The 72,089-nt window shown below is 36.8% G+C and overlaps 4 protein-coding genes and 1 pseudogene across 5 annotated transcripts; all 5 read right to left on the bottom strand.

The window, feature by feature from the left end:
- Positions 1 to 43,415: 43,415 nt before the first annotated feature.
- LOC133807377 (probable glycosyltransferase At5g03795) lies at positions 43,416 to 46,970 on the bottom strand. Its single transcript, XM_062245671.1, has 6 exons — positions 46,696 to 46,970; positions 46,308 to 46,619; positions 44,886 to 45,172; positions 44,440 to 44,672; positions 43,872 to 44,029; positions 43,416 to 43,777 (listed from the first exon to the last, which is right to left on the bottom strand). Exons 1-6 carry the CDS (start codon positions 46,846 to 46,848, stop codon positions 43,676 to 43,678), a joined length of 1,245 nt encoding a protein of 414 aa, XP_062101655.1. The 5' UTR covers positions 46,849 to 46,970; the 3' UTR covers positions 43,416 to 43,675.
- A 369-nt stretch (positions 46,971 to 47,339) lies between these two features.
- On the bottom strand, positions 47,340 to 52,680 carry LOC133805486 (uncharacterized; annotated as a pseudogene).
- Positions 52,590 to 53,505, bottom strand: LOC133807379 (probable glycosyltransferase At5g03795). Its single transcript, XM_062245674.1, has 2 exons — positions 53,111 to 53,505; positions 52,590 to 53,035 (listed from the first exon to the last, which is right to left on the bottom strand). Exons 1-2 carry the CDS (start codon positions 53,261 to 53,263, stop codon positions 52,718 to 52,720), a joined length of 471 nt encoding a protein of 156 aa, XP_062101658.1. The 5' UTR covers positions 53,264 to 53,505; the 3' UTR covers positions 52,590 to 52,717.
- A 291-nt stretch (positions 53,506 to 53,796) lies between these two features.
- Positions 53,797 to 55,386, bottom strand: LOC133807378 (uncharacterized). 2 transcript variants are annotated; one of them, XM_062245672.1, is made up of 3 exons: positions 54,857 to 55,386; positions 54,579 to 54,629; positions 53,797 to 54,285 (listed from the first exon to the last, which is right to left on the bottom strand). In XM_062245672.1, the coding sequence occupies exons 1-3, from the start codon at positions 55,166 to 55,168 to the stop codon at positions 53,896 to 53,898; spliced, it is 753 nt and encodes a 250-aa protein (XP_062101656.1). In that variant the 5' UTR covers positions 55,169 to 55,386; the 3' UTR covers positions 53,797 to 53,895. The 2 variants fall into 2 exon arrangements, with proteins under 2 accessions (XP_062101656.1, XP_062101657.1); XM_062245673.1 differs by lacking the exon at positions 54,579 to 54,629 and having other exon boundaries at positions 54,857 to 55,385.
- A 12,871-nt stretch (positions 55,387 to 68,257) lies between these two features.
- On the bottom strand, positions 68,258 to 69,241 carry LOC133805485 (flavonol 3-sulfotransferase-like). The gene has a single exon (XM_062243672.1). It carries the CDS (start codon positions 69,239 to 69,241, stop codon positions 68,258 to 68,260), a length of 984 nt encoding a protein of 327 aa, XP_062099656.1.
- Between the last annotated feature and the right edge of the window lie 2,848 nt (positions 69,242 to 72,089).

Here is a 72,089-nt window from a genome sequence, read left to right as displayed (position 1 = left end):
TCGATGCTAATTAAGAGAGCTAAAGCACACTGAAACAATCCGAGAATACGTGAAGAAATTCTCTGGGTTGATGGTTGATTCAAAGACATGTCTGAAGTGGACAAGCTCTTTGCCTTTTTGGAATGTTTGAAGCCTTGGGCAAAGCAAGAGCTCGAGAGACAGTGAGTGGCTAACCTGGCCACTGCTCAAGCTGCTGCCGAATGACTAACTGATTACTCATCAAGGAACATTCAATCGAAGATTACTAATCCTTCACCTAGCGGAAACAGGGTAAGAAGTTGGTAAAGTCTTGGCAAAGCCAGAGTGGGGGAGGAGAGAAGAGAAGCGTGGAGTCTAACTCTCCTAACAAAGGTAGTAGCTCCCCATTCAAGAAGCCTCTTACATGTTGAATTTGTACTGAACCGCATAAGTCGACAGAATATCCTCACAAATCCAAGATGAGTGCCCTCCAGGCATCATTTTCCCAAGGGGAGCAAGCCAACGAAGAGAAGGATGAGAAATATGTGCACATGGGTTCCTTCTGGATGCTAAATGCTCTCAAGAAACATGGTGCAAAGTGAAGAAGACCCTTAGAAAAGGACTAATGTATGTGGACGCCACTCTAAACGATAAAATGTTTGAAAGCATGATGATCGACACGGGCGCCACTCACAATGTAAATCCCCAAATTTCCTAATACGGTTTAGGACCTTGATTAGGAGGTCGGGAGGGCCATAATTGATTTATTATGTTATTAAATGATAACATGCATGTTTAAGTGTATTAAATATGCATGTGAACTCATTTTTGAGTAATTGGGTGATTTTCATATTTTGGCCATTTCAGGCATATTTGGCATATATGTGGTATGTGTGTGGTGCTTTATTATTATTTGGTTATGCCAGGGTTACTCAGCACAATACGATCGTAGGAGGTAAGCTAGTGGGAAAGTCACAACGAGATTTATTCTTGACTCGGAGTGAGTCAAAGGGTATTTAGAGCATTATCGGGTTACTGAGTAATGGGAATAAATATTTGGTGATAAATTGGGAGTTAGTAAGATCAAGGGGAAATTCTGGAGGTTTTGACTATTTTTTCCCCGGGAGTGTTTTTGGGACCCCGAGCGTTAGGATTTGGTTGAGGCTACTTAAGCTTGAAGTAACCTTTTAAAAGAATAAAAAGAGCGTTATGTACGTTCTTTCTCCCTCTAAGTTCCATTTTTGTCTCCCGGTCGCATTTTCAAAGATAACTTGAGTTCTAGGAGTCGGAATCAAGCGAGGATCGAGGCATAGTGATCCTAGGAAAGATTAGAAGCTTATTAGCCGAAGGATTTAGTTGGAAACAACTCAATTGGAGGTAATTCAAGTTTTAAGCTTTTTAAAGTTTTTAAGCTTGAATTGGACTTTGTGTTTTGATGAGTTTTTGATTGAATTGAAGCTTGGGTTTTATGGGTTTTGGATCATGGAGATGTTTGGGAACTTTGATTTTTGGATTTGGAGGTGTTTAGGTATGTTTTTGGGAGGTTTCATAAGGTTGAAATCAAGTTTATGGCTGGCTCTGGGTGGGGGGTCGTGGCCCTAGTTCGAAGAAGCAGGTGGAGGCACTTTGGCCTTGCTGGGCATCGCGGCCCTTGCTCCTGATGTGGATGGGGGCCGTGGCTCAAGGTGTTAGGGCTGCGGCTCAGGCAGGGTGTTAAGCCTGTTTGGGTGTTTTGACCTCGGGAACTTGGTTTTAGGCCTCGGGATCATTCCTACTACCCGGATTAGTGGGGTTTGATGTCTTAGAGGCTAGGTTTTGGTTCCGAGATTAGTTTTAGAACTTGAACTCATTGGATCACCATTTGTGGTTGTGACTAGGTTATCACTAGAGGCTTGGAGTAAGGATCGTGCTTGTGGCTCGTTTATTGGTAACTTGTGCTTGGACCAAAGGTAAGAAAACTACACCCTGTATATACATGACATGCATGGTTATTCTTGATGCATGTTGGATGTTTGAATGTGACATGCATGGTTATTGTTGAGGCATGTCAAGTGATTAAATGTGATGCACGAGAAACATGTGATTAGGGCATGCCCTGAATATTGAATATGAGATTGTTCAGAGCTTGAGCCTCTTTGTTTATGCATGATCCTAATTGTGCTAGTAATTATTGAGTAAGCATGCTGAATGCCCTATATTCGGATATTTGACATATGATATATGTTTGGTAGCACGGCTTACTTGTGTGTGGCACTGACTTACTAGTCAGAATCGGCAATGGTGTCAGATCCGTCTGTGAAGCTGTGAGTTACTAGTCAAGTTCACAACGGGTTGAACACTGGTCATGTTTTACTGATCTAAGAGTCAGAGACGGCATAAGCATCCTGAATGCAGGGTCGATTAAAGATTAGATCTAATCAATATCAGTGTTGAATGACTCTATGAGCATTAATGCTGGAACGACCCGATGGTCGATGAAAATTATAAGCGCTTGGCTAGTCTAGGACTAGTTACTCAGAGCCAGGGCCTAAGGCTTAGGTGACTGCTTGTCACATGGCTAGGGAATAGTGTTCCATAGTTATGACTCTAGGGTCATGAGGAAGGTTATGTTGGTGACTAATCATCATGCACCTATCCTGTTTAAGCTAGTGAAAGGATCACTTATCTACTCAATAGGTTTATGTTGGTGACTATTTTACCATATACCTATCTTGTTTAAGCTACTGAAAGGATCACTTATTTATATTAGGAACGGAACCCACCTTAGTGACTTGTACCACTGTCACTCTTTTATTTAGGGCTATCAGCCCGGTATGGTTACCGAAACCACCAATGTTAAATCACTTATTTGATTGAGATTGACTTGATAGTCATCCATTCAGGAGGGCAAGATTTCTTATCCTGGATACCCATCATTACGTGGATTTTTTTGCCTGCTTGACTAGGGCTATATCTGCTAGGCGTGTGCCTTATGATTTGATGACATGTTATTACTGTTCATGAGCATATTGAGTTTTCTTGCTGGGCTTCGACTCGCGGGTGCTATGTGGTGCAGGTAAAGGCAAAAGAAATCTGGACCATCCTTGAGTTGGAGAGCTTAGGTGGCGATGTGTACATATGCAGCAGCTCGACTGCCACGGTCGAGGTTTGAAGGAGAGGAGCTAGGGTTAAACCCTGTTTTGCCAGTTAGACCGGCTGGTTGTAAATATTTTCTTGTAATAGACCTTTAAATTATAGTTTTGGGATCCCAATGTATACAGTAAATGTTCTAATGAAACGTTAAATCTTAACCAAAATTTTTAATCCATAAACCGCTAATCATACTTAGTTACACAATTTTGGCCAAATGACTCGATTAGCGAGTTTAGCACTGTATACAAGGCACACCGTAACGGTCCCTGGAGATTAGGGCGTTACACACAACTTCATTTCAGAGATCGAAGCAAAATGTCTAGGACTTAAATGGTAGAAAGACTATGGCCGCATGAAACTTAGAAGCCTTAGCCACAACTGGAGTGGCTAGGAAGGTGAACATGAAGATCGGCTCGTGGGAGGGGTAAACTTATTTGGTGGTCGTGCGAATGGACGACTTTGATGTGATATTGGGTATGGAATTTCTTACAAAGAAGGGATCCATTCCCATCCCAGCTGCGGGAAGTTTACTCATAATGGGACAAACACCTGCAGTGGTGCTTGATAAAGTGGAACAACCCTAAGAAGCCAAGTTTTTGTCGGCCTTGCAATTAAAGAAGGGTGTGAAAAGACAAGAGCCCACGTATGTTACCTGTTGACGCGGTTTTTCACCAACAGTGTATTTAGAAATAAAAAGGTAGATTAGTGCTTAGTAATAAACCGTAATGAAAAATGAAATGAATTCACAAGAACACAAATCTTTTACCTGATTCAGTGGTTAAAATCTACCTAGTCCACGAGTCTATATTATTGTTGTTTTATCTCTATTTTGTTAGAGTTTCAGTATTACAGAGTAATGGTCCCCTTCCCTGTCCTACATTCCCAGTATTTATAAGGGAATTCCATAGACAGGTTTGGGTAACCGCGTGTGTCAATCACGCATATACATATTTATTACATTTAATATATATATTTCCCATTTATAATAGGATATGATTTGATCATACAGTAAATATTCTCCTAAAATCTGGGACATTAAATATGACAGCCTGGTCATAAATAAACGTATAAGAGGACCCGAGTCTCTAAGGATCTGCGAATGTGCAATATATTTGAACTACCACAAGTTGAATATCTCCTCCAAGCTCATACTTCAACTGCCGTTTGAATATTATGAGCTCGCACTTCACAACCATCATTTTTGCAGCTTGGGTTAAACCCAGGACGCCTAATACCACACGTGTCCACATGAAACTGGAGTTGTCTATGTGGATAAGGCATATATCATTCCCTTGGTTATTTCTTCATATATTTATTTGCTAGCTGTACTCGAGCTGAGTGAATGAACTCGGGCTAAAATTAGGGTACAACATTTCCCCCCCAAGCTCCTGCTCGTGTATGACGTTGTCATTTTCTAATCTACATGGTAGGGGCTTTTAGACTTCTGTTACGCAAAACCATGCCTGCCCACTACTCGAGTATTGGACACGTGGTGTACTGCAATTGGCGTCTGTTCGGGTTTTGAGGACTGCAATAATTGTCTTGTCACCTTGTTGCTGTCGTTTTGTCTATTCAACCTTGGCCCTTAAATCTTGAACTAACTCAATTGGATGGCCCAGATCAATCTACACAATTTACGTATAAAAGGGATGGCCAAGTTTCAGACTTCACCACCTTTCATTTGAAAATTTTATTCTTCTGCACTTTCGAACCTCTCTTCTTTTCCCAAAATCCCCAAAAATTGTTCATCGCACCCAGTCGCTCAGAAGTTTTCCAAGAACTTCCCTTCGCAAATTCTACATATCACCGTCGAAGAACACACTGTTAGTATCTCATTCTTTGGTTTTAAGAGTTTTTTTTTTAAATTGACTTTTGTTCTTCACCATGTTCATCCGCAATATTCACTATAGTCACAGTTAGACTATTTCTAAATGTTTTTAGGGAATAGGTTTCGACTTAGGTTCAACAGGTAAGTCCAAAAAATAGCTCTAGAAATAAGACATTCATAAAACTGGGAAATTTCTGGGTAAATCTGGGTAATTTTAATGGTGAATTAATTTATAGAATACCCATTCGGGATAAAGGAAACGAAGGGTTTTTAGGTTTCAAACTAGATAACTTAGAGGTTACGTTTCTTGGGTGGTTTTGTACTAAATCACCTCCCAAGGTAAGTAGTGGTATGGCAGTCTGACACACGGATCCTTAACTGTCAGGGGTCTGTTAGGAAACTGAGGCACATAACTTAGGGTATCGCATGGCATCACGCGATGGGGCTGAGGCTAACCTCAACTCGTATAACCAAAGTAAATCATTTCCCCCTTTGTATCCTCGCGTCATAGACCTTAACTCCTCTTAGGTTGCCTACTAACTAGGTCACTCTGCTTGTTAGGCAATCTGATGGCTCCTCAAAAGAAAACCGCCTCAAAGAAGAATGCATTAAGCTCGTCCGCTCAGCAAAAGAACAAAGGGAAGCAGATTGCCCCAGAGTCTCCCATCCCTCACTTTCGTCTGGTGGTGGAGAATTAGCTGGTAGTTGACCCAAATGCCTACTTCGAGGCTGAACGTATCGTATAAAAGATCACGACCCAGGGGAGGGTGAACAAAATCATGCTGAGCCACAACATAGAGGTCGGGACTGGAACTCTCCTGGCTCAACCTGTGTTCGAAGGGGAACATAGCTGCTCCCCTCTCCAAGATGACTTCGTGGCTTGGAGTGACGAGCACTTAAAGGCTGGGGCCTTTCTTCCCCTGGACCAATACTTCGCAGATTTTTTAAATTACATGAAGTTGGCTCCATTTCAGCTCCCCCCAAATTCTTATAGACTTTTGGCGGGGCTGAAATATTTATTTTTGAAGCATGAGTGGGAGGTCCCCACCCCGACAGATATACTATACTTTTTCTGCCTCAAAGCTAGCCTGGAGCAGAAAGGGCGAGGTGACGGGTTCTATTATTTCACAAGGTTTCCCAACTCTGCCCCTATCATCAAGCTTCCCAACCATTCCAACGACTATAAAGACTTGGTCTTTATGTTGAATGGATTCCGGAATTGTGAATACTGATACTTCAACTATCCTCGTAAGTTCCTTACTTTTGTGATTTTAGCTCGTGACATTTTATTACTTTCAAGATATTTCTTTTGTACACATCTTAACTGAATTTGTTTCTCGTGCAGCCATATTTGTGAGGACAAGAAAGTTTGTGACCCTTGAGGGTCAATATGAGAAGTTGTCTGGGATTCCATCCAGTGAGAAGGACTACCGCCAGGTCGTGAATTTTGTCACGATCCTGGCAAGAAAATTGATCGGCGAAGGTCAAATGTTGGCTTTAAGGTCCTGGGCTACCTTTTCGGTGATCCGCGAGCTTCCCTCCTCTCAATAGGAGGCCTTGCCAGCCACTGAGGGCGAGGAGGGAGAAATGGAAGAGGTGCCTCTTGTGAGGAAAAGGTGGCCTCCCGAGGCTGTCCGGAGACCTGATTTGGAATGAGCTACGTTAGGGGCAGTAATCGGCCCCTCCGACCAAGGTAACCCATACCCCTATAGGGAATTAGATAGGGTTGTTGTCGATTTGTGGTTAGTTTGATTTAACCCAAATCAGCTCATCCATCATCATCCTCATAACCCAGATCATAATGTAACCCTGCTCCAATGCGTAGACCACCTAGTGGTATGCCACGACCATAGTTACCCTAAGGGCACAGTTGTTGTTGACAACACTTTAAACTTTAGATCCGCCATTTTTTTTAAGAGTATGGACCCAACCGTAGGACCTAGTCTTCTCTGCTCTAGGGTACATTTGCCCCTGGATTTAGACAATACGTAGATGAATCCAGCCCTGAGGAAGGACCTGAGCCTGAACCCCTTAGGATCCCAGAAATAATAACCGTAGACTCTCCCTCTCCTCCATTAGCTCCAAGGTCGGAGGTTGTGATAATAGACTCCTTCCCTAGCCCGGAGGGTAGGATCTTTGTTTATTTTCTTTCTTTGTATATATTTATGAAAACCTTATTTGTGAATTAATTCATTTTTGCTCTTTTCAGGCTAAGAGATGGAACAACCCAGAGCTCCTGACCTCCGAACTGCGTTTCAGACTAAGAAAACTACCTTGGGCCCTGCTGTAAAGAGGCTTAGGATCTCGAAGAAAACCCCCTACAGTGGGCAACACCTCAAGGTCCCCTGCCAAGGGGAAAGACACAAGCTCAACTCGGGAATAAGTTCCGGTGAGTTCTGTTACTGCTAGGGTACCCCCTCCTCCTCCACCTTGATTCGCGCCTCCCAGGCCCAAGTAATACAAGTTGAGACTCCATCCCCCACCATCCCAGCCCTGACTGTTCGAATACCAGTAGATCCCCAGGATCTGGAAAAAATCCCTGAAGCTTTTCGAGGTATTATTTACGAGACGGCGAGCCATATGGTGGGGCTCACCTATAGGATCAACTCGAGGGATCTGAGGACCATCGAGGAGCGGAGCCCAGAGAATGTCATAGAATTAGCTATGGGAATGAACCTTACCGTAAGTTATCCTTCCATGGTGACATTTTCCTTCTTATTATGATCAAGGGTATATCTTTGACTTGTTTAGTTGTTTGGCAGTCTGTCCTAGCCCAGTATCGCAGCATAGCCCGAGCTAGGGCTAGAAATGATGAGCTCCGGGCCGAACTAAACGCTGCTAACACTGCCCTTATAGCTACTCAAGAAGGCGAGCAGGTTGCTAAAGCTGCCTTAGCGGCTGCTCAAAAGAGTGATCATGATGCCAAGGCTGCTCTTTCCTCATCCCAGGAAAGCGAGCAGGCTGCAAAGATTGCCTTGTCTGCTCTTCAAGCTCAAATGACACAACTTCAGCCCGAGGTTGATGAAACCAAAGCCAAACTGCTTGAGGCCGAGGCCGCAGTCAAAGAAGAAAAGGCAGCCTCATTGTCTTCCATGGAAGAGATGCTATACCTGTTGGAAAAAGCTTATACAGTATCTTTATTTCTTTTCATGTATATCTAATATTAAAAAAATTAATACGAGATAGCCTAAAACATGTTTCTAAAATTGAATTCAAAGAGAAACAAAAAATAGAATACTTACAGTATACGCAGCGGAATTAAGAGTCCTTCCTTCAGTTTCTCTAACTCTTGTATCCTTTCTGTCGCAGAGTATTATCAAGAAACTGAACCGATCTTCTATTTTCTTCACGATCTTCCAATGTATCCTTAGAACCACCTAGACTAGTGTGGGAAATTGTCAACACATGAGATATATATAGAGAGAAGAAGAGAAAATAACAAAGAGGCTTAGAAAAGGATTGTGTTTAGAGAGAATATAAAACTATCAGAAAATCTGACTTATCAAAAACCCTTTTTTGACTTCTCTATAAGCACTCCTTTTATAGACTCAATTAGGCCATTTAATTTAATTAAAAAAATCAATAAAATAACAGCCATTTTGAAGCCCTAGGTCGAAATTATCATGGGCTATAGGCCCATGAAATTTCCCATTTGATTATAAGCCCATTGGACTTAAAATCAAGGCCTATATTATTTTCTATTGATTTAATTAATTAAATAATTATTTAAATCCTTTATCAAATTAATTATTTATAATTTGAACCTTGATTTAAACTTATTTATTAATTTAGATACCAATTTATCTTAATTAATAAATCTGCCATAATTTCTCTTTTCTTCTCAAAATTACACAACTCTGTGAAACTATCCAAAATTGACCTGGTCAACTTTGATAATTCTAATTGATGATTAAATCAATTAATTGAGACTATCTAGATGATTTTATCCAAGGTACAATGGGGACCATGGGCCTATGAAATCAAGCTCCAATAAGTTATCATAAATCTAACAAATAAATTTACTAACTTATTAATTCCTCGTGACTCCACTATAGACTTGGAATTGCACTCTTGAATTCATAGAACGCTCCATAACAAATATAGATACGCTATTAATTATCCATTGTTACAACCATAATTGTCACTCAATCCTCTATAGACGGTCTACAATGAGAAAGAACTAAAATACCGTTTTACCCCTCATTGTATTTTATCCTTAAAACACTTAGTTCCTTATAAATGATATTTCAGTAAACTAATTTAATTACTGAAATGAGATCTCTATCATTTAACACCTTGAACCAAACTAAAAGGAAACCATCATTTCACTTTTTCATCAGAAGCTATAGATGTTCATATCTATGATTAACACTCCCACTCAATTATACTACCGAGTTCCCAAGATGTAAGTATGGGCTAGTCCGTAGGGTAAGCTGGTAACGAACAAGTCAAAGAACTCAAATAATACAATCAGTTAGAATACTAACCACTCAGAATTGAGATTGAATTGACCTATGGTCAACTATATGATATGACTAGAATAGATAATAACGGTATGTTTACTTATCTTATCAACTGTCAATATCGGTCCTGTCCGATGTAACAAATACATCCGATCTTATCTACTTTGCTAATGTTCTGGAAAGAACATAACATTGTAATGTGTAAGTAGATCATATCGTAGATTGGCAAGTCACTGTAAATCCGGTGCACTGACTAATCTTAGGACTAACTTATTTTGAACATATAATCATATTTATATTCCACTGTGATTACGTCACTATAAATAAGATTAGCTATATGCTCGGGATTTAATAGAAGTTTATATTAAACAAATAATCATGAAAATAAAACATGTGAGCAAAGTGATTGACCAAGTCAAAAAATGATTTCTATTCTTTTATTGATAATAAAATGAGATTACAAAGAATTTGGGTTTTAATTAGGGCATAAAACCCCAACAATACCAGTGCTGGGCTTTCAACCCAGAAGGGAACTTCTCTTTCATGGGAGTCGAGCTGTGGGATCCGTACCTTGCAAGATTCAAGGCTCGGCTCTTGCAAGAGCTGTCAGAGACTGGTGAGGCTTCCGGAGCAGCTGAGGGAGATGGAGATGAGGTCACCTCGGCTAGGCGAACTGGTGGAGCTCAATGATAGCTTTTTCTTTTGTATTTCTCTGTAATTGTTTAATAGTCTTTTTTTATTAAATAATTTCCTTTGGGTTCAGTTCGAGGTTTTCCTCCTTGGGATAATTTGCCTGCTTTATTTCAATATATATCTAAATTTTTTATCCATTTATCTCTCATTTACTGTCTCTCATGTTTATGAATATTTAGACTTGTACATTCGAGATGTTAGGAATCGATTTTTAGATCGGGATAAAATTTATCGAGCTTGGTTATATCCAAGTTTTGTGTGTTAATTTGTATCATACCTGTTAAAAATCAGGCCTTGAACCCGATTATATCCAGGGTTTTTAATTTATTTAAACTTAGTTCGTGCTAGGTTTATTGATAACACGAGCTTTAACAAGCCCTTGATATTAAACAATTTTCCCAACTTTCCAAGTTTCGGACCTGGTTGCATCTAGGATTTTAAATGATTTAAACTTAGTTCATGTTAGGTTTATCGATAACTCGAGCCTTAACAAGCCCTTGATATTAAACAATTTTCCCAACTTTCCAAGTTTCGGACATGGTTGCGTCCAGGGTTTTAAATGATTTTAAATTTAGTTCGCACTAGGTTTATTGAAATTTCGAACTTTAAAAAGCTATTGAATAATCAATATTTCTAAGCTTCTGAATTTCAGACCTGGTCGTATCCAGGGATTTTAATGATTTAAACTTACCAAGCAAGTTTAATTTTTCCAATCTCAAGTTATATGCCCCCCAAGTAACCAGTATGTAGAAACTTTCTTGGTTGCTTTTACAAGACTAGAACATGAACTCATACTTCTTATAGATTATTTAACAATCCACCTGTTATTTAATAAAATGACTTTTATAAATAAGCCTTAGATTGATGGTGGTCCTACTGATAATATTTTTTCAAATGTAGGGCGTTCCAAGTTCGTGGGACTACTTCCCTATTCAGTCGAGCTATCTTGAAAGTTCCTTCTCACAAAATCTCAATGACTTTATATGGCCCCTCCCAATTCGGGCCTAAAAAACCATCCTTGGGATCTTTATTTGCTAGAAATACCCTTTGGAGAACCAGGTCACCCAATCCAAATATACGTGTCTTAACTTTAGAATTAAAATAGCGAGTGATTTTTTGTTGATAATAGGCAAGCTGTAACTGCGACTCTTCTCATGTTTCTTCAATCAGATTAAGGGATGCATTAAGTAGTTCCTCATTCTGTTCTTAGTTGAATGTCCTTTGCCTGTGAGTGGCTACCATGGCTTCGACTGGAAGGACGGCCTTGCTTCCAAAAGTTAGGGAAAAAGGAGTATGTCCCGTGGAAGTTCTGTGAGAAGTTTGGTATGCCCAAAGTACTTACAGGAGCTATTCAGGCCATAATACTTTGGCTTCATCTAACATTTTCTTCAGGCTCGGCTTTAGGGTTTTGTTCACAGCCTCGACCTGTCCATTGGCCTGCGGATATGCTACTGAGGAGAAACTCTTAATATTGCCGTATTTTTCACAGAAGTCCGTGAAGAGATCACTGTCAAAATGTGTCCCATTGTATGACATGATTTTTTAGGCAGCCCAAACCGACATATAATACTCTTTACCACAAAGTCTAGGACTTTTTGAAGTGATGGTTGCCAGAGGTTCGGCTTCTACCCACTTCGTGAAATAGTCGATCGCCACCACCGCGTAACGAACTCTTCCCTTTCCCATAGGTAGGGACCCTATTAGGTTGATTCCCCATACCGCGAATGGCCACGAGGATGAGATCATTGTTAGCTTGATTGGAGCAGCTCGGGAAACTATGGCAAAATGCTGTCATTTTTCGCACTTCTGAACATATGAGATTGAGTCTTTTGTTAAAGTGGGCCAAAAATAGCCCTGCCTCAGTATTTTCAGTGCTAGGTTTTGCCCCCAGCATGATCTCAACAAAAGCCTTCGTGCACTTCTTGCAAAATGGTTTTAGCTTCCTTGGGAAGAACACATCGTAGGAGCAGCAATGAATGACCACGTCGGTACAATGTCCCATCCACTATCACATACCTTAGAGCTTGATATAGTAATTTTCTTGTATCCTTTCTATCCCAGGTAGCCTTCCTATTGTGAGGTATTCCATTATGGGAGTCATCCAGGTCGGTCGATCATTTTGACTTCTACCATTTCTGTTACACTCGGATTCTCCAAGAATTCCATTGGCACTACATTCAATGTCTCAACTTCTTTGGTGGTGGCAAGCCTTGCCAAAGAATCAACATTAGAGTTCTGCTCGCGAGGTATCTATTCAATAGTACTATACTCAAATTCGGATAGCTCTCTCTTCACCTTAGCTAGGTAGGCCGCCATCTTGGTACCTCAAGCTTTATATTCTCCTAACACCTGATTAATGACAAGCTGAGAATCACTATAGCATTGGACGGCTTTTGTCTTAAGCTTCCTTGCCACTCTCAGCCCAGCTAGTAAAGCCTCATATTCATCTTCATTGTTGGATGCTTCGAATCCGAATCTCAGAGTTGTATGGAATTGATGCCCTTCTGGGGAGATTAAGATGATCCCTGCTCCCGATCTGTTCTTGTTCGATGATCCATCCACAAATATTTTCCATAATTCCTGCACTGGTCCTTCAAGAGCTTCTCCTGAAATCTGGTGCATTCAGCCACAAAATCAGTAAGGACCTGACTTTTGATTGAGGCCCGTGGCACGTACAATATCACGAACTGGCTAAATTTGATAGCCCATTTTAACAGACGTCCTGATGTTTCAAGTTTTTGAAACACCTGCGTTAAAGGTTGGTCGGTCATGATGTTGATTAAATGGGATTAAAAATATGGCTGGAGCTTCCTAGAAGCCAATATCAGACAAAATGTCAGCTTCTCTATCAGTGGGTATTGTGACTCAACTCTGAGAAGTCTCTTGCTTATATAATATACTGGTTTTTGAGCACGATCTTCTTCTTGGACTAACATGGCACTGACTTCATTTTCTGTCACAGCCAAATAAAGGAACAGAGGTTCTCCAGACATAGGCTTAGATAACACTGGGGGCTCGGCCAGGTGCGTTTTTAGGTCGAGTAATACCTGTTCACATTCCTCAGTCCATTCAAATTTCTTGTTTCCCCTGAGCAATTTGTAAAATTGTAGGCACTTGTCAGTAGATTTTGAAATAAAACAATTCAAAGCTGCCACCTTACCAAACAGGCTTTGAACTTCTTTACGCAACCTGGGTGAGGGCATTTCTACCAACGACCTGATTTTCTCTGGATTTGCATCTATTCCCCTCGTGTTGACTATGAAACCAAGAAATTTTTGTAACGCCACTTTGAACGTACACTTCTGAGGATTCAGCTTCATGTCATACCTTTTTAATATTTTAAAACATTCTTTTAGATCAAATACATGGTTATCGGCAGTCTTGGATTTGACAAGCATATCATCGACATACACTTCCATATTTCTCCCGATCTGATTAGCGAACATTTTGTTGACTAGGTATTGATATGTAGCTCTGGCATTCTTCAGCTCGAAAGGCATGACTTTACAAAAATATATGTTATTTGGGGTCATGAAGCTAGTATGTTCCTAGTCTGTAGGATTCATCGCGGTCTAGTTATATCCAGAATACACATCCATGAAGGACATGAGCTCATGACCTGTCGTGGCATCTACCAACTGATCAATCCTTGGTAGTGGAAATCAATCTTTGGGACAAGCTTTGTTCAGGTCAGAGAAGTCGATGCATGTCCTCCATTTCCCGTTTGGCTTTGAGACTAGCACGGGATTGGAAACTTAGATCGGGTACTTTGCTTCACAAATAAACCTGCACTTTAATAGTCAAGCTACTTCTTCCTCAGGAGCTTTAGCTCGGACTGTTCCCAAGAGTCTCCGTTTTTGGGAATTTGCTGGCACATTCTTGTCCAAATTTAGAGTGTGCATGATTACACTCGGGCATATTCCCACCATGTCTTCATGTGACCAGGCAAAAACGTCCAGGTTTTCTTGTAAGAAATTGATCAGCTACGTCTTCCTTTTATCATTTAGACTCTTCCCAATCTTTACGACTCTTGAAGCTTCATTAGGGTCAATATTTATCTCCTCGAGCTCCTCTATAGCCTAGAGCTCTAACCTGTCTTCGCCTATCTGTGGGTCAATGTCATCGTGTTGGGCGTCGTTAGTGTCCTCTTTTTGCTGAGGTTCTTCCGTCCCACAAGTGACTTCTACTTCCCGGGACTCCTCGCCTCCGTCATTTATGACCATAGCTTGCTGCCCGAGTTGTGATTTTCCCTTCATAGAAATGTTATAGCGTTCTCTGGCAGCAAGCTGATCACCTCTGACAGTGCATATTCCTGTAGCTAAGGGGAATTTTACTGCTAGGTGGCGGATAGAGGTTATGGCTTCAAATTCCATCAATGTAGGTCGGCCCAAAATCGCATTGTATGCGGCTGGACAGTCTATTACCATGAACTCAAGTAACTTGGAGACAGTTCGTGAGCCTTCTCCCAATGTTACCACTAATTCGATCGTCCCGATGGCTGCTGACCCTTCGCCAGAAATTCGTACAGAGTCATCGAGGTCGCCTTCAATTCTGTTACAGACAAACCCATTTTTTCCAAAGTGGACCTAAAAAGTAGATTCACAGAACTTCCATTATATACTAGTGTCCTCCGGAGCTGAAAGGTTATGACAAAGGGATCGTTATCTGGGAATTGGACGTGGGTAGCATCCTTTTCTATAAAAATGATTGGTTGTTTTTCCAATCGTTGTTGTTTCGATAACCGCGGTTCCAGAACGAACTCCACTCCATTATGGGATTTCAGTTTGTTAATGTACCTTTTATGGAGCCCTCTGCTCGTGCCTGCCAGATGAGGTCCTCCCGAAATGATGGCTATATCTTCCCCTATTATCGGAGGATTGTCCTGATTCGCCTGAGCTCCGGTTTGACTTACTGGAGCTTTGGGAGCCGACGAAGGGTTTGGTCCAGCATGATGATTAGGGACCACCCGATTTCGTGCATACTGGGCCAAAGATCCCGCTCTAATGAGAGTTTCGATCTCATCCTTCAGTTGTCGACATTCATTAGTGTTATGACCAATATCATTATGAAATCGGCAGAACTTCGAAGGATCTCTCTTCACTCTTTGGTTTTTCAACAGTTCTGGCTTCTTCCATGGAAGGCGAGTAGAATTTTCCAAGATGATGCACTTCCTAGTATCCGTGAGGTCGATATAAGTTGCATAAACAGGCTTGAATTTCTCCCCAGACTTATTTTTCTTTGTTCCACTCTGGTCGCCCTCACAATTTCCCTCCCTTTTGTTACTCCCCCCTTGGTTTTGTTGGGCAACGGTTTGAGTCGTAGCTACAATGTCTGTTACCGCTCCAACGGGTTGGACAGGGATCTGGCTGGTTCCTGCGATGGAAGCTCACGCCTCTTCTAGGTTAATCCATCTTTAAGCTCGTGCCAAGAACTCGTCCATACTATTAACTAATTTTCTCTGTAATTCTTTCCATAGATCACTCCCAACAAGGATTCTCGTCCTCATTACCATGAGCTTGGAGTTGTCATCGACATCCCTAGCTCGTGTAGCGACATTGGAAAATCTACTTGGATATGCCTTCAACGTTTCACCAGGTTGTTGCTTTACATTTGCTAATGAATCAGACTTAACCCGAGCTGTTTGGGAAGCCCATAACGCTTTTTTGAAGTCAGGAGAAAACTTTTTCGACGAACTTAAAGAATGCCTCTTGTATTTCTTAAACCACTACCTGGTTGGCCCGATTAGAGTTGAAGGGAATAAAATGCACCTTAGATCGAGTCTGACATTGTGGGCCATCATCATAGTATTAAACATCCCAAGGTGGTCTGACGGGTCTCCATCTCCATCAAACTTTGACAAGTGTGGCATTTTGAAGCTTATCGGATATGTGGTTGCCGCAATATTAGGAGCGAAAGGCTCGAGCTCATCCTCTAAGTTGCAATTGTCTTTATCTTTTCCAGATAAAAGCCTATTCATTTGCTCTTCCATCAGAGCTAGCCTCTCGAGGGTTTTGTCTCTGGTCCCTAGGTTATCTAGGGGTTGTTCAATAGCTCCTATCCTATCATACACGTTCGATGGGTTATTGTTCCTCCAAGCTCGAGCTTGGTTTGGTGGGGCATTTCCATTATCACATACTATGGAAGGACCTCCCTCATGCCGAGTATAACTAACATCTTCATTCTGAGCTGGATTTCTTCTGTGTGAATTCAGACGATCACGCAAATCAGGTTGTGAATCGTACCGAGGGCTTTGTGCCGAACTCAATTGATTTCTCAGATCACCCTTGGACCTACCACTTTGATGACTATCGGTCCAGTGACTCCCGTTTGCGAAGCTTACAGCTCGCGGTTAAGGCCGAGGATCTGGGTTTTCAACACGTGTCAATGGGATGTAGGTGTTGGCAGATGGAGGAGGATTTCTTCTGCTGTCTCCATAAGCTATAATGTCCCGTGTAGGACAAGGTGGCGTCGAATGTATTATAGGTGACGGGGGATGCCTTATTGGTGAGGCAATCCTTGTCCCATCAGGACGAACTAGATTAGCCTGCCTTTGTTCTACCCCATTATTTCTAGCTTTCTGTGCCTGACGATCCGATCATGATGTAGGAGGGTTTGTTGGAACATTCTGGCTCTGTGAGCCTGTCCCAGACCCTCCTCGTGGGTTTCCATTGGCATTCTTAGGTGCTTGTGAAGGACGCACCGAACATGGGGTTGCAGTTCTAACTGATCGACTGATATGTTGAGGACCCCTATGAGGGCCACTGGGATGAGCATTCTGGTGGTCTTGCCCTGCAGGAACAGAACTTGGGTGGCAATTCTAACTGACCGACTTGGTTTGGATCAGTTATTCCTGTGGGACTTGTGAGACCCACTTTGCCTCTTTCCGACATTGACGTCGGTTGCGAGAGGGGGTAACCGAGCCAAAACCTCCTCAATTTTCCTATTTGCCTTAGCGAGATGGCTTCTTAACTGCATATTTTCCATCTCAATGGTAATTAAGTAGTCTGGGTTTGGATTCAGTGGCAATAACGTCGAACTCCCAATGTCTCCATGACCCGCCGATTGTTTTTCTGGACGTTGGTGGACTTTAGGGCCATGCTCGTTTGGAATAGTGGTATGATGGGCCTCTTGCCCACCAGACTGTTCTATTTCATTGTCGTGCATTGAGCGAGTGAGAACCATGATGAAATTCACTAGGATTTTGGTGAAGCACTAATTTCCCTCTCAATGAAAGCACCAAACTATTGGTGCAGTTTTTCGCCAATAGTGTATTAAGAAATAAAAAGGTAGATTAGTGCTTAGTAAAAAATCGTAATGAAAAATGAAATGAATTCACAAGAACATAAATATTTTATGTGGTTTAGTTGTTAAAATCCACCTAGTCCACGAGTCTATATTATTGTTGTTTTCTTTCTATTTTGGCAAAGTTTCAGTATTACAGAGTAATGGTCCCCTTCCCTGTCTTACATTCCCAGTATTTATAAGAGTATCCCATAGATAGATTTGGGTAACCGCGTGAGTCAATCACTCATATACATATTTATTACATTTAATATATATATATTTCCCATTTATAATGGGATATGATTTGATCATACAGTAAATGTTCTCCTAAAACCTGGTACATTAAATATGACAACATGTTCATAAATAAACGTATAAGAGGTCCTGAGTCTCTGGGGATCCACGGATGTGCAATATATTTAAATTACCACGAGTTGAATATCTCATCCAAGCTCGTACTTCGACTGCCGTTTGAATATTATGAGCTCACGCTTCACAACCTTCGTGTTTGCAGCTTGGGTTAAACCCAGGACGCCTAATACCACATGTGTCCACATGAAACTAGAGTTGTCTACGTGGATAAGGCAGATACCATTCCCTTGGTTATTTCTCCGTATATTTATTTTCCAGATGTACCCGAGCTGAGTGAATGAACTCGGGCTAAAATTAGGGTACAACATTACTCTACCCACAATATACGAGGATATGGTGGATGAAGTCATTCCATCAGAGATTTGAATGGTCTTGAAGAAGTATGGAGATGTTATGCTAGATCAACTCCCCAAAGCCTTGCCACTTAGAAGAGAGATTGATCACCATATCAAACTGGTTCGAGAGCCAAACCACATGCAAAGGTGGCCTATAGGATGGTGCCCCTTGAACTAAAAGAACTAAGCAAGAAGTTGAAGGAATTACTAGAGGCAGGCTTCACCAGACCATTGAAGGCACTGTTTGGTGCACCTGTGCTATTTCAGAAGAAGCACGATGAGAGCTTGAGATTGTGTATTGATTATCGGGCTCTCAACAAGGTGATAGTGCACAATACATACCCCATCCCCTTGATCGCAGACTTGTTCGACCAGTTAAGTGGAGCGAAATTCTTTACAAAACTGGATTTGAGATCGGGCTACTATCAAGTTCGGATAGCATAAAGGGATGACCCAAAGACAACGTGTGTGACTCGATATGGAGCATTTGAGTTCTGAGTCATGCCATTTGGGTTAACAAATGCACCAGCGACATTCTATATGTAGATGAACCAATTTTTCCATGAGTACCTAGATAAGTTCGTGGTAGTCTACTTGGATGAAATTGTGGTTTATAGCGCCACAATAGAAGAACATCAACGACACTTAGCTCAAGTGTTTCAAAAGTTGAGAAAGAACCAACTCTATGTGAAGCGAGAGAAGTGCTCCTTTGCAAGAGAGAGAATCAAGTTCCTAGGCCACATTGTGGAGCGTGGTCAGATCTGCGTGGATCTAGAGAAGGTGTGGGCTATTCAAGAATGGAAGGTCCCCACCAATTTGAAGGAACTAAGCACTTTCCTTGGTTTAGCCAACTATTATCAAAAATTTATGGAAGGCTATTCAAGAAGAGTAGCACCCTTGACCCAGTTATTGAAGAAGGGTGTAACTTGGATGTGGACCGATAGATGTGTCGAAGCATTTGAGAGTCTAAAGGAAGCCATGATGGGAGATGCTTTCCTTGCCTTACCAGATGTCAGTAAACCATTTGATGTGCATACAGATGTGTCTGATTATGCTTTGGGAGGAGTACTTGTACAAGAGGGTCACCCCGTAGCTTATGAAAGCCACAAACTTATGAAGGTAGAGAGGCGGTACATTGCGAAAGAGAAGGAGCTTCTCATAGTAATTCATTGTCTATGAGTGTGGAGGAACTATTTATTGGGGTCGAAGTTTGTGGTGAAAATGGACAATGTTGCGATGAGTCATTTCCTCACCCAGCCAAAGCTAACCCCGAAGCAAGCAAGATGGCAGGAGTTCGTAGCAGAATTCGATTTTCATTTAAAACACAAGGCGGACCGTCTAAACCAGGTAGTTGATGCCCTGAGTCGCAAAGCCGAGTTAGCGGCTCTAAAATTGCTAGCAAACATGTCAGCTAGCGCGATGACTACTCCCATTCAAGAACGCATTAAGGAGAACCTAGAGAAAGATTTAGTGATGAAGAACATCATGAATCTTGCAAAAGACGGAAAAACTCGCAGTTTTGGGTGGAAGACGATCTTTTGTGGGCCAAGGGTGACCGCTTATATGTTTCAAAGATGAGAGATTTGCTGAGGACACTAATGAGTGAGTGTCACGACACCTTGTGGGTGGGTCAGCTAAGGTGGCAGAGAACGCATGCCCTATTGAAGAAAGGGTACTACTGCCCACAAATGTGCGATGATATAGTGGAGTATACCAAGACATGTCTCACCTACCTGCAAGACAAAGTGGAGAGACACAAGACGCCAGAGTTGTTAGAGCCTTTGTTAGTCCCAAGCTGACCATGGGAGAGCGTATCGCTTGACTTCATTACTAGTCTACCGATGATAGGAGACTTAAGTGCGATCTTAGTGATCGTGGACAGATTTTCAAAGTATGCAACATTCATACCGGTGTTGAAGTATTGCTCGGCAAAAGAGACAACCAGACTTTTCTTTAAGTACGTTGTTAAGTATTGGGAAGTACCAAAAAATATAGTCAGTGACTGAGATGAAAGATTCACAGGGACCTTTTGGTCAGATTTATTCAACCTTTTGGGGTCACAACTAAAAAATTCCTTGAGCTACCATCCTCAAACAGACGGACAGACTGAAAGATTCAATGGGATGCTGGAAGAGTACTTGCGGCATTTTTTCAACGCCAACCAAAAGAATTGGCCGCAACTACTGGACGTAGCTCAATTTCTCTTCAACTCTCGGAAGAGTTATTCGTCAAACAAGAGCGCTTTTGAAATTGTCAATGGCCAGCAACCATTGTTACCCCCCACAGTGGATGAGTATCAAGGAAGAAATCCAAAAGCCTTTAATTTCACGAAAGACTGGAAGAAAACCACTGAGATTGCCCGAGCCTATCTGGAGAAGGCTTCAAAGAGAATGAAGAAGTGGGCAGATCAGAAAAGACGATCACTGGAATTCAAAGTAGGCAACTTAGTGATGATCAAGCTGAGGCCCGAACAACTGAGATTCTGAGGGAATAAGGACATCATACTTGTCCGCAAATATGAGGGTCTTGTTCCAATCATCTCAAAAGTGGGCCTAACCTCCTACAAATTCAGCTTACCATAATGGATAAAGATACACCCGATCTTGCACGTCAACAACCTCAAACTGTATCATGAAGATCCATAAGATCCAACTCGCAACCAGTCTACTAGAGAAGGAGTCAGGTTCAAGCCACAAAGCAGGAGACAACCTGAAGAAATCCTAGCAGAGAGGACTATGGTCATGGATAGAAAGAAGAAGAAAGAGTTTTTGGTGAAGTGGAAAAGGCTCGAAGATGAAGAAATTTGTTGGGAAATAGCAGAGGACTTGCACAAGCTTGCACTGAAGATTGAAGATCATCAAGGAGCAGGTTCGTCGAGGATGCTGAAGATTTAAGTGGGGGAGAGTGTGACGTGTTGCGACATGACACACCTCTAGGGAGCCATTTTGTATGTATGATCATGCCTTAGTGCTTGATCATTAGTCAAGTCTTGCACTAAGTAACCTCAGGGGTAGGGGATGACACTTTTACAGTCATGTATATGTCTCCCAGAAGAAAATCATATATGTTCCTTGGAAGACTTTATTTCCTTAGAATGCTACTTAGAAGGTGGTGACCTGGTCACTTAGGGAAGCACCATGGACACCAGCAGATAGGGGCTTAAGATGTGTACTCCCTTGCCCTATCAAGGCCATATATGAATAAAACAATGTTTATCTATGTCTCGTTGTGTATGCTTTCTTTATGGTCTATATGTTGTTTGTTTGTTACTTTTGTTGGGCCATCGCATGCAACTTGCCTATGTTGTATGCTCTAGTTGTTGTGTGGGATGTTGCCTTTGGATGGCCTGCTTTGTGCTTCCTCATGCTTCGTCATTGCCCTTACATGTACGAGACTTGTATCGTGGCTAACCATTGGGTTTGTTTGCTGCAGGTGTGAATTTTAGGTTGACTTGCTAGCAGAGTGTGTTAACAAGTGTCGCATGTTCTATCAATTCGAGGAGTCAAGTTGGCGGCCCATGACACCTTGTGTGCCTAGTCAAGCCCTAGCTACCTTGTTGACCCCAAGCCTTTACGGCTTGGTGGCTGGTGGCTCTTTGAGCCGCCCCACCAAGCCGATCCTTAAAGTTGCAAACCTAATCTTCACTTGGCTCCTTACCCGAGCCCTAGAGTGATTAATTGGTTTCCTTGATTTGTGGGCTTGACCCAAATTTTTAATTGGAATTTTAAAATTCTAATTAAATTTTGAATTAAGTGGTCCAACTTCAAAATGGACCTAAATGACCTATTGGGTTTTTAGTAGACAAGTTCAATATTTTTAAAAGATTGTTTAAAATTATTGAAGTCATTTATAATTTAAAAATGGGCTAGATGGCATAAAAATAATAGAAGACCCAAAAGATGGAGGTGGAGATTCTACATGATGCCTTTTTTATTTTTATTTATATTGTAAATTATTGCAAGTGTTGTAATTTTTCAAGAATTACCCAAAATACCCAGCTGGCATTTATTTTCTTCTATATTGTTTTTATTTATTTAAATGTTTGATTGTATTAAAAATGTTTAATAACATTGTCATGCATTATAACATGTCATTTATATTTCCCACACAATATATCTAATTCAAGCATACATCTCATATCAAGTAGAAACATGTTTGAATTAGGAACATCCTCTTTCATTATATGCATTAAATGAATCATATAATTAATCTAGAACATAGCGGTAAATTGATTTTAAGTGTTAATTTCAAAGATCTATTTAATAATCAATTTTATTAGATAGCAAATGATATTCTAAATAATTATAGCATTTATTGACAAGATATTTAAGGGTCTATTTAGTAAAATGATTAAATCATGTTTAATGATTTGAATGCTTAATGAGATTAGTAATTATTAGAATCTCATTTGGTAAATTAATTGGATTAATTTAATTAATTAAAAAGCATAAGATATTTTGATAAAACACATATTAAATAATAGTGAGTGGGAGAAGGGGTAATAACGATAACTTTTATGGTCTCCATTATTAGTTAACACCGATGTTTCATGTAATGGGCCTTGAGGCGCCTTTGTCTGCGTCCCCCTAAGGAAGGTTTTCTAACTATGGTATTCTTCAAGGTTAACTACTATATTGAATAGGATTGATGATGTATTTCAAGTTTAACTGACCCTCAGGCACACTCTTGAGTTAAGTCATTAATATAAAATAATGGGTTACACTCACAAAGCTTAACTAGACTTTCAAGTGGACTATTTAATCTTCACCAAACTAGCGGTTGTTCATAAGTCAAAAGAGAAATAGTTGATTTTAAGTTTCCACTTATGAATTTGAGAAGTGTCTCAAAATTAATTTAAGATTAGTCTGACCTACCCTAAGGCCAGTCCATTAATATTTGAATTAATTTATTCTGAAATTAGTAATAATTTTTTTTATGTTTAATTAAATTTGTTGCATTCATGCATCATATATACTATTCCAAAAATAGTTGATATTCATAATATATGCTAAATTCAATTTTGTTTTACTTATTTATTTCAACAATGATGAATTCAAACCCTATTACTACTTTACTTGCAAACAAGAAACTTACTAGTGATAATTTTATGAAATGGAAATCAAACATGAACATTGATTTGATATGTGAGAACCACAAGTTTGTCTTTCCTAAGGAATGTCCTGAGGTCCCTGCTGCCACTACTCCCAAAACCGCTAGGGAGAAGTATGATGCTTGGATTTTATGCAACATCAAGGTTAAGTGTTACATGCTTGCTAGTATGAGTGATGTACTCAGAAAGAAGCATCAAGACATGGAGGATGCATATGGAATATGGGAGTCTCTTCAAGCCATGTTTGGACAAAAGTCTGATCAATGTAGACATGAGTCTACTAGAACCTACATGAACATGAAAATGAAGAAAGGAGTTTCTGCCAGAGAACATGATCAATACGATGCATGATGTGGAAGTTCATGGAGCAACCACTGATGAGAGAACTCAAGTTAGTCTGATACTTTAATCACTCACTCTAGTTTTTTCCACATTTACTACCAATTATGTTATGAACAAGTTGGAGTATAATATGACCCAACTGTTAAATGAGTTGAAGACTTTTGAATCACTCAATAAGATTAATTCAAAAGTAGAAGAAGAAAATGTTGCCGATTCTAAACCTTCCTCTTCAAAAGGAAAAAACAAGAAGAGAAAGAAATCCCATAAATAGGACAATGAAAAACAGAAAACGAAGCCTAAAAATTCATCCAAAGGCAAGGAGAACAAAGATAATAAAGATTCCAAGAAAAATCAACCCAAGGGAACATGCTTTCATTGTGGATTTGAGGTTCATTGGAAGAGAAACTGTCCTAAGTATCTCTCAGACCTAAAAGAAAATAAGAAAGGTAAATATGATTTACTTGTTTTAGAAGCCTGTTTAGTGGAAGAAGATACATCATCCTGGATTGTTGATTCTAGTGCCACTAACCATATTTTCTTTTCTTTACAGATTCTTAGTTCTTCGAGGGAACTTGTTGGTGAGGAGGTGACTATAAGGGTTGGCAATGGTCAGGTTGTCTCTGCCAAAGTAGTTGGTACAGCCTGTTTGGAATTTTATAAAAAAAAAAAATCTTATTTTGGATAATATTTATTTTATTCCTGGATTTACTAGGAACTTAATTTCAGTTTCTATGTTGCATGAACAAGGTTTCGATATTTATTTCAATAATAATTCGATTGTTATCTCAAGATCTGGTATTGAAATATGTCATGCAAAATCCAATGATGGGTTGTATAAAATTAAAGCAAAAAGTGATCTATATACAACTCTGAAATGTTTAAAGATGCAAACCCAAGATCTATTAAACGTCTAAAAACAGATTCCGACAATGAAGCATATCTATGGCATTTGATATTGAGGCATATTGGTTTTGATAGAATTAACAGACTAGCAAAGGAGAGACCTTTAAGAAAATTAATTATTGGTTCTCTTCCAGTATGTGAATCATGTCTGGAAGGAAAGATGACCAAAAGGTCTTTCTCTGCAAAATGTTCAAGAGCCATAGTACCACTACAACTCGTACACACTGATGTGTGTGGTCCACTTAACGTACAAGCGAGATGAGGGTTTGAATGTTTCATCACCTTCAATGACGATTATTCTAGATATGGTTACCTATATTTCATGCAAGAGAAATCTAAAACGTTTGTAAATTTTAAAGATTTCCAAGCTGAAGCTTAAAAGCAATTAAGTAAATCACTGAAAGTTCTTTGATCTGATCGAGGAAAAAAGTACCTAGATTATGAATTCAAGGACCACTTGCATGAGTATGGAATTCAATCCCAACTGATTGCACCAGGAATACCACGACAAAATGGTGTTTCTGAAAGAAGGAACAGGACGTTATTAGACATGGTTAGATCAATGATGAGTTACTTATCATTTCCATTGTCATTCTGGGGCTATGCCATTCAATGTGCAATGTACATATTGAATGTCGCTCCTCCAAAGTCTATCAAGAAAACACCATTGGAATTATGGAATTGAACTAAACCTAGTTTACACCATTTTTGTATTTGGGAGTGTCCAGCACATATGCTGAATGGAAAGACTGGAAAACTGGAATCTCACACTGAATTGTGCATGTTTGTGGGATATTCCAAAGAGACTAGAGGTGGTATATTTTATAGTCCTAAAGAAAACAAAACATTTGTAATGATAAATGCTACTTTTCTTGAATATGAATATATTAACAACCACAAACCTTGCAGTAAGGTTGTACTAGAGGAGATAGTCTCAGATCTAGTAATAAGATCACCGAATATTTCCAATGAACAACGACAAGAGGAAACCACAAGTTCTAGTTAGAATGATAGAGAGCTTCATCGTAGTGGGAGGGTTGTTAGGTAGCCAACTCGCTATAAGTTCAAATGCTTGTGTCTGATACAAACATAGATGATCCATTAACATACATAGATGCAATGGAAGATTCTGACAAAGAAAAATGGCAAGATGCCATAAACCTTGAAATGGAATCGATGTATTCCAATTCCGTTTGTACTCTTGAAGATCTTCCTAAAAATGTTAAACCTTTGGTTGCAAATGGATATTTAAGAAGAAAAGGGGAGTGGATGGGAAGGTTGAAACTTTCAAAGCTAAGCTTGTAGCTAAGGGTTACACTCAAAGAGAAGGGGTAGATTATGAAGAAACTTTTTCTCCTATGGCCATGCTTAAATCCATCTCAATACTCCTATCCATAGCGGCATGCATAGATTATGAGATATGGCAAATGGATGTTAAGACAACTTTTCTAAATGGCTATCTTGATGAAAACATTTATATGCCTCTACCTGAAGGGTTCATAGTAAAAGGTCAAGAGAAAAAAGTTTGAATTCTTCTTAGGTCCATTTATGGACTCAAACAAGCTTCAAGATCTTTGAATTTGAGATTTGATGACACAAACAAAAAGTATGGTTTTGAACAAAATGTAGATGAGCCTTGTGTCTACAAAAAAATCAAAGAAGACATCGTGGTATTCTTGGTTCTTTATGTTGATGATATCCTATCGATTGGTAATGACGTAGGAACATTGACAAAAGTAAAGAAATGGCTAGCCAAGAAATTCCAAATGAAAGAATTGGGAGATGAAAACTATGTTCTAGGCATAAAGATCCTTCAGGATCGTTGGAACAAAGTTTTGACTCTGTCTCAAGCTACTTATATAGATAAGCCATTGGAGATATTCAGTATGTGTAACACCCTACTAATTAGGGACCATTGCGACGTGAGTTTAAATTATTGCTGGACTCGCTAAACGAGTCATTTAGAGTAAAACATGTGATTAAGCAACGAATGGTTCAGGTATTAAAAATATTGGTCAAAGAATAAACATTTCCATTAAGAGAAACTTTAGTTTTTACATGGGATCCCAAAATACAAGTTTAAAAATTGTTTACAACTAAGGATTACAAAATAAGCCGACCTAAGTGGCAAAACAGGGTCCAACCCTAGTTCCCTTGCCATATCTCGATCGTTGCCTCTAATGCTCTCCAACTCATGGCTGGCCAAGCTTCTCCTTACCCTTACCTGCACCACATAGCACTCGTGAGTCAAAAGACTCAACAAGAAAACATATTAACAGACTTAGATAATCAACAGAATATAACAACATGCTTAACAGTAATAACTGAAACCAAGCAAGAAAATTGTACAAGTAAGCGATCACAGGGTCACACACGTGTGTATCATACTTCTATTTATTCAAGTGGAATCTGAGCAAGTCAAGTGCATAATACACTCCCAGGGTGGCCTAGCCATAACGGTCAGCGCTCTACGTGCATAGTGCCGACCACAGCTTATAAGCGGAGCCTTGTAAACCCTCGACTCATAAGTCAAGCCTTGTAAACCCTCGACTTATAAGATGAGCCTTGTAAACCCTCGACTTATAAGTGGAGCCTTGTAAACCCTCGACTTATAAGTCAAGCCTTGTTAACCCTCGACTTATAAGTTGAGCTTTCCAATCAGGAACAAGCATACATATAATACATTCATCATACACACATATACAATGCATTATGGTGTACTTAAACAAATATTCACAGTAAAATCCATTTAAAGGGGTACAAGCCCCGATCCCAACCAGGGTGCAGTTTTCTTACCTCGATCCTCGTGCAAATAATGAAACAACCCTAAGTGCTAACCCTGACCCGAGCGTGGCGGAAATCCTAGTCTCAACACAAATATATGTTCATCAGGAATTAACCATAGAACTCGAGTTCAAAACTGAACTCTAACTCTCAAAACCATTGTCCCCAGGTAACGGGGCACTAAAAATGTGCCCCGAGCCCCCAAACGGGCTGCCAAACCAGATTCTCGAGCCCCCAGGCCTAGCTCTAAAACTCAGCATACTAGTATTTCGGGGTCCCTGGCGCAGTCGCACCTGCCCTTGGCGCGGTCACGCCCATAGAAAATTTAGGGCTTCTGGGCCATTGGTACGGTCACACCCCTCAACTTGAGCCCCCAAATTGGATTCCAATTTCCCCCTTTATGGGACACTAGCGGGGTCGCGCCCGACCTAGCGTGGTCGCACTAGGTCGCCAGAACCTAAATATCTACCCAGAACTTAGGTGTTCTTCCCAAAATTCTATCCTTGTGATTTCCAGCAATTTCAGACCCAAAATTCAACCCAACCAGATGTTTTTAATAGAATTCCAGCCACAAAAACTTATGACTAGGCCTACGAAACAAAACCCACTACTCAAGCCATCACAAACACCCATAGACACTCAACTAGGAATCAAAAATCACAAAAACTTAAAAACACCATTGAATGTCGAAACAGGGGGAGAATCACCTTTGAATTCAAATTCTCTGGGGTAAATGATGACCCTAGTAATCTCTAGACCCGATCCTTAGCTGCTACTCCATAAGAATTGGCTCAAATTTTCACCAATAATCCGAAGCTTGGCCTAACTTGGAGTGCTTTGTGTGCTTCAAAGAAAAATGCTCCCAGCTCAAAGAAATGCCTAAACGTGAATGAGCCAAACCCTTCAGCCTTAGCCCCTCATCACACTAGTTAGGTGGCCAAAAGAATAATCTACCCCTAGCCCTTAACTTAGCCCCAAAACATACCTATGGGTACTTTAGTCTTTTTCCTCGAGATTCCCATTAATCCCAAATTACCTTACATAATCCCAAATATTCTAACAAACCAAAATATCCATCAATTAATTCATGGTAATTTACCAAATTACAAAAATACTTCTAAGTTCGCCTTGAGCCGGGTATTTTACCATGTTGTGACTTTTCAACTAACTTGCTCCCTAGGATCGCCTTGTGCCTGGTAACTCAAATATATCCACATAATAATGTGGTCACAATTATAAATCACACATATTTGCAATTATACCCTCAGCAGTTCAAAATTACGAAAATTCTCTTCTAGTAAGAAACAAGCCCACATGCATATTTAATGCACTTAAGCATGCAAGCATAATCATATCATAATACAATTCACATAATAACATGTTCATAACACATAAGCACCTAATTAACTCAATTATTGCCTCCCAGTCCCCTAATCCAAGAACTAAGCCATATTAGGGAAATTGGGGCATTACAATTATCCAATCCTTACAAAAAATTTGTCCTCAAAATTTTACCTGAACAGCTCAGGATACTAATTCCGCATGTTTGACTCCAATTCCCAAGTCGCCTCCTCGACCTTGTTGTTCCTCCATAATATCTTAACCAAAGGTATGGTTTTATTCCTCAGGACCTTGTCCTTCCTGTCTAATATTTGGACTGGATGCTCCCCAAAGGATAGGTCTGCCTGCAACTCCAGATCTTCATAACTCAGTAAATGAGTCTCATCAGATACATACTTCAACATCGTCAAAATATGAAATACATTATGCATGACCAACAATGCCAGAGGTAAAGCCAATCTATTGGCTACCTGACCAATCCTCTCCAGGATCTCAAAAGGTCCTACAAACCTAGGGCTCAATTTTCCCTTCCTCCCAAATCTCCTCACCCCTTTCAGTGGTGAAACTCTAAAGAAGACATAGTCTCCCACTTGGAACTCCATGTTCCTGTGCTTCGGATCCATATAACTTTTCTTTCTACTTTATGATGTGAGCATCCAAGATCTAATCTTCTCGATAACCTCATTGGTCCTCTATACTGCTTCGAGACCCAAGTATCTTCGTTCACCCATCTCATCCCAGTGAATGGGTGATCTACATTTCCTACCATACATCATCTCATAAGGAGTCACTCCAATTGTCGCCTGGTAGTTGTTGTTGTAATAAAATTCTATTAGAGGCAAATACTTACTCTAGGACCCTTCAAAGTCTAGTATACATGCTCTCAGCATGTCCTTTAGTATATGGATAGTTCTCTCAGACTGACCATTGGTCTGAGGATGATATGTTGTACTAAACTTCAACTATGTGCCCATTTCCTTCTGCAAACTTCCCCAAAACTTGGAAGTAAATGTGGGGTTTTGATCTGACATGATCGACCTCGGAGCCCCATGAAGACACATTATCTCTCTCACATAGAGATTTGCATACTGGTCAATTGTATATGTCATCCTCACTGGTAGAAAGTGATTTGATTTGGTGTATCGGTCTACAATAACCCACCCTGGGCAATCCCACCACAAAATGAATGATGATGTCCTCCCACTTCCACTCTGGGATATCCAAAGGCTTTAATATCTATGCTGGTCTCTGATGTTCAACCCTAACCTGCTAACACGTCAGACACATGGCCACATACTCGGTTACATCCATCTTCATCTCAGGCCACCAATATAAAGTCTTCAGATCCTGATACATCTTTGTGATGCTGGGATGCAAGGAGTACAGGGTAGTGTGAGATTCATCCAGAATCTCCCGTCTGATAGCAATATCCATCAGAACATAGATCCGACCTTTGTATCTCAGTAAACCCATATTTTATATTTTATAGTCACTAGCCATTTTAGCTAGGACATCACCTCTAATCTTCACCAGTTGCGATTCTTTCAACTGACTCTCCTTTGTCCCCTCCAGAAGAGTAAATTGCACGATAATGGCTAACTAGCCCACTACTAACTCTATTCCTGCTCTAGTCATATCCTCTACCAACTCCTTGGATATCTGCCTCGAACTGTACAATTGTCCCGAACCTTTCTGACTTAGCGCATCTGCCACCATGCTGGCTTTCCCTGCATGATAAAGGATTTCACAATCATAATTCTTCACTAGTTCTAACCAACGTACTTGCCTCATGTTCAAATCCTTCTATATAAAGAAGTACTTCAGGCTCTTGTGGTCAGTGTATATCTCACACTTCTCCCCATAAAGGTAATGCCTCCATACCTTTAGTGTAAAGACCACTACTACTAGCTCTAGGTCATGAGTGGGGTACCTCTGCTCATAATCCTTCAACTGGCGTGATGCATAAGCAATCACCTTCCCTTTACCCTTAATTTAGTTTAGACACAGCTCGAATTTATGCTATAGGTTGTGTTAAGCATGCTTCTTTGACAGAAAATACACTCTTTTTCTATAACAACAGGACTATAAAGGGCAGGGCGGTAAGCTCTCTATCAACAACAGGGGGGTTGTTCTCCTTTGTCAACGACACAAGCAAGGAGTTTACTTTGTCAACCTTTGTATGTATTTGGTTAGGCTCGGTTGACTTTGTCAACGCTACTAAGGACCTGAACAAGCGAAATTCAGTATGCATAACGACAACCTAACCATTGCCTTGAGGCATCATAATAAACTATGGACTTCTCCTGATCTATCGGAAGACTCAAGATTGGAGCGATAATCAAAGGCTGCATCAACTCTTGGAAGTTGTTCTCACATCTATCTAACCACACAAACTTCTGGTTCTCGTGTGTCAGCTCTGACAGTGGGGTGGCTATCCTTGAGAACCCTTCCACAAACCTCCTGTAATAACCCGCCAATCAAGGAAGCTTCTAATCTCAGAGGCATTCCTTGGCCTTGGCCAATCTCTGACAGCCTCAATCTTAGTTGGGTCCACCTTGATTCCATCTCTGCTAACAATATGACCCAAGAAAGTTACCTGAGGTAACCAGAACTCACACTTCCTGAACTTCGCAAACAATTTGTTCTCTCTCAGCCTCTGTAAGACCAACCTGAGATATTGCTCATGCTTTTCCTCTAACTATGAATAAACTAAGATATCATAGATAAAGACGATAAAAAATCGATCCAGATAGTCCTTGAACACCCTATTCATGAGATCCATGAAGGCTTCCAGGGCATTAGTCAAACCAAATGACATGACGAGAAACTCATAATGCCCATATCTGGTACAAAAGGTTGTCTTTGGTATGTCATCCTCCTGGGTCCTCAACTGGTGATAACCAGATCGAAGATCTATCTTAAAAAATACCATTTTACCCTACAACTGATCAAATAAGTCATCAATCCTTGGTAGAGGATACCTGTTCTTAATGGTGAACTTATTCAGTTATCTGTAGTCTATGCACATTCTTAGAGAACCATCCTTCTTCTTCACAAATAGGACTTGCGCACCTCATGGGGAAAAACTGGGTCTGATAAAACCCAAGTCTAACAACTCTTGTAATTGCACCTTCAGTTCTTTCAACTCTGCTGAGGCCATTCTATAAGGTGCCCTAGACACTGGCTCTATCCATGGTGCCAGCTCAATAACAAATTATATCTCTCTATATGGCGGCAACCCTAGTAGTTCCTCTGGAAACACATCTAGGAATTCACAGACTAACCTAGCCTCTTCTGGTCCCACTGGCATGATCTAAGTGGTATCCACCACGCTGGCTAGGAATCTTATGCAACCCCCTCGCAATAGGTCTCTAGCCCTCAATGCTGAAATCATAGGTACACGGGGTCCATGCACAATGCCAACATATACTAAAAGATCCTCACCCTCAGGCTCAAAGGTTACCATTTTCTTTTTATAATCAATGGTTGCCCCATATCTAGTTAACCAGTCCATCCCCAAAATCATATCAAATTCGGTCATAACCAACTCTATTAAGTTAATTGACAACTCTTTGTTGTCCACTATCACTGGCAATGATCTGACCCATCTCCTGGAAACTACTAACTCCCTAGTAGGTAATAATGTCTCGAACCCCACAGCATAGTAATTACATGGCCTACACAGTCTATCAATATCCTACTGGAAATAAAAGAGTGTGTAGCACTAGAATCAATCAGTACAGTATAAGAAGTGCCAGCACTAGAAAGCTGGCCTATCACTACTTATGGTCTGGCCTCAGCCTCAGCCTCTGCCTGCGTCAATGCGAACACTTGAGCTGGAGTCGAGCTATCCACCTTTTTCGGCTCCTCTTTCTTCAATCTTGGGTAGTCTTTCTTGAGATGCCCCACGATTCCACATAAAAAGCAGGCCTTCACCCGAAACTCCCCCAGATGACATCTTCAACATCTGGCGCACTCTGGATATGTCCTCCAGTTTTCATTGCTGCCCTAGTGGCCAATCTGTTCACCTTGTGGCCCCCTATCAAGGACAAAAGCCAAAACAGTATCTGAGGTCTTCCTTTTCTGGTAACTAGGGCCTCCGCCCCTACCAGATCTTATAAAGGGAGGTCCCATTCTCCTGATATCCCTTCCATCACATTCTCGTGCCAGATCTTGTTCTCAGCGCCCTCTGCAGTAAGGGCTCTCTCCACTACCTGAGTGTATGTCGTCACTCCAGGTACTGTAGTAATTCTGACATCCCAGGCTATCATAGAGTTCAGCCCCCTAAGGAATCTCTTCTTCCTGGTCACATCAGTAGGCACCAAGTCCATAGCAAACTTGGCTAACCTATCAAACTTTAGGGCGTGATCTATTATTGACATATTTCCCTGAACCAAACTGTTGAATTCATCTGCCTTTGCAACTCTCACTGCATCATTATAATATTTCTCATTAAACACATCTCTGAATTCTTCCCAATTCATTGGGGTTACATCCCTAGTCTAGGACACCACCTCCCACCAGATTCGGGCATCCTCCCAAAACATGTATGTGGCAAAAGCCACCCTTTCGTTGCCCACCACCCTCATAAAGTCTAGGATTGATGTGATCATGCTCATCCATTACTCTGACTTGAGTGGATCTGCGCTACCCTAAAAAACCAGAGGGTGCTGTTTCCTAAACCGTTCATATAACAATTCCCAACGACTCTCTATCTCAAATTATTGTTGTACGGCCGGTAATGTAGCAGCAAGTGGGGCCACTGACGCAGCGTTCCTTGCCAGAACCTGTTGTTGCGTCAACTGGCGAATCTCTTCTTCCAACCTCTACAGCTTAGCTTGCATATCAGCAAGCACCTGTTGCCAGTTTTCAAGAGCTGGCGAAGGGTTCTGACCTTGGCCATTACTTCCAATCTGATTTTCAGCACCGACTGGCTCATTCGATTGCCTTGGAAGCATACTTCCAAGTCTATCTGCAATCAATGACTTGGCTTATCAGGCAATAATAACAATATTCCATGCCAACCCAAGGCTCAAAACCGATCAAATAAGCATTCACATGCATCGACAGTGCTAATAATCATCCCAATAATCTCACACATATACAGTCATGCTAATAAGCATGGCAATTCATATTCATGCTTAATCAGGGTGCTAATAAGCATGTTCTTAACGTTCACAACCATTGACAATGCTAATAAACACGTTCCTGGCATTCATATGCATAACATGACGCTATTAAGCATTTCTAACATTCAAGAACAATAATGATGCTAATTAGCAATTCTATAGCATTTACAAGCCACCATTAATCTAATAAGAACATCTTTAACATGCATACTGCAGTTAATGGCCAGGCCCTATCAGAATAGCTCATGCTTCCTAATTAGACAGGTAGGTAAGGCATATATATTTCATTTAAGCGATTGCATACATAATTATATTAATAGTTACCAAACCCTGAGTCGAGCTTGTCTTTAGCGGCGAGTGTACATGCCTAGTCCATCATCAGGAACCCTTAAACCTTGGTAGCTCTAATACCAAGTTGTAACACCCTGCTAATTAAGGACCATTATGACGTGAGTTTAAATTAGTGATGGACTCACTAGACGAGTCATTTGGACTAAAACACATGATTAAGCAACTAATGGTTCAAGTATTAAAAATCTTGGTCAAAGAATAAACATTTCCATTAAGAGAAAACTTTAGTCTTTACATGGGATCCAAAAATACAAGTTTAAAAATTGTTTACAACTCAAGGATTACAAAATAAGTCGACCTAAGCAGCAAAATAGGTTCAAACCCTTGTTCCCCTGCAATAACTCTGTCATGACGGTCAAGCGGACTGCATATGTACACATTGCCTCTAATGCTCTCCAACTCATGGCTAGCCAAACTTATCCTTACCCTTACCTGCACCACATAACACCCGTGAGCCAAAAGACTCAGCAAGAAAACATATTAATAGACTCAGATAATCAACAGAATATAGCAGCATGCTTAACAATAATAACTGAAACCAAGCAATCACATTGTACAAGTAAGCGACCACAGGGTCACACAAGTGCGTATCGCACTTCTATTTATTCAAGTGGCATATGAGCCAGCCAAGTGCATAATACACTCCCAGGGTGGCCTAGCCATAGCGGTCGGTGCTCTGCGCGCATAGTGCCGACCACAGCTTATAAGTCGAGCCTTGTAAACCCTCAACTCATAAGTCGAGCCTTGTAAACCTTCGACTTATAAGCCAATCCTTGTAAACCCTTGACTTATAAGTCGATCCTTGTAAACCCTCGACTTGTAACCCGAGCCTTGTAAACCTTCGACTTATAAGCCGAGCCTTGTAAGCCCTCGACTTATAAGCCGAGCCTTGTAAACCCTCGACTTATAAGTCGAGCCTTGTAAACCATCGACTTATAAGCCGAGCCTTTTAATCAGATGCAATAGATGGATCCTCGACTTATAAGCTGAGCTTTCCATTCAGGAACAAGCATACATATAATACATTCATCATACACACAGATACAACACATTACGGTGTACTTAAAAAAATATTCACAATCAAATCCATTTACAGGGGTCCAATCCCCGATCACAACCAGGGTGCAGTTTTCTTACCTTGATCCTCATGCGAATAATGAAACAACCCCGAGCGCTAACCCTGACCCGAGCCTGGCAGAAACCCTAGTCACAACACAAATATATGTTCATCAGGAATTAACCCTAGAACCTAAGTTCCAAACTAAAATATAATTCTCAAACCCATTGTTCCCAAGTAATGAAGTGCTAAAAATGTGCCCCGAGCCCCTAAACGGGCTGCCAAACCAAATTCCCGAGCTGCCTAGCTCTAAAAACTCAAGAAACTAGCATTTCGGGGCCCCTGGCACAGTCGCGCCTGCCCTTGGCACGGTCGTGCCCATAGAAAATTTGGGGCTTCTGGGCCATTGGCGTGGACACTCCCCTCAACTCGAGCCCCCAAATTGGATTCCAATTTCCCCTTTTCTGGGACACTAGCGCGGCCGCGCTAGGTCACCATAACCTAAAAATATGCCCAAAACTTAGATGTTCTTCCCCAAATTCTATCCTTGCGATTTCCAGCAATTTCAAACCTAGAATTCAACCCAACGAGGTATTTTTAACAGAATTATTGCCACAAAAACTTATCACTAGGCCTAGGCAACAAAATCCAATACTCAAACCATCACAAACACCCATAGACAATCAACTAGGAATCAAAAATCATAAAATCTTAAAAACGCCATTGAATGTCAAAACAGGGGGAGCCTCACCTCTGAATTTGAATTCTCTGGGGTAAATGATGGCCCTAGCAATCTCTAAACCCTATCCTCAGCTGCTACTCCATAAGAATTGGCTCCAATTTTAACCAAAAATTCAAGTTTGGCCTAACTTGGAGTGTTGTGTGCTTCAAAGAAAAATGTTCCCAACTCAAAGAAATGCCTAAACGTGAATGAGCCAAACCCTTCAGCCTTAGCCCCTCATCACACTAGCTAGGTGGCCAAAAGACCAATCTACCCCTACCCCTTAACTTAGCCCCAAAACATACCCCCACCTTAGTATTTTTCCCCGAGATTCTCGTTAATCCCAAATTACCTCAAATAATCCCAAATAATCCAACAAACCAAAATATCCATTAATTAATTCTCAGTATTTTACCAAAATACCCCTAAGCTCGCTTCGAGCCGAGTATTTTACCCCGCTGTGACTTTTTTGCTAACTTGCTCTCTAGGATTGCCTCGTGTCAGTAACTTAAACATATCCACATAATAATGTGGTCACAATTATGAATCACACATATTTGCAATTATACCCTCAGCGGGTCAAAAATACAAAAATGTCATTCTAATAAGAAACAGGCTCACATGCATATTTAATACACTTAAACATGCATGCATAATCATATCATAATACAATTCACATAATAACATGCTCATAACACATAAGCACCTAATTAACTCAATTATTGCCTCCCAGCCCCCTAATCGAGGCACTAAGCCATATTAGGGAAATTGGGGCGTTATAGTATGCATAATTCCATGAAGGGTGATATGCCAACCCGTCATGGAATTATCATTTCTAAATAGTAGTGTCCTAAAACACCTTAAGAAGAAGATGATATGAGATAGTATCTCTATGCCTTTATGGTAGGCAGTCTAATGTATGACATGCTGTGTACAAGACCTTAAATTTGTTATGCAGTAAGGATAGTTAGTTGTTATCAATCCAATCCTGCATTGAGTCATTGGATTGCAGTAAAGAATATTCTCAAGTATCTTTAGAAAACTAGAGAATATATACTTGTATATTTAGGTGATGACCAGAACCCCACTGGATACACTGATTCTGATTTTCAATTTGATAGAGATAGTTGGAAATCAGCTTCTGGATCAATGTTCACACTTGGTGGAGGAGCTGTGATCTGGGGTAGTATTAAACAAACCAGTATCACAGATTCTACCATGGAAGTCGAGTACATAGCGGATTGTGAAGCAACTAAGGAGGCTATGTGGCTAAAGAAGTTCTATTCTGATCTGGAAATTGTTCTAGCTATGAATAAGCCACTTGTCCTATATTGTGACAATAGTGGGGCAGTAGCTAACTTGAAGGAACCAAGGAGTCACAAAAGGGGAAAGCATATTGAAAGGAAATATCGCTTGATCAGGGTTATTGTTCACAGAGGAGATGTAGTAGTTATGAAGATAGCTTTGGAACATAACCTTGTTGATCCTCTTACTAAGACTTTGTCTCCCAAGTCTTTTAAAGATCATGTTAGCAATATGGTTTTGAGGGAGATGCCTCATTTGCTTTAGGGCAAGTGAGAGATTGTTGGGATTAGTGTCCTTTAAAGCATATGTTTTGAACAATGTTTTATGAAATAAATAATTTAAATGAATTTTTACATATATTATTTTTTTATTATTATTAGAATAATATTATATGAATATCATAAAATTCCCAAATTCATTATTGTGACTACAATCTTGTATTATTACCAGAGGATTAAGATTGTAGGGAACAAATTTAAACAGTTCGCAGTAAAACAAAGTTATATGAAATCTTTGGATTAAATACTGTAAGTACAGTTCACTAGTATTATGAATACATGTAATCTAAATTTGGATTATTGATGTAGTAAGACATCTTAGTGGAGATACTTTGTATAAAAAGGTTATACATGAACGGGACTCGATATGTTATTAATACATAATAATACTGTTTACTTTATAAGTATTAATTAAACATATCAATAAGATGATCATATACAAATTCATCTTAATCCTAAAGTTATTATGAGCTCCTGTTTATTTCATATGAGTTATTTGATTCACTCGTTATGGTTTGTCAGAATGATTAGGCTGAATACTTTTGTTTTGGGAACTCATTGATGTAAACGGCTTGGGACATAATATACAGATATGGAATCTATACCTTTTCGAGAGGAATTAAATAATGGTTCTTTTAAGGGTTGGTTTTTGGAACTGAAAGGGTATTGAGCTCAAATTCACAAATCAATTTATGAATTAACCCTTCATTAGTAAAGTTAATGGTACTTGAGGAAACATAATATAATTAAAGAGGTTAAACGGTGATTAATTCATACTTTAATTATGAACCATTAATAGATGATTGAATTGTATATAGTGATTAAATCGATGGACACTTTTTATATGTTTAAAAGTACTCAATAAATAAATGTCAATAATTACAAGAGTGCAATCTCATATTTTTAGTGGAATAATATTGAGATTAATAAATTAAGGTTATTATATTAAATAGTTTTAATTAATAATCTAAATTTATATGTGCTTGAAATTATAGGTTCATAGGTCCCCGAGATGGCTCTATCAACACTATTCAAGGTAAGAGTTGAAATTGGGAAGAATCAAGAAAACGACATATTTGGAAGAAATTTGTTCTTCAGGGTCAATTATGTAATTGACACATAGTAATTAATTAATAAATAAATTTTCAAAATTAATAAATTAATTAACATATTTTTTTAAAATTGATTTTTAAATAAAATGATATTTTTGAAAATAGTATTTAAATAATTAAGATAATTAATTTTGAATTAATTAGTTTTATTTATTTAAATAATGTAAAAAGATATTTCTGATAATTTAAATTGGATTTGAATTTGAAATGATATTAGTTTTTTAATTATGGTTTATATATTTTTGAATAAATAGTTCTTCAATTGGTAAATCCTCATCTTTTTTATTTCTCTATGATTAATGTTTTGCATGTCAATGGATTCAATTATTTAAATTTTGTTTAAATAAAAAAATTGAAATCTTTGGGCCCAACACCTCGTGTTTTCTACTGCGTACATGGTAAACCAGTTACCAACAGCAAGTATGGTGCATCCAATTTTTTAGCTGCATCGGTGCAACCATTTGTGTATTTCAACACTTAAATAATATTTTTTTCTAATTTTTTTATGAAGATGTACATTGTAGTCATTCAAAAAATTTAGAATAATTTACCGTACTGAAAAAAAAAAAAAAAAAGTTCAAACAATTGAATTTTTCATACGCATACAAAAAGTAGACATATGTACAACAAACTGTTTGAACTTTATTTTCGACACTGTAAATTATTCCAAATTTTTTGAAAATTTGTAGGAAGTGTTAAATGACTACAATGTATACTGTCATAAAAAATTAGTTAGGTGCCGAAATATACAAATAGATGCACCGGTGCAGCCAAAAAATTGGTCGCACCAAAGTGTTCCCCTATATATAATATTATATATATATATATATTCCTATTTTATTTTCATCTGTTATTATTTCAAGAATTTAAGACATGTGAACGTTATAAAGGAAGGAAAAAATGGTTACCACAAAGACTTTTTTTAGGAATAAACACTGTAATTATAAATTAGAAGCATCAGTTACAATAACAGAGTGAATGGGAGAGGGTATGTCCTCCAGCCAAGAATAATCAATATCCAACTCTAGAGAAAATTTGGCCAAACCATGAGCAGCTTGGTTGGCATTTCTCCTTAGAAAAAGGATAAAATATTAGTAACACTAATGAGATCATGGAATGCTAAAAGTGCTAATGGCTGAGAATTAATAGCAGTAACCACCATCAATGAATCAGATTCCACTTGAGACACAACCAAATCAGGTTTCTTTGCCCATTCCATGTCGTAGAACAATGCCTTAGCTTCCATTTCAAGCATCTTTAAACAACCAATGACCGATTTTGAAACTGCAGCAATCACCTTTCCACAGTGATCTCGGATGACAGCACCAATTCCTGCTTTATTCCGTGAAATGTCCAAGGTTGCATCAACATTTAGCTTTAACAATGACGGGAGTGGATCTTGACAAGGATCGTGAGTGGCATGAATAGGATTAGAAGATGAAATAGACCATGTATTGAAACTAGAGGCATTTCTATAATGAGCCAAATAGCAAGCCGACTGTTCTGCAACAACAGAGCCCAAACGGGCTTGCTTACCATGGACAATACCATTATGATCAAACAAAATAGACCACATAGTGCAAATGATTTCTTCTAGCTCATATTTTGTATAAATTTATGATAAATAGTATAAATAATCACCATGGTGCATCTGACTGGCAACTTGAAAGTTAATACTAAAAGCAGTACATCTCCAAATGGTGTTTGCATGTTTATAGCTGAAAAGAGCATGCCCTATAGACTCCCAAGCATTTGAACAGAGGCTACAAGTTGCGGAAGTTAATATCTTCCTTTGAAACAGTGAAGCAGCCAGAGGAATGGCATTATGTATCACTCTCCAAGCAAAAATTCTAACCTTGGTTGTTGAAGCAAAAACACATTCCATTTTCTATCATGAGTGACGAACATTGAAGCTAAAATTGTGGGAGGGCCAGTGAAGCAAACTGGAGTGAAAATAGAGTGAGATGGGATCCAAGGAGCCGATTTAACATTGATGCTAATTCCATCACCCGCTTTTCACCGGAGTCCCTTACTAAGCAACTTTCTTCCCCAACAAATGCTTTGCCAAGTCATAGAAGGGGAATGCCCAATGCGTGCATCTATGAAAGAAGTCTATGGAAAGTAACGACCACCAAGTATTCTGCTCAGAAGAGAATTGGGATACTCACATATTCGCCAAGCCTGTTTGGCAAGAACTGCTTGATTGAAATGAACAAATTAACGAAATCCCATTCCACCATAAGACTTAGAACCACGTAAATGATTCCATGTATGCCAATGTATTTAAGAGCTATTGGTATTGGAACTCCACCAATAGTTAGAGGTAGTCGAAAGCAGCTCATGACATAAGTTGGAATGGATTGGCCACTACTTTGAGAAACATTTCACGTCCACCAATGGAAAATAACTTGTCATGCTAAGCATGCATCAATTTCCAATTTTTTTCCTTAATACCACTGACTGAAGAGTTCTTGTTTATCCCCACCCGAATAAGCAAGTAAGCCAAGATATCTCTCATGGCATTCACAAACTGGCATGCGAGCATCTGTTGGAAAGTCGATTTGGTTGTGGGCAATGTATTAGGTGAAAAAGACATAACAATTTTTTTAGTGTTAAGCTGCTGACCAGAAGCACGATGGTAGATGTCCAAAGCACGCTTAATAGCTGCACATGAGTGAGTAGTAGCTTGACAAAACAAGAGGCTGTCATCCACAAAGAGAAAGGTGCGAAACTGGAGGAGCCTGACAAGCAATAGATAACCCTCTCAATCGGCCCATGATTTCCACATATTGCAACAATCACGAAAGTCCCTCAGAGAAAATTAGAAATAGGTAAGGGGACAAAGGATCGCCTTGACTTGATGAAGACCCCTATGAGGAACAACAGAACCTGTAACAACACCATTAATAAGGAATGAGAAGCTGTAGTGGATAGGCATGACATAATATAAGTGAAATCCAATGTAAATGGAAGCCCGATTTGCCCATTTTTCCCATGACCATAGCCAAGAAAGACCACTCCACCCGATCAAAAGCTTTACTTATATCAAGCTTTAATGCAGCATACCCGTTCGAGCCCTTAGTCTTGTGCTTCAAACAATGTACCAACTCAAAAGCTACAAGAACATTATCTGTGATGAGTCGATTGGATATAAGAAAGCACTTTGAGTTTCAGCTATTACATGAGGGAACACTTGTTTGAATCTCAAGACAAGAACCTTTGCAATTAGCTTGTAGATGACAATACAAACACGGATAGGTCAGAAGCAACCCATAGTCTGTGGATTTTTAACTTTCGGTATTAAGGTTATAAGAGTTCTATTAAAAGCTGCTGGACAACCACCCTCATTAAGGACATACAAAACCACTTTGGAGACCAAAGGCCCAACTATATCCCAATTATGTTGGTAGAACATCGCAGACATACCATCAATGCCTGAGCTTTTGTCAGATCCCATAGTATTCAAAGTAGCTAAGACCTCATCAGATATGAAAGAATGAAGAAGGAATTCATTGTGCTCAGCTGTAATAGTAGTGAGAATGGTGGAGAGTGTATGTTTAAGAGCCCAGTGGTCATCATCAGAGGCTGAAAAAAGTGGAGTGAAATAAGAGGCAACCACATCAGAGATCTGCTCAATAGATGTAACCTGCTGGACATTCTCATCTAGTAGAAAATGAATCTTATTAGAAATGGATCTACAAGAAGCATGGGCATGAAAAAACTTGGTATTGTGATCTCCTGAATTTAACCAGTCAACACGTGAGCACTGCTGCCAGTATTGCTCTTCTTTAGCCAATAAATCATCTAAAAGGGCTTCAGAAACTTGAATCTCACTAGCATAGGTGGAGGATGCCACTGGATTGTTATGAAGTCAAGTGACTTTTGATTGAGCTTTGGAAATACCATTTTTCATTTGATCAAACTTTTGAAAATGCCATCTTTGGAGGGTACTAGCATAGTTATCCAAATTTGTTGTGAGTTCTTGAATTGGATTCCTTGTAAGATGCGATTGCCAACAAGTAGAGATAATAGCACTACAATCCTTTTCTTGCGGCCAAATTTTTTGAAACAAAATCGTGATTTACGCTGCACAAGAGGTTGCAGACCTAATTTAAAACAAATGGTGGCCAATATAGGACGGTGGTCAGACCCATAGTAGTCTAAGTGCTTGACAATCGGGTCTTGGAATTGTGTTGACCAAAGAAAGTTAGTAAAGCACCAATCAAGCCGTTCTCACACTAATGCAACATTATTTCTATTCCTAGCCCAATTATAATCATCACCATCATAAGGTAGTTCACGTAAATAGCAATGATCCAATGTAGATCTAAAAGCTTGCATAAGAGCTTCCTCTCTTAAAGGACCATCTGTTTTATTGCCATTAGATAGTATCTCATTGAAATCACCAATGATGAGTCATGGAGCCAATGGAGAAACATCATATAATATTTTAATTAGTGTCCAAGTGTGGCATTTATTAGACACCTCAGGAAAGCCATAGATAGCATAAAAGTGCCACCGGGGACCATGCTCAAAAGCCAAATAACAATCAAAGTGGTTTGTATTATAGGATAATAAGGATACATCTACATCATCTTTTCATAATAACATATTCCCTCCCTTTAGACCAACACGTGGAACCTCTATCCCATTATTGAAACATAAAGATTGCTTCAAATGACAAAGGACACCAGAACAAGATTCAAGCATTGTTCCAGAACAAAAATCAGATATATAAAGCAGCAAATTCAAGCATTGTTCCAGAACAAAATGACCATAAGAATCTGGACAGATCTAGTTAATTTATAAGAGTATATATATATATGTACAGAATGTATGTATATCATGTAGCTTTGAGCTTGCTATAATTTTTTGCTTTTTCCCATGATATTAATCTAATTACAGGTCAATTCTATATGCATCAACAATAACAAATTGACTAAATAAATGGCCAAAAAAATAAGCATGTTGTTGTACAAAGCAACGAGATTACAGTAGGCGAAACTTTCCTCGCATAAAGAACAAAATAATAGTGATGTTCAGTTATTTTGTTTGTCAATTTTCGTTTGTCAAAATGGGACATGTAGTATAGAGCAAAAATAGAGTTACCCTATGTTACAAGACTTTGGGTTGTGCTATGCTACAGTTTATACAAAATGAGAACATTGGAAAACTAACTAATATTTGATTACATGATGGCGTAACCAAAGATCGTACATGACCATATGAAATGCATCGTATTTGATTGGAGGTGAGTTCCATTGGAAGTGCTTCTGGATCTGATTTAAACAAGCCATGAAAAAATGCTCTTTAAATATATAAATATTTTGTAGGGGAAATGAAGTGTTGAAGTTGTAGATGTGAGGCTCTTACCTGAATCAAGTTCCTATGAAGAGCAAGAAACTCCTCATCAGGTATGTCCTTGAGAATTTGTTTAAGCTGATAGACATCACTCTCCTTAAGTACGACAGAAAATTTTCGCCAATCAAGGATGTCGTTGAATGGAAGATCATAGTAGTTGGATAATACCACTGCAAAAGAAATCAAATTAAAATAGGTCAGCAAAGAACTATTTAAAAGATCACCATAAAAGGTTCCCAAATAATCCAAGAAAAACTACAAAAGCAGTGTGTACTTTACACTTGCAAAGTAAACTATAATGACACCAGTTTCTTAATAAAAACTAGTACAATCCCCAGTACGCCCCCGCTCCCCAAAACCTAATTGACTAGTCAAACAACATCCGTTCTTTGATTCAATGAAAAGAAACAAGAGTACTCTTTAAGCAAGCAAAATATACATGAATGAAACATCATGGCATGGGCTAGCACAAAATTTCAATATTGTTTATTGGTTAAGCAAGCTGAAAAAGTATAAAAGAATGGAACATCATGTGCTGGACAGCTCACTCATTTCAAGAACAAAAGGACCAAAATCTTACCAGGAATGCATCCATAATGGATGGAATCAGTTATTCGGGCACTGTTCACCTGGGAACCGCCAGGGCATATGCAGTACTTAGTGATGTAAAATCTCTTTTGGTACAACAGATTCCCAGTAGCTCTGTTAATTCGGTTGTTTAATACATACAGCTCTGTATCATTTTCCCAAACTTGTGCCAATATAACTCGAATTTTAGAGTTTCGGTGACCAGCCCAAAATCCAAGGACAGTCCTGCAAAACATCGTTTGATTAGATGGTAAATAATATATACACAGTAATATATTAGGTTTTTCCAAAGGAAGTTAAAAGGCCTAATCCATCAGAATTAATGTGAAAAGAATGACTACAAATAGTACATAAACAAATAACCTAAGTGCTCAACAATAACTAATTGGTAACTACTACTGGATCTGGATAGCGAGAAACTAATGTCCATACTCATACCTGTTCTCCACATCATTTCCTCCAGCTGGCAGAGCAAAAGGCTGTAATATTTGAGGCAGAGCAACATCTTTGTGTGGAATGAACCCAACATCATAGCTTGGAGAGCATACAACTCGAATTGAATTCTTTACAAGAGGTGGAAGTCCTTCTGTTGCCCTAACACCGACATCATGACAAGTGACAAAAAAATGATCTGCTCCCAAGGTTCTATTCCAGTAAGGATATTTGGAAATTAAACCCTCCACATAATTCCGGACAATTATGGTCATATTCTCATAAGTTGTTCCCTACAAATATTTATAAATGCATGCTTAACCAGAAAAGGAAAATGATAACTTCTAAAAAGAGTAACACACTGTTTGATCGTAATCATGCTTATTTAGAAGCAAGCCAGCTCCAGATCTCATGTAAGGTGCAAAAGTTCAGTAAATAGGTATAAGAAAATAAACAAAACTGATGGGACATATGGAAAAAAAAAATGTAATCAGTGAAAAGAAGAGTGCCTCGAAGAACAACGCATAATTAACTAACTAGCAAAAAGAGGTACAATAATGTGAAGTAAATTTACAGAGAAGAAGATGGGAAAAAAGTGAAAAGAAACAGAAAAGAAAAATTTGTACCCTAGAATACACAGAGGTTAAGCAGAATGATTTAAATCCAGAAACATTAAGTCATGTTAATTGCATAGTCGACTTCAAAGTTTATGCCCTGAAGAAAAAGAGTTCCCCATTTAGCATTTATAATTACTTTGGACCTTCTAAGCTCAAGCACAGAAAATTCAAACACACAGGAAGAAATTAAAACATCGTCTTTACCTCCCCAACTGCATTGCATTAGTCAAGATGCTAACTAAGTAAATAACATTTCCCCCTCACATAATTATAATAAGTTATCCAAAATATATCCTTCCTTTACAGTTATAACAGTCTCAGTTACATCATACATGATACATGGACTCACAATTGTTAATAAATACAAAATCAACCCTCTATAGAGAATACATATCACAATGCTTTATCGATCCGTGCAAACGCAGAGAGTTCTTTTTTTTAGGTCATTGCATCTATTATTTTGAAACTAAATCATTCCATATCCATGATTATTAGTCCTCAAAACGCATTAATGTTCAAAGAACTTCATGGAGTACAGATCTCCACATCCATACTTTTTCAACAATTCAAACCCATCTTATAAAGAAAACCTATATTACTACCCACCACCATTACTAAGAAAGGTAACTCACATATTCTCATCCAAGTAAAAACGTTTCTAAATTCTCAGGTCCCTGGACGAGCATTGCAATTTCGAAAACTACTAGATTTTTCAAAACCTACTAAAGTGTACTACCTCAACATTTTCTCAGCAATCAAGTACAACATTGTCAAATTCTCTTAACAAATCACAACCAAATTAAGTTCATACCTTTCCCCGCATTTTATGACAGGAGATGGGAATGAAAAAGAGATCAGCTTGATCCGGATCTTCAGTACGGAATTGACTCTCTCTAATATTCTGGAAGAAATAACCCTCACTGGCATACTTTCCGGTGAGCTTTCTGGGCGTCTGATAAAAGGTTTTGGGATCTCCATCGGGATATATATACACTTTAAAATTCTTCTCCATCGCCGCGTAGTTCAATCTGAAAACCTCCGGAGAGTGGTATACATCAGAAAGCACATCCTTATCTACTTCTTCCACCCCACTCTCCGTCTCTTCTGCTATTTTTGCAGAAACCTTGAAAAAATAAACGCCAAAACGATCAGAGAAGTTGAAGAACTTAACCGGGAAAGTTGGAGTCCCAAGCAAGTACCTGAGGAGCTGGGGTAGGGTTCTGGAAGTGGATGGATTTGAAAGAGAAACAGGTGAAGGAGATTAAGCTGAAAATGGCGAGAGTGAGAAGAGATCCTCGTAAGGAAATGAAAGAGGAAGATGGCGGTGCCGGAGATTGCTTGCCGCCACTCATTGCCAGAGATTGTTCCGGACAGGTTTTTCCGGTGATTGGAAATTGGCAGTGAATCTTCTTTGGTGGGTTTTTGCTTCCCTATGCTGTGCTCCTTCAATCAGATGAAAATGTAATACTCGAAAGACAATGGGGTATTGAGTTATATAATCTTCTTCACCGTACAGTCTCTTATGATTCAAATATATATATTTTTTTATTAATATTTTTTTTACAATTTTAGTAATAAAATTACTAATATATCCCTATTCTAAAACTTAATATTAATATTACGAATAACCTCACCATGCCCCCATAAAAAAATAGTTAAAAAAAAAAAGTGGTCTTTTTTAAGAAAAGATGATAAAAATACCTTTTTTTTTTTAGATAGATATATATTATTTGTACTTACTATTCATTGAAAAATGATTAAAGTGATATTTATTATTATAGGTTAAAAGACAAGAACAAAAGTATTTTTTTTAAAACTATACTTATCTAAATGGAACCAAAAGTGTCTTGAAACTATACTCCTTCCTTTCTTCTGAATTTGTTTATATTTCTTGAGACTTTTACATGCCAATTTACAAGAAAAGAATCCTCTGCTATCTTTAAAACCAAGAAACCGTAATGTCCTACATACCTAAAGCAAAATACATTTCTGCCTTATGTACACTAAAAATAAAACCAAGACACCTCATCTTGAGATTATGCCAATGTTGATTGAGATTTGTAGAATATTAGACCAGTGTCATTTTCAAAGGTAGATTGAGACCAACATTTAATTTCTAGGCTGCAGCATGTACAGTAAAATGCCACCAGCAACTGAAACATTGAGAGACTCAAATTGTCCAGCCATTGGAATGCTCACAAGCTCACATTCCTGTTTAGATTTCTCCGATAGGCCACTCCCTTCACTACCCAAAACCAAGCACAATCGAAGATTTGTCTAAGAATCAGCAAGTTGTTGAGAAAGTTGAATGACTGGTTTCATTTCATCATGACTATCTGGATGCGCAACTAGCATTTTCGCTTGAAATTCACTTATGTGGGATTCAAGATGGAACCAACTGCCACAAACTATAGGCAGCTGAAATGAGGCACCTCGGCTTTCCCGGATTGCTTTCTCGTTAAATGGATCACAACAGCCAGGAAGTAGAAAAATTCCACCCTGTTGGATATCAAACCTGGGATTAGACTCTTCTCACATACACTCACAACAAATCACGAGCCCCCCCTCTTTTTTTTGGCTATCAAACAATCTTTAGATAGGAAACATAATTGAATAATATATGTAAAAGACGATAAACTGAATCCAAATATCAGAGATGATTGAGAAAAGGTTCAGAAGACATAACAGAAATACAAAGTAAGAATGGCTGATCTAAAGGCCATTAAATTTTGAACTAATTAGAATGGCTGATCTAAAGTTCAAAAGGAAACTTTTGAACTAATTCCATACCCATCTAAAGGCCATGGCTAATCTGACTAACGTACCAAGGTTTCCAGGATCCTGCAGTGGATAACTAAGATGAATAAGTAACATAATTTCTACAAGGTTCCTGAAATCAGTTGGCCTCAATTGTATGTTGCCATTAAATTTAAATACCAGATATGAGAAAACACACTTGCCTCGTCATATTTTAAGCAAAAATAAATAAATTAATTAATTAATTAAAGAGTTAAAAAAATGAGGAAATTACAATGAAACTCGAACATATGAGTAGTGCAAAAATCACCTGGATGCCGTCGAGGACCAGAATCCTATGTGCAACGGGGAACCATCTTATAAAGAAAACCTATATTACTACCCACCACCATTACTAAGAAAGGTAACTCACATATTCTCATCCAAGTAAAAACGTTTCTAAATTCTCAGGTCCCTTGTAACGACCCGGATTTTCAAGACTCAATAATGTGGAAATATAAATGTTTTCATTTAACAAAAAAAACTTTTTAAAAAGTCGCATGGCCATACTTAACATTTAGTTACAAACATGTTTTATAAAGATTAGAGTGAGCCTAGTTTAGGAAAATTACACAACATTTCCAAAAATAAAAAGGCTTCCCAAAAGGTCAGTCCACATGTACATTTGCAAGGAAGACTCCAGCGCTCACTGCTCTGCCTTGCCCTTGCTCTTACCTACAACATGAAACAACTAGGTAAGCGAAAACGCTTAGTAAGATCAACTTTCAAACAAAGCATGTAGAGAATTAGGGTTCCGGACCCTACACAATCAATTTCAAGAACGCTAAAGCGTCCTGGCAAACTTATGGTCATGCCTGATAACCAAGGATAAATTAATTCATATCTAGATAAAAATCCTGCACTCAGAAAAATTCCAGAACAAGCAGATATATTATATCACAACTATATCTTATCAACAAATATATCCCTGCACTCAGAAAATCCCAGAGCAAGCAGATATATTATATCACCATATAATTCGAGACCAACGCTCGACAATTTCCAACAATTCAGACGTAACGCGCCCTCCAACATAATTGCTAATCTATAAAAGAGAACCGAGTCTCCACACTAAGATCCAGCCAATAAATATTCTCATCAAGGGTAACTATCGTGTTACCTAGGGCATCGCTACTTATCCAAAAGCGTAATCCAATTTACACGGTTTTACGGAGGCTTCTATGTTAATCAGTGGTGCTGGTGAGCAGCTGCCCCTAGGGTGTTCAACCTCACTCTATCTTGGCAACCCCTAGTATCTCTAGGCACTCTCACGGAATGGCCAATATTCACGGCTGCTATCCGGGAATAACTTATCAGAGCACTTGCTCGGATTCTAACCGTCCAATGATTAAGTAAGCATGAGGGCCCCTAGGTCCCATTTATCTTGGCGCCCCTAGGTTTAACCAGCTTATCCTCATCTCATGGCCACTCGTCGCGGTAATGAACCGGACATAAATAAAATCAAGCAGTGTGACGGGGATCAACCGTCTAGGATATGACGGACTTCTACCGTTCATATTTTCTAAATCAGCACTCACTAGACTAACGTCTCTAAGCAACTTTCTATGACAGCCTATATATGTGCATGTATCCCTATACTAACATACAAGACAATAATCATTTCATGTTGCAGCCATACAATATAAGTTGACTTACTTGGAGTCCTTAGCGCTCAGCAAGTTTTCACCCTCCAACGTTCAGTCCAGTTACGCTTAGCCAATACTGTAGTTATCCATACAGTATACTCGGATTAAATATGGCACTAATAATTCATTATTATTATTTTGGGCAGTTTGGTCATTTTAATAAAAGTCATTTGTAAGGATTTATAATCCTTATTTGGTTTTAAACCTATTAAGGAAAGTTATACAAAATATTCGAGACTAAACCCTAAGTCTCGGGGAAACCTATCCTAAGGTCTCGATACCTAGGCTCGGGTATCACAATGGTATTTCCCACAATCCGCTAAAAATCTTATTCTTTCAAGGTATCGCCATTAACCCGCACTTTCGACTAGTCGGTTAAAATATGTAAGATTTTAGCCGGTATTATATCCAGAAAATACAAATAAATTCCTTAATTATTTTTAAAGAAAATAAACTCTTTAAATTTTCCTTTTATTTTTCTTAAGGTTTTAATATCTAAAAACCGTTTTAAGAAAATTGCCTAATTTGTCTTAATTAGGAAAACCGTTATAAATTTCTCATCTTGACTAATTAATTTTCCAAAAGCAATTAATCAATTTTACTTACTAGGAAAATAATTTATTTAATTATTTTCTCAAAATATAGGGTTTTAAACCCTCTTTTAATTTATTAACTATTAATAAATTAAATCTCTTATTTTTAGAAAGAATAAAAACTCTTTAATAAAAATAATTCATTTAAACTCAAAGGGATAATTTTAGTGAAAATATGATTTCAAGACTTACCAATTTATATCTTGAAATAAGCAAAATTTTACTTTTTACCTTATGTTCCAAAATCTCATTTTTACACTAAGTGTGAAAAACCTATTTTTCACATTTTTAACTACATACTTCGTTAGTTCATAACTTGAAATTTACTTACCCAATTGTTACCAAAATTTCCCAATTCCATTTTTGTTATGCCATTTAGGTCTTTGAAAAATCTTAGGTCAAAATGAGCATTTTTTATTGGTGAAATCATTTTCCAACAATGAGGTAAAAATGACATTATTTTCAAGTCCTTATTTTTTTCCAAACTTTGACAGTTAATAACTTTCAAACCGTTTAATATTTTCTTACCAAATTTTACAGTGGACTAATAGGTTATGCCAGAAATATTTCCACAAAATTTTAGAAAAAACTGGGTTCATTTGCCCTATACAGTGGCTGTCCAAATTTGGTTCCGAAAATAAGAATACGAAAAAAACAGTTTTTTACCTAAACTTTGAAATATCATAACTTACTCATTTCTAAACATTTTTTAGTGTTTCAAAAGCTCAATTTTATGTACTCAATCTCAACAACATCACAGTACAATTTAATTTTACAAAAACAATATACAGTGGCTGCTTGACCCCTTGGAAGTCACAGCTTAAAACATGTTTTGTTTTAGGGTATCCTACAAAACCCTTGGGGGTTTTGGTTCCCATTTTCAAAAATCAATACACATGCATCATAAAAATTATTAAACAACTACCATAACCTTATTACATCATCAACAAGAAACTCTAAGCATTAGATATACAAAATAATGCTTAAAACTAAAAACCCTACAACAAACTCATCAAAAGTAAACTTTTTACCTCTTTGGTGTTCTTGCTTAAGGTTTGGACCTTCCTATAAGCTTTGACTCCTTCAAAACCTTTCAAAAACCCTAACAAACTTCCCCCAACAACATAGTCAATTAGCTATTTGAAACTCTATGCTTAAAACTTTACAAAAACCTAGATTAGTGAAAGTTTACCCTAGGGAAAATACTTCCTAGACCAAGACTTAGCCTCAAAGTTTCCTTGGTGTTCTTGGGCTTGAAAAATGGAGAGAACACTTTGAAAGGTCTTAAAAAATCAGATGAGTGAATGAGAGAGGGTGGTGTGGTCGGTTGGGGAGGGATGGAAGAGTTATATACTATCTAATTTATCTCAAAAACACTCAAGTGTTTTCCTCCCACTTGCCCACTTGACTTGACTTAGTTAAAATGAGATTTTATTTTTATTAAGTTGGGTTCACACCACCTAAACACCACATGGCCGGCCAACCCTTTGCCATATATGATCATTTCATTTTTTTTTTTTTAATAAAGGTTTCATAAGAAGAAAAGTCCAAATTGGCTTTTGACACCTTTTTCACTTTTATTAAGTTTTAATCACCAAACTTAACATTAATTAATTAAATTAAATGTCTCTCACATTTAATTTAATTAATCACATAATAAAATTTAACTTAAGGTCCATTCATGGAATAAAATTCCCCATTTCGGCAAAATTAGGCATTTAACACAAAATGCCTTAAAATTTCCATTTTCTTTTAGGTTTATTATTTTTGACCAAACTTTAACTTTTATGAATGTATTTTATGCCCAAAATATAATTTCCATGATTTTTCGTTTTATTTTCCGAGATTTTTACCCGATCAGGGTTTTTGTGTCGGTCCAGGACCGAAAGTCTTATCTTGACTTTTAAAATCACAAAATTCATATTTTGGCTAGCAATAACTCATGGAATACTTACAAACAAAATATAATATTATTTAAAATAATATTCTTAACCCGGGGGAAAAATCCCGACCCGAGTCGTTTAAAGGTACCCAAAAACGTAGGACGTTACATCCCTGGACGAGCATTGCAATTTCGAAAACTACTAGATTTTTCAAAACCTACTAAAGTGTACTACCTCAACATTTTCTCAGCAATCAAGTACAACATTGTCAAATTCTCTTAACAAATCACAACCAAATTAAGTTCATACCTTTCCCCGCATTTTATGACAGGAGATGGGAATGAAAAAGAGATCAGCTTGATCTGGATCTTCAGTACGAAATTGACTCTCTCTAATATTCTGGAAGAAATAACCCTCACTGGCATACTTTCCGGTGAGCTTTCTAGGCGTCTGATAAAAGGTTTTGGGATCTCCATCGGGATATATATACACTTTAAAATTCTTCTCCATCGCCGCGTAGTTCAATCTGAAAACCTCCAGAGAGTGGTATACATCAGAAAGCACATCCTTATCTACTTCTTCCACCCCACTCTCCGTCTCTTCTGCTATTTTTGCAGAAACCTTGAAAAAAAACGCGAAAATGATCAGAGAAATTGAAGAAATTAACCGGGGAAGTTGGAGAACCCAAGCAAGTACCTGAGGAGCTGGGGTAGGGTTCTGGAAGTGGATGGATTTGAAAGAGAAACAGGTGAAGGAGATTAAGCTGGAAATGGCGAGAGTGAGAAGAGATCCTCGTAAGGAAATGAAAGAGGAAGATGGCGGTGCCGGAGATTGCTTGCCGCCACTCATTGCCAAAGATTGTTCCGGACAGGTTTTTCCGGTGATTGGAAATTGGCAGTGAATCTTCTTTGGTGGGTTTTTGCTTCCCTTTGCTATGCTCCTTCAATCAGATGAAAATGCTTGAGCTGTTTTATAGTAATACTCGAAAGACTCAAACCTCACCATGCCCCCATAAAAAAATAGTTAAAAAAAAAATTGGTCTTTTTTAAGAAAAGATGATAAAAATACTTTTTTTTTTTTTTTGAGATAGATATATATTATTTGTACTTACTATTCATTGAAAAATGATTAAAGTGGTATTTATTATTATAGTTTAAAAGACAAGAACAAAAGTATTTTTTTTAAAAACTATACTCATCTAAATGGAACCAAAAGTGTCTTGAAACTATACTCCTTCCTTTCTTCTGAATTTGTTCATATTTTTTGAGACTTTTACATGCCAATTTACAAGAAAAGAATCCTCTGCTATCTTTAAAACCAAGAAACCGTAATGTCCTACATACCTAAAGCAAAATACATTTATGTTTTATGTACACTAAAAATAAAACCAAGACACCTCATCTTGAGATTATGCCAATGCTGATTGAGATTTGTAGAATATTAGACCAGTGTCATTTTCAAAGGTAGATTGTGACCAACATTTAATTTCTAGGCTGCAGCATGTACAGTAAAATGCCACCAGCAACTGAAACATTGAGAGACTCAAACTGTCCAGCCATTGGAATGCTCACAAGCTCACATTCCTGTCGAGATTTCTCCGATAGGCCACTCCCTTCACTACCCAAAACCAAGCACAATCGAAGATTTGTATAAGAATCAGCAAGTTTTTGAGAAAGTTGAATGACTGGTTTCATTTCATCATGGCTATCTAGATGCGCAGCTAGCATTTTCGCTTGAAATTCACTTATGTGGGATTCAAGATGGAACCAACTGCCACAAACTATAGGCAGCTGAAATGAGGCACCTCGGCTTGCTCGGATTGCTTGCTCGTTAAATGGATCACAACAGCCAGGAAGTAGAAAAATTCCACCCTGTTGGATATCAAACCTGGGATTAGACTCTTCTCACATACACTCACAACAAATCACGAGCCCCCCCTCTTTTTTTTTTGGCTATCAAACAATTTTTAGAAAGGAAACATAATTGAACAATATATGTAAAAGACGATAAACTGAATCAAAATATCAGAGATGATTGAGAAAAGGTTCAGAAGACTTAACAGAAATACAAAGTAAGAATGGCTGATCTAAAGGCCATTAAATTTTGAACTAATTAGAATGGTTGATCTAAAGTTCAAAAGGAAACTTTTGAACTAATTCCATACCCATCTAAAGGCCATGGCTGATCTGACTAACGTACCAAGGTTTCCAGGATCCTGCAGTGGATAACTAAGATGAATAAGTAACATAATTTCTACAAGGTTCCTGAAATCAGTGAGCCTCAATTGTATGTTGCCATTAAATTTAAATACCAGATATGAGAAAACACACTTGTCTCGTCATATTTTAAGCAAAAATAAATAAATTAATTAATTAATTAAAGAGTAAAAAAAAAGGAGGAAATTACAATGAAACTCGAACACATGAGTAGTGCAAAAATCACCTGGATGCCGTCGAGGACTAGAATCCTATGTGCAACGGGGAACCATCTTTCACAACCTGCTTCTTGTTGCTGATCATCTAAGTTTAAAAAACTGGTAGGAATGCTCATGAGACCAATTGCTTCTATAGATTCAGTTGATTGCAACCCAGAAAGCTTTTTCATCACTGCAGAGCTCACACGCACGATACGACCAAAAAAACCACTTATCTCTTCAGGTATTTCAGCTTTATCGAGTACTAGCAAACAATCCATTTTGACAGTTTTCTCTTGTAATGATTCTTGAAATTCATATATCTCCCTAATAACATGCATAAGTCATAACTTTATCATCTGTTAATGACAGTATAGATAAGTTTTTACTGCTGAGAATGGATTAATGTGGATTTCTAATTTATAATGGCTATGCCAAAAGTGAATCTAGAAAATAAAAAATAAAGAGACATTTGAAGTGCAACCACGGTAGCAAAAAATATTCAAAACCTATAAAATCAAGAACTAATCTAGCATCTAACCTTTCCCTTTAAGCAGAAATCTCATAAACTATGATAAACTGATAATCTAATCAGTTATTAAATCTTAGGCTTCATTGGAAGATTTATCATCTACCAACTAAACTACCTTAATCCCCTGAAACCTAAGTAGGGAGTTGGTAGCATTTCGAGCTAGGAGTTGAACCAATCCTGCTATTCCAAACAATTGACATTGATGAAACAAGTATATACCACTAGTGAAGTTATTCTATAAGATTTCATTCAATATCCCCAGTAATTTAGAGATCTAGAACTTGCTAAATCAGTCAGTCCCTATGCCAGGATCCCAAAGAACAAAACTTTCTGTAACCATTTTCACCAGCCGACATTTTAAAGTTTTTCATTTTACTGGATTTTGAGGGAACTCACCTTAGGTGAATTACCTGTCTGTGAATCTTGTCTAGAAGGCAAACTAACCAAACGTTCATTCTCTGCAAAGGGTGATATGGCCAAAGAACCACTTGGACTTGTGCATTCAGATGTTTGTGGACCTTTGAATGTATAAGACAGGGATGGTTTTGAGTATTCCATCACTTTCATTGACGATTACTCTAGATACTCATGTCTTTACCTAATTTATAGGAAAACATAAGCATTTTCAAAGTTTCAGGAATTCCTAGCAATGGCTCAAAACTAATTAGGTAAAACATTAAAGATCTTGCGATCTGATAGGGATGGAGAATATTTCGATATGCAGTTCCAAGATCATTTAACTAAACTTGGGATTTTATCACAACTTACTACCCCGGTACTCAGCAACAAAATGGTGTAGCAGAACGCCGGAACAGACTTTATTTGGAAATGGTTAGATGCATGCTTAGTTACTCACGTCTACCAACTTCGTTCTAGAGACATGTAATTGAAACCGTGAATGACATTCTCAATGTGGTGCCATCTAAATCAATCCCCAAAATACCTTTAGAACACTGGAATGTTCGTGAACCTAATTTACGCCATTATAGATTCTGGGGGTGTCCCGCCCATGTCCTGAGAAAAAATGAAGGAAAGCTAGAACCACAAACTGAAGTTTGCATGTTTGTTAGCTATCCTAAAGGTAATCGGGGTGGAATTTTCTATAGTCATTCATAAAAGAAAGTGTTTACTTCTACAAATGCTACTTTTTTGGAAAATGACTATGTCCAAAACTTCAAACCACACAACAAAGTAGTTTTAGAGGACATGGTTGAAGAATTGACTCCAACCAATGTTCCAACGTGAGTTGATGATGAAATTCCCATTCTTCATGTCCAAGCGACGCAAGTCGATTTAAATGAAGAAAGTAGCACTGTTCTTGAGCAAACAGTCATGGAGCCTCGTCGTAGTGGGAAGGTTTCTAAGAACCCAGTTCGCTATGGTTTGGATGGTGAAACTAATATGGTTGTTGGTGACACTAGTGATGATGATCTGTTGTCTTTCAAACAGGCAATGGCTAGCCCTGAAAAGGAACTATGGCTCGAAGCCATGAAATAGGAAATGGAGTCCATGTACTCAAATTTCGTTTGGGATATTGTGGAAGCACCTAGTGACTTTAGGGTCATTGGGTGCAAGTGGATCTATGTAACTCCCATTTCTTTTTACAAATTATAACAATTATGAAAGATAAGAGAAGATGTTTTTATTCATACTTTTTGAGTGCATTACAATGCTAACCAAATGTTAGAGCTATTAAGTAAAGTGGAAGAATAACTAATGAATATGCAATTATAACATTCATGGGCATTTCATTAGTATAATACCCATAGAATGATGCTAAATACAAGAAAACAATCACTAAAGTTATGAAAAATAAAGAGAAATTCATGTTTTGATGATGAATTTTATCTAGAAGGTTAAGAGATGAAGAAGTTGTGCAAATAAATGGTTGAAGGAACAAGTATTTATAGGACAAAAACTAGCCGTTTATGACCGTTGGTGAATAGTGTTCATGACCGTTGGGGGTGTAGTTGTTTTCTATTATGGGATTTTAACAATTCTAAGTTGTTGAAGTAACCAACAGGTGGGAATAATTAATTTATGGGTGTTAGAGAAACTTTTTCAGAAAAGTTTGTGAGTCAAAAATGCTGGACTAAGTAATATAAGAAGATTGGGAAATTTTCATTCTTTACTATTCACCAGGTACTATTCATAGTGGGTCCCACAGTGGGGTCCGCAAGGGTCCCACAGTAGGGTCCACATGGGTCCCACAGCGGGGTCCACCCCATGGGTTCCACATGTTGACGCAGTAGTGACACATTGATGACTTAAGCAAATTACTATGCTTGATATTTTGAATATGTTATTATCCCACTATGCTTATTATTTTTAATATTTTATTAGAATAGTATCCCAAGTTTTTCCTATAAATAGCCCTTCCAAAACTCATCTTGAAATCACAAAAACCTCATTTTCCTTTCTCTTACTATACCCAAAAATCTTCTTAACATCCTTCTAAAGTTCTAAATCTCGGAGATCTAGGCGAAGTTCTGTATGTAACGCTAGCCTACGAAAACCTTTTAGGTAAGCTCTTCCCGAGTCTTTCTTTTTAGTTATTTAGTTATTATATATGAATAGATTATTTTACTATGCCGTTATAATGCCAAAAGTTATATGTAGATTATTTTATTATGCCGTTATAATGCCAAAAGTTATATGTAGATTATTTTACTATGTCGTTATAATGCCAAAATTTATATATAGATTATTTGACTATGTCGTTATAATGCCAAAATTTATATATAGATTATTTTACTATGACGTTATAATGCCAAAAGTTATATATAGATTAATTTACTATGCCGTTATAATACAAAAAAATTTATATATAGATTATTTTACTATAATGCCAAATTTATATATGGATTATGTTACCATGCCATTATAATGCCAAAATTGAAATATAAACTATTTTTTTTATGTATCTTTATAATACTAAACTTATATAGGCTATGGTCACACTTTGGACTATTTGGACTTTTATTATATGACCTTATTCCCTATTATTATGGACTGATACTATGACCTGGACATTTCCGTATGACCATGACCATGACCACGACTTTTAGACCAGGATCTTGCCATGGACAATTATAGTATGACCATATGTCTTGACATAAAATAAACAATAAAATAAGAAGAAAAGAAAAATAGAATAACAACAATTATAAACTAAAATTTCATCATGTAGATTTTATGTAAGTTAATAGTTTGTGTTTTTACCAGGAAGCTAACAATTTCTGTTGTTTTATCAAGACGCAAGGTAAGTAGAATCCTCATCTACAATACAAGTATTTTATGTGTCTTATGTGCATTTATATACTTTATATGTTAATCTGTCATATTGTTCTTATGCATAAGTTATTTTCAAGAATGTTATATTATGCATAAGCACGCTTAATGTTCACAGACAAGTTATTGAAAACGTTAAAGTAGAGGTGCTGCTTGGGAGACCTAAGTCCCAAAAATGTAAGGAGGGAGATGTACGTCCCTATATGATGAATGTTTATGAGGGAAATTCCCTATTATCATGTTTATGTTCAGGTGGGAATGTGATTCCCTATGTAATGCCGGCAGCAGCATCCTCTAGGGCCCAAAAGAAAGGAAAGTGAAAGAAAGAAAGAGAATACATGGCATGTTGCACGTTTATTTTAATGCATATGAGGTAGTTATTCTGCTTACTGAGCCTTAGCTCATCAGTTAATGTTTTGTATTGTAGGTAAGAGGCCCCAAATATAAATCGTTGATGAGTATACGTGGAACCAACATGACTGTACATATGGGGCTGACCTGAAGGGAGTGGAGTTCTGCTATGCTATTTTATAAGTAAACAAGAAACTTGGTTTTATTATATTTCATTAAAAGTATTTTGTGAACTTTATCATTTACTTAAAGCTTTAAAAGTATTTCATGAACTTTGTAATTTACATAAAGCTTTTCAATTTATCAGTTGGATACATTTTCATTTCTACGTTAAGGTGTAGTAACGCCACGAAAATGATTTATAAGAGTATTAAGATTTGTATGTAAGATAAAGTTTTTATTTAGTGGTGAGTATTGTGTGGTTTAAGGTTATAAACATTATTTATGTATTGTTTAATAAAGTTTTTGTAAATTCAGAATTTCAGTATTGTCGTATTTAGGTTAAAATTTGTTTTTACACTATATATGTATGTTAAGAAAGGAGGTCGTTACAATCTACAAGAAGAAAATATGTGTTGATGGAAATATTAAAACTTATAAAGCTCGATTAGTGGCAAAGGGTTATACCTAAAGAGAAGGTGTGGACTATGAGGACACTTTTAGTCTGGTAGTCATGCTCAAGTCCATTCGCATCCTCTTATCCACAGCAGCCGCTCTCAACTATGAGATCTGGAAAATGGACGTCAAGACAACTTTTTTTAATGGAAATATTGACAAAGTCATTTATATGGATCAACCAAAAGGATTTAATATAGATAGACAAGAAAGAAAAGTTTGCAAGTTGAATAGGTCTATTTATGGACTTAAGCAAGCTTCTCGTTCCTGTAACCTTAGGTTTGATGAAATAATCAAAACCTATGGCTTTGAACAAAATATTGATGAGCCTTGTATTTACCAACTGAAGGCAAGTCAAATAGTGATATTCCTAGTTCTTTATGTAGATGATATCTTACTCATTGGAAACAATGTTAAGAAATTATCAGATGTGAAGAATTGGTTGAGCACTCAATTCCAAATGAAGGATTTGGGTGAAGGAAGTTATGTTCTAGGTATCCAGATCATCAGGAATAGAAAGAACAAACTCTTAGCTCTATCTCAAGAAGCTTACATAGATAAAGTGCTTGAACGTTTCTCAATGAAAAATTCCAAGAAAGGACGTTTACCGTCCCGCCATGGAATTCATCTTTCAAAGAAGTAGTCTCCCCAAACTCTTGAAGAGGAAGATGCAATGAGAAAAGTTCCTTACACATCTGCAGTTGGAAGTCTGATGTATGATATGTTGTGTACTAGACCAAATATCTGCTATGCAGTGGGAGTAATGAGCAGGTATCAATCAAACCCAGGACTGGAGCATTGGATAGCAGTTAAGCATATCTTGAAGTATTTAAGGTGATCTATGGATTATATGTTAGTCTACAAGGGTGGTGAATAGAACCCTGTAGGCTACACTGATTCAGATTTTCAGACGAATGTCGATGACAGGAAGTCTACTTCTAGGATGGTGTTTACTCTTGGGGGTGGAGCTGTGATATGCAGAAGCGTAAAGAAGTCTGCAATCTCAAATTCCACCATGGAGTCTGAGTACATAGCTGCGTCAGAAGCAGTTTAGGAAATAGTCTTGCTAAAGAAGTTCTATTCAGATCTTGGTGTTATTCCAAAAATGGATAAACCGCTTGTGTTGTTTTGTGACAATACAAGAGCGATATCCAACTCGAAAGAACCTCGTAGTCACAAGAGGAGTAAGCATATAGAAAGGAAGCATCACATTATTCGAGAATATGTGGCCAAGGGAGATGTAAAGGATATGAAGATTGCATCTGAAGACAATCTTGCGGATCCGTTTACAAAGACATTACTAGAAGCTACATTTGATAAGCATATCAAGGAAATGGGATTAGTAGAATTAAGGCATTAGTTTCAATTAGTTCAAGTGGGAGTTTGTTGGGGTTTTATGCCTTAATTAAAACTCAATTTCTTTGTAATCTCATTTATTATCAATAAAAGAATAGAAATCATTTTTTGACTTGGTCAATCACTTTGCTCACATGTTTTATTTTCATGATTATTTGTTTAATATAAACTTCTATTAAATCTCGAGCATACAACTAATTGTATTTATAGTGACGTAATCACAATGGAATATAAATATGATTATATGATTAAAATAAGTTAGCCCTAAGATTAGTCAGTGCACATGATTTACACTGACTTGTCAGTCTATGATATGATCTACTTACACATCGCAGTGTTATGTTATTTCCAGAACATTAGCAAAGTAGATAAGATTAGATGTATTTGTTACATCAGACTGGATCGATATTGACAGTAGATAAGATAAGTAAACATATTGTTATTATCTATTCTAGTCATATCATATAGTTGACCATATGTCAATTCAATCTCAATTCTGAGTGGTTAGTAGTCTAACTGATTGTATTATTTGAGTTCTTTGACTTGTTCGTTACCAGCTTGCCCTACGGTCTAGCCCGTACTTACATCCTTAGAACCTGGTAGTATAATTGAGTGGGAGTGTTAATCATAGATATGAACATCTATAGCTTCTTTTGAAGAAGTGAAACGATGGTTTCCTTTTAGTTTGGTTCAATGTGCTAAATGATAGAGATCTCATTTCAGTAATTAATATGAGTTTACTGAAATATCATTTACTAGGAACTAAGTGTTTTAAGGATAAAATACAATGAGGGGTAAAACAGTATTTTAGTCTCATCTCATTGTAGACCGTCTATAGAGGATTGAGTGACAATTATGGTTGTAACAATGGATAATTAATAACGTATCTATATTGCTTATATAACGTTCTATGAATTCAAGAGTGCAATTCCGAGTCTTTAGTAGAGTCACGAGAAATTAATAAGTTAGTAAATTTATTTGTTAGATTTATGATAACTTATTGGAGCTTGATTTCATAGGCCCATGGTCCCCACTGTACCTTGGATAAAATCATCTAGATGGTCTTAATTAATTGATTTAATTATCAATTTGAATTATTAAAGTTGACCAGGTCAATTTTGGATAGTTTCACAGAGTTATGTAATTTAGAGAAGAAAAGAGAAATTATGGCAGATTTATTAATTAAGATAAATTGGTATCTAAATTAATAAATAAGTTTAAATCAAGGTTCCAATTATAAATAATTAATTTGATAAAGGATTTAAATAATTATTTAATTAATTAAATTAATAGAAAATAGTACAAGTCGGGATTTTAAGTTCAACGGGCTTATAATTAAATAAGAAACTTCACAAGCCTAAAGCCCATGATAATTTCGACCTAAGGCTATTAATTGACTATTATTTTATTGATTTTTTATTAAATAAATGACATAATTGAGTCTATAAAAGGAATGCTAAGTGAGAGATAAAATCACAAGTCAGATTTTCTGAAACACGAGTTTCTGATAGGTTTTAGATTCTCTCTAAACATAAGTCATTTTCAAAGCCTTATTGTTCTTTTCTCTTCTTCTCTCTGTATCTATCTCATGTGTTGAGAATTATCCACTCTAATCCAGGTGATTCTAAGAATACTTTGGAAGACTGTGAAGAAAATTGAAGAACGGTTCAGTTTCTTGGTAATACTCTGCGAGAGAAATGATACAAGGGTTAGAGAAACTGAAGGAATGACTTTTTCATTCCGCTGTGTATAATGTAAGTATTCGTATCATTATTTCTCTTTGAATTCAATTTTAGAAACATGTTTTAGGTTGTCTCATATTAACTTGTTTAATATTAGATCTACATGAAAATAAATAAAGATCATGTATAAGTTTCCTAACACAATGCTGTTCTCCATATTATAAAAAGGAAGTCATGGTTGCAACCTATCGAGAAATTGTATACCCAATTGGCAACGAAGTGTTGCTGCCAATAACTGTTCGCCGGAGTGTTGTTGCCAGTAACTGAGTCAACTCACCTAGTTTGATCGAGTCAACTCAACGAGTTGATCTACCAAGTCGTTGACTGAGCCATTTGACTAAGCCATGAAGCTGTAGATCGAGTCGTTGACCAAGCCGTCAAAGCCATTTGACCGAGCTAGCAAGCCATTTGACCGCTTCGTCAGTAATGACAATGATAATATGATGTTTGGTTTAATTCTGGAATGAACATTAGAATTAGTATTATTTTGTTTGGTTGAGTGTGTGAATAGAATAAAATAAGTGGTGTATAGACAAAAATGTACATACTTTATTTTTTTTAATTTATATATTTTCATATGTTTAAAATTTAAGTAAGACTAAAAATTGATTTATAATTTAAATGCATAACAAAATAGTAACATTATTTTATATACTTTAAATTAGATTTTTTATGATTAAAAATTATTATCTAACTTATAATCCCATTTAAATTCTATAATTATTTTTGCACCTATTAACCAAAAAAATTGATAATAATAGTAATATAAAGAAGCTGTTAGTGAAGAGAGGCTACTAGCTGAAAGAAGAAATATTAGTCAAAAGGGTTATTTAATTTCTTAATTTAGAAAAGAAAGATAATGCGTAAAATAGACCTTTCCATTTCATATTTAATTTCTTAATAAAATTGATTAGTAATGGAAATTTATTTCCGTAGGTTCAGCAGCCGAATGAATATTCCATTATATGGTGGAATTATAATTCTAAAATACAAAACAAATAATGGAACAACATTTTTTATTCCATTCCAATTTTCATTTCTCTCAACCGAACATACTTTAATACTTGATGAAACTTAAGAAAATTTTTAAAAAAAAATAATGAAGGAGGCTACTGTAACCTAGAAAACCTTATGCAGTATTTGCTTTTAATCAAAGAAAATTTAAGATACCTCAGATTGTAAACCCCAAACCTTCAATTAAAATTAAAAAAAAATCAAATATTACATTATCCAAAATGCAAATTTTAAATTGCATATCTTTATTAAAATACTAGTTTTTAATAATAACTTAGAAAATTACATAATTTGACTGGTAAATACAGTGAATCTTTATTGAAAATAAATGTAGAGTTTGGATCCAATATTTAAAACTAAAAGAGAATTTAAAGAAGTCTTAAATAAAGAAATACATTCTACTAATAAATTAACATATGAAAAGACTCCAAGGCACTATGACGTTCCAGATCGTTTCCTCGTTCACTTGCTCCCCGCAACATATGTACATGCTTTATGGAACCTGACTCAACTCACTATGTGTCCCAAATAAGTGTACCTACAATGGTGAGCTAAAAGCTCAATAAGAAAGTCCAAACAAGAAAGAAAACACAATATAAAAGCATAAGCAACATATTTCATATACTCTTAACATCTTTTTTTTATAGCAATCATTACCAATATAAGTCATATGAAAACATAATCATAATAACATAATTCATATCCATAGTCATTAACAGAAGATTATATAAAACATAAGCATAATCATACAATATATGATCATGACACTCCTATTGTCCATGTCGCATCAAGTGAAAATATTACCACAACAACATAAATCATAAACATAAGCATAATCATACAATATAAGATCATGACACTCCTATTGTCCATGATTATATGTAATTCTCCTTTGGTCACTTACACGACACCCCTATTGTCCTTGTTTTACCTGGCACCCTTATTGTCCAGACTTTAGGCACATCTGCCTTTAATAATGTTGTAGCACTAGGTTAGGCAAACACAAACAAATCCATACATATATCATAACTAGAGTCTATTCAGAAACAAAATAGAAATCTAGCTAACTTTCTTACCTCAAGTCCAAGCAATTACAAAAGTGGGACAACTTCACAACGAGCCTAGAATAACAATCAAACACTTGTCTTGATATAATGTAAAACATACGTGAACGCGTCAACCATATCCCAAGTGTACATGTGTCATGCACACGTGGCACCCATCTTAAACAAGTTGCACCACTTTTTTAATTTCTATCATGATTCACACATAAAATCATGCTTGCATGTTACACATAAAATCATGGAAAATAATGTCATTACACATAACAATCTTAAGGATCTTCAAACAAGGACCTTAGACTTACTCAATTAACATATAATTATGCGTAACAATACATTTGCATGTAACATTCATATGTTGAGACAATTCTTGAAAACTATGTCAATGTTGGAATTATCATGTGTTCTTATTTCTTGACAATTTAAACAAATCAGCAAGCTCAATTAAACTTTTAAACTACTTACCCATTAGTATCCTAGCATGATTGCTACCATTAGAGAAAATACCAAATCATGTTGCGCTTTGTTTTACAAGTGATTTAAAGAAAAGACTCATTTCTTATAATAATTGGTCAACTAAGACATCAATAATCAATAATACAGTATCTAATTTTTGTAATCATACTATATTTTAGTATAATAATAAGTTCAAGAAGAAAAATAGATTATGCCATCACATAAGTCTTAAATTTCTAATAAAGTTTGTGATGATTAATAGTATTAAACCAAAATATTAATTTTCTTAAATGGCACACCTTGTCACTCAATTATATTTGAATATTATTCTTTGTTTGTGTTGTACATATTTTAAGTTTCAATAATCCTTCTTTTAAAAAAATTATATATTGGCCTCCTTCAATTTTTTTTATCATCGATCATCATTCGCCATAATGCTTTTGGAATGAGATTACACCTTTGAATAACCTATATCTGTGATCCAAAATCCATTGTACAACTATGTTTTGCATGAATGCTACATATTTATCACATTTGAAAAATTATCACCAACCTACTATGTGGCTTATATTTTTGAAAAATACTAGTCATCACTATTGGGATGGTTTTATGAGGTGTGACATCATGTCAATTAATTTGTGAAAGAAAAATGACATCAAGTGAGTTTTTTTTTTTTTTTTTTTTTTTTTTGAGGTTAGATAATCAAAGGATAATTGGCTTGTATCGCTACTCGTTCTCAGGACTAGTAACACTGCTCTTTATGAAATAACAATTCAAAAAATGATGAGTTTTATTTTAATTTTTCCTATGTGCATGCAAATTGCTTAGCCCAACAAATAGCATGTGATAAGTTTCAATATTTCTTCTTTATTTTTTATTTTTTAATTTATATATTGGCCTCATAAACTTCAAATTAAATATTAGGAAAATTACATCATTTACGGCAATTAATTTTTTTTTTATTTATACGGTAATATAAACTAATTACTAAAGTACGGTGAATTTACACTATCTTGATATATCTCCTCTACTATCAACTATAAATTTGCTCTTCTACTTTTCTTATTTTATTGTCTTAGTATCATACACAAAAATTCTAATTAAATATGGGATTTTCACTTTTTTTTTTGCTCTCCATTAATATTACTTTTTATAATTAATTTGTTTAGCGTTGTATTTTTATTTAAATTGATATAAATGATCTTTTAATTTTATTATATATATTCATAAATTTTTGTAACATATATTAGAAGTAGAAAGAGAGATAGTGATACAAAAATATTATATTGTTTTGAAAATCATAGCTAGTCAAATCTTATTCTAGTCAAAGTTTAAGTTTTGTTGCAAAAATATATTTTAAAGTTAAAAAATTAGTTTTGTAAATTATTGTAACAATCATGTTAAATAAATTTATAAATATTTATGTAAATGTTAGTTACAAAAATAAACTTCTTGATTATGAAATTAGTTTTGCAAACTGTTATTACAAAAATGAAAAACTTGTTTACAAAATTATTGTAATTCACACTACTCTGTAACTGCATTTATATATATAACAAAGTGTTTTATAAATAATGAATATCTTAAATTTATATTTTTAAGCTGTATAATATAAATTTAATAGTTCCTGTAATTTTTTGGTACAATATTGTAACATATGGAAAAGTATAATATTTTTATATAAATTTTGGTTACGATTTCTTAACTATAAATTATTTTTGTAAATGTTAGTTACAAAAATATATTTCCTAGTTATGTAACTAGATTTGTAAACTATTGTTACAAAAATAAAAAATTAGTTACAAATTTGTTCGTAAGTTTTATGTACAAAAATTGATTTTTGTAAATATTATTTACAAACATGTGACAGATATTTACAATTTTGTAACAGATATTTATAAGTTTGTAAACGTTGATCACAAAAAATTATATTTACCATTTTTATTTACGATTTAAAATCACTCCGTATTTACATTTTTGTCACTCCGTGTTTTTATCTAAAAAAATCTTTATTTTTGTAATGCACCATATTTTTCATATTTTTTTTTAACTTTTAGTACACTTTTGTAGATTTTCCTTAAATATTTGTTTTCTCCTAATTAGCCCCCACCAATATCTTTCTCTATTCATCAATTTTTCTCTACCCTACCATCTTAACTACTCACACCAACATTCTTTAATTTCTTCTCTCTCTTTTGCTTTCACCTTTAATGCCGAATTTATTTCATGTTCAGACTTTTTTTCTCCTCAAATTTGGTGAAAAGATTTTGATGATGAGTTCGTACCAAACTGAGATCTTTTTATAGTTATAAAATAAGTTTATATATAGATTATGAAACTTTTTCACTTTAGGTTTGACGCATTACATATTATAATAAGAATATTTGGGGAAAAAAACATGTGTCAATTATATATATTTCTTTAATATGTTGATTAATTTCAATGAAGCAAACACTTGTGCAACAATAGGATATATTATATGACTGCTATATTTGGTACCTTTTATTGCACTAAAACTTGATGTGCAATATCCTACTAGATGAATGATTGTATTATTAACCTAGCTAAAACTTATAAACAAAAGTTGTTATAGATTTTTTAGTATCATTTCTTTTTTTTCTTTCTTGCATTTCAAAACTATGGTGATTAAAATCAATCGTCTAATAAAAAGTTATAAATATTCTTGATTAGTTAGTTGTTCAATTAAAAGTAAATTTTATTAATACACAATGAGTACACATATAGTCCAAATCACTAAAGAAATACGTTAAACAACACCATAAACATTGCACACTAATACAACTGTAAGATCTACAGCTGTATTAAAGTGTGTTATTAAACACCACACTAACATAACACATCATTATTACACAATGATATAACAAACATTTTTTTAATTATAAAGATAATTAACCAAGGCAAGTGAGCCAAGCCTAATTATACCCCAACTAAATTCCTATAACACACCTTACCCCAACAAAAAACAAATCACACAAGGGGAAATTACTACAATTATTCAAAATCAAAAGTTATATTGGAATCTTTAAATTTCTCTTGGATGAGCTTTTTCCCACGCTCAACCATTTGGGGAGTGAGAAAATTCCTCCAATCTCCCACCTTACCTTTTCTAAAGAAAGAGCTATTTGGTATACTCATAGGATCATTCTTACCAACCTTATTTATCTCAAAGCTTTTCATTCTGTCAATGCTACAAAACTTTGAAATCTCTTCAATCAACCCTTGTTGCTCTTCCTCCAAAGAAAATGGAAACCCCAAAAAGTCAGCCAATTTCTTGATGAAGAACACATTGTCTTTCTTAAGATCTTCAAACTTCAAAAACAAAATCTTGTGAGGCAGCTCTTGGCTTGCCTTCCAAAACTCCAAAACATGGTTCCAAAATGGCCCAAATGCATGGATTCCTTGAGAAAAGTTGTCAAAGTACAATTCGAAGCTACTGGGTTCGATCTTACTTCCTGAAAACTTTTGTGAAAAATGCCAGAGAGACACAAATAGATCCAAAGGGTTTCTACAAATGTAGACAATTTTGCATTTGGAGTTTTTAATGGAATGTGGTAAAAGTGAGTATGCATTGTGTGTGCTAAAGAGTCTTTGTGAACTCTTATTATGATCATCATCAAGAGTATGAAGATCAATGAAGCTTATTTCAGGTACAAGATCATGAGGATTAGAAACTAGTAAAGGGGTATTAGAGAGTGTGAAATGAGAGCGGTTTGTGATTGTAAAGGTTAGAGCTTTTAGCCATGTAGTACCTGATTTTGGACATGAAGCCAAGACTATATCATCATCATTTGCCACATAGTGCTTTTGGAATGAGATCACACCTTTGAATAAACTATCTGTGATCCAAAATCCATTGTAAAGATAGTAATATCTACCTTCAATGGTCGGATGTTTTATCTTTTGAACCTTTTTGATTATTTCTTCAAACTCATCACCATCTTCATCTCTCTCTGCCACAGCTACATTCCTGTCCATCACGACTACTGGAAAATTGTTAGCGGCTAAAGTTGAGCAGAAAAGCAAGTAAAGTTGCAATGGCTAATAATACTTAAAGTGACGCTTATATTATGTTTGGCAGAGGGAGAAAATAAGATAAAAAATTTGTAACGATGTTGAGTGTACACCTGCTATGGTTGGAGTCTTATCCTTTTGCATGAACGCGACGACCTTTTGAAATATATATATATATATATATATATAAATATATATAATGTGGTCCCATCAAATGTTAGAAATAATATTATTGCCTCAAACGAAACTCTAAACAAAAATATACCATTAACAAGATGATTGATTAAATAGTTATAACTCTATTGCAAAAATACAAGTAAATAAAGAAAGAGTGAAAAATAGAATAATAGAAACAACAATTCTATACAAAAAATACAGATAAACTAGAAGATGTAGACTAAGAGATATAGATGAAAATACAACTCTATAACAAAAGATACAACTAAATATAAAAAGAAAAAGAAGAAAGATGTAACAAAAGCAATAGAATAAATAAGACAAGAATATGAACAAAGTAGAAAAGTTTTTCTCACTCACACAACCAAAGTGAAGAGCATTGAGGATCATCAACTTGATAAGAGGGATATTAGTGGCGAACCCAGTAGTTCGCCGTTATTAGTGTTTTCTAATTTTTTTTATTTAAAAAAATTATTAGCGACAGACCCACCTACTATTAGCGGCAGAGGGTCTGCCACTAATAATGACGAGGAAAAGTGCGGGAATTTTCTCGGGCTTCTATTTGAACAGGTATTAGTGGCGGGCCACAGATTATTAGAGGCAGACTGTCCGCGACTAATACATTATAGCAGCATGTCCCACAGATTATTAGTGGCGAACTGCACGCCGCTAATAATAAGGGGTAATTCTGACCGTTTTTTTAATAGCGCGAGACCCCATTATTAGCGGTGGACCCCCACCGCTAGCTATCTCCTATTTAAAAAACCACAGCGCCCCGTTCATCAGTTTCTCGCCTCTTTCAATTTTTTTCTTTCATTTCTCCTATTTCTCTCTTTGTCTTCTCCACTTCCAGCAACCATCCTCCGCCCCCGAGACACTATCCCAATCCACCCTCCTTGTCGTGCATTTCATGAACTCGAGCCCCTCCACATCTACGACACCCCCCCACTCGAACCCCTCCACACCCACGACATCCCCCACCCAAGCCACCCCACGCCCACCGCCAATAATTTTTCATTTTATTGTTTAATTTTTCTGTAAATTTCTAACACATTCTATTTTTGTGTCCAAGGTCCTCCACCATTGTTGTGAGTCCATTGCTTCGCTACCACCACCACCGTTCCGCTTTGAAATTAGTTAAAAAGTATGTTTTTATGTAATTTATGTATATATTATTTTGTGTATGTGTTAGAAAAATTTAATTATGTGTTAGCAATTTTATATATGTTTGAGTTTTTAAAATTTAAAATAGAAAAAAATTAAAATAATATAAAATGGTTAGTTATAAATATTTTATGTGTTATTATAAATGTTCTGGGATTTTCTGAGTGTAAGATTTTAAAATTTTTGAAATGGTCGTATTAAACCGTTATGCTGCCGAATTTTTCATGAAATTTAATTAAGTAAACTAGTTTTAATTCTTTTTTTTATATGTTATGTCAACATAATGAGAAACTAAACTTTTAATGAATATTATATAATTAGAGTTAATTAGTATTTTTATAATTAATTATAAATTATTAAATAAATAAATTAGTAGTTAATTAGATATTACTTTATTTTCTTTGTCCCGATATCCTTATGATTGATGGTTGTTGACCACAACCATCAATGATGGGGATATCAGCATAGAAAAGATAAGTTTTGATTTATTTTCTCTGTCATAGAGTAATTAAATAAATAAATAAAAAAGTTTAGTGTAAGTTGTTAAAATAATTTGATTAACTTATGATATAATCTTAAATTATTTAAGTAAAGTAATTACTAATTTAATATGAAAATTTATCAGTAATTATCAAATTAATAAATTTAAAATACTATTAATAAAATAATGAATGAAAAATAGTAATAAAAGTTACATAATTATTAAAAAAAATAAATTAGTTTAAAAGTTAAATAATAATTAATTTGTAAAATTATTATTATTATTACAAATTTAAAAAATTATGAATAAATAATAATTTAATAATATTTTTATAATAGGTTTACTATTATTGAAAGTTTAAAAATTAATAATAATTAATTAAGTAAATAATAAATTAGTTTAAGAAAAATTATTAATTTGTTTATTAAATAACATTATCTAATATTAGTTATATATTAGTTGAATATAGAAATTGATAATTATATTTAATAAAACATCATAAAATAGCATAAGATATTACAATGTTGCATAAGGTTTCAAAAATGATAACAATTTTTTTTTATTATCCATTCCTATTCACAATACTAAAACTCACACACTCTTATAACACTTTAGATGACAATTGACAAGACTTGGACAACATTGAGAAATCGTGCTTGTCAAGAATATTGGAATGGTCTACAATCCTTTTTGACGATGGCCTCGAAACATAAGGATTCTGATGGAAGAATTAGGTGTCTGTGTGTCAAATGCATAAATAATAGACTTGAAACTTTACCTGTTGTCAAAGCACACGTATCCTATAGGGGTTTTCATCAAGGTTATGAAAGGTGGATTTATCATGGGGAAGCGAAATTAGATGTTGTTGATGAGGTGGTTGTTGAGGATGAAGTTGATGAGGTGGTTGTTGAGGATGAAGTTGACGAGATGATTCCCATAGTGGAGGACTTCCTCTTACCGACAACTGAGGAAGTAGACAATAATTCAAGT

The sequence above is a fragment of the Humulus lupulus genome, chromosome X, assembly GCF_963169125.1.
Source record: "Humulus lupulus chromosome X, drHumLupu1.1, whole genome shotgun sequence".
NCBI lineage: Eukaryota > Viridiplantae > Streptophyta > Magnoliopsida > Rosales > Cannabaceae > Humulus > Humulus lupulus.
Note: the sequence above shows the minus strand (reverse complement) of the source record. Positions and strands in the feature narration are given on the sequence as shown.

Coding starts and splice junctions, on each gene's coding strand:
- LOC133807378 (XM_062245672.1), bottom strand. CDS start 55,168: ATGCATGTTATTAGGGAGATATATGAATTTCAAGAATCATTACAAGAG. Junction 54,630..54,856: donor TAGTCCTCGACGGCATCCAG/GTGATTTTTGCA, acceptor TATCCACTGCAG/GATCCTGGAAACCTTGGTAC. Junction 54,286..54,578: donor CAGCCATGGCCTTTAGATGG/GTATGGAATTAG, acceptor GATATCCAACAG/GGTGGAATTTTTCTACTTCC.
- LOC133807379 (XM_062245674.1), bottom strand. CDS start 53,263: ATGAGTGGCGGCAAGCAATCTCCGGCACCGCCATCTTCCTCTTTCATT. Junction 53,036..53,110: donor ACCCTACCCCAGCTCCTCAG/GTACTTGCTTGG, acceptor TTTTTTTTCAAG/GTTTCTGCAAAAATAGCAGA.
- LOC133805485 (XM_062243672.1), bottom strand. CDS start 69,241: ATGGACAGGAATGTAGCTGTGGCAGAGAGAGATGAAGATGGTGATGAG.
- LOC133807377 (XM_062245671.1), bottom strand. CDS start 46,848: ATGAGTGGCGGCAAGCAATCTCCGGCACCGCCATCTTCCTCTTTCATT. Junction 44,673..44,885: donor GGAAATGATGTGGAGAACAG/GTATGAGTATGG, acceptor GATGTTTTGCAG/GACTGTCCTTGGATTTTGGG. Junction 44,030..44,439: donor CCATTATGGATGCATTCCTG/GTAAGATTTTGG, acceptor TTTCTTTTGCAG/TGGTATTATCCAACTACTAT.